Source organism: Emys orbicularis, chromosome 1, assembly GCF_028017835.1.
Source record: "Emys orbicularis isolate rEmyOrb1 chromosome 1, rEmyOrb1.hap1, whole genome shotgun sequence".
In the NCBI taxonomy this organism is placed as follows: domain Eukaryota; kingdom Metazoa; phylum Chordata; order Testudines; family Emydidae; genus Emys; species Emys orbicularis.
In genome coordinates, this window is record NC_088683.1 from 189248974 (window position 1) to 189309921 (window position 60948).

Below are 60948 nucleotides of genomic sequence, written 5' to 3' on the forward strand. Positions count from 1 at the left end.
TTATAAAGCAGAGTAGTCAGTCATTTCTATAAATCTGATAAATTGCAGGCAAATAAAGTCAGAAACACAGCAACAGACTTTTAAGTACAACATTTATTAGTTAAATTAGTGCAATATTTTTGGTATATTGGAATTTGCTATAATAGTGATATTTGTCATAGTACAAGTATTTTAATATTAGAGCTAGGTGCACACTGATTAAGGCTAAGATTTAATCATGGGTATTTTTGGTAAAAGTCATGGACGGGTCACGGGCAATAAATAAAAATTCACAGTCCGTGACCCGTCCATGACTTTTACCAAAAACACCCATGACTAAATCTCTGCTTCTGGGCCCCCACTGCTCTAGGGAGGTCCTGCTCCAGTGCTGAGGGTTGACTGTCCCCGCTGGCCAATGCTCCCCAGGGACTGCTCTCCGAATGGTCTCCAGGTGCCCCTGGGGCTGCTGCTCCAGCCTCCCCAGGAACACTTCTGCTTCAGCAGTCCCCAGGGCACCCCCGGGACCAATACTTGAGTGCTCCCTGGAGCTAGCCACACCGGTCGCTGCTTGGGTGCTCCCCAGAGCCAGCTGCCTGCGGCTGCTCCAGGAGCAGCCAGTGTGGCTGGCGCCGGGGTCGCTCCAGCAGCAGCTGGTGTGGCTGGCCCCGGGGACTGCCTGAGTGCTGGGCCCCGGGGCTGCTCTAGCAGCGACCTGTGTGGCTGGCCCTGGGGCAGCCCCTGGGATCGCTGCTCGTGCACTCCCCAGGGCCACCCCCCAAGGACCACTGCTCAGGTGCTCCCCAGAGCCAGCCACGTCGGACACTGCGGAAGTCACGGAGGTCACAGAAAGTCACGGAATCCATGATTTCCACTACCTCGATGAAAGAATCACAGCCTTAACATTGATTAGTTGTTTTATCCATTAATATTTTTTTGACAACTCCACATCAGAGTCAGCACTAAGTGCTTTTGAGAGAGCCTGCAAAATAACTTTTTCTTGTCCTCTTCCCCCCCTCTTCTTGTCTACCATGATTATAAAATTGATTTTAGGATCTGGAGAAGGCTAGTGAGAGGATTCTTTGGCATACACATGAAACGTTAACTCATTGTACATAAAGTTGGACAGTTGTGGGGGGGCCTTTAAGTTTCTTCTGCTTCCCCCCTCAATGCACACAAACTCAATGCAGGAGACGTGGACCCCTCTGCTTGTGGTTATTTGCAACATTTAGAAGAGTTTTGCAGGAAACAATTATTCAAATAACCCTCCTAGCAGCCCTCAGAACCCCAGTTTATGTGTGCATTTGGTGAGTTTTAGGACGTCACACAGTTAATTGTCACAACAATCCTGTGAAGTAAATAAATATTACTATCTCATTAACCGACTTAGAAACTGGAGCACAGAGATTTGGGGAAAACCTTTCAGTTAAGTCATCTCTTAATAACAGCAGCATAAATCTGCAGTTGCCCATTGACATCAGTGAAGTGCTCTACATTTACACTGCTGTAACAGCTTGTGGAATTTGTCCCAGTGACTTATTCCATAGACTGGAAAAAATGGCAATCTCTGTGCCTCAGTTTCCCATTTGTAAAATGGCTCAGGCTCATCAGACGTATGTCTGAGCCTTGAAGTTTGGATCTAGATTCAAACTCTCCAAGTGTCTGGAGGGATGCCAGTTTGGGAACAGCACAGTGATAAGACTGAGACAGGAAGCCACATACTGATTTACTCAAGGTTGGTCTGGTTCAGATATGAGATACCAATTTCGACCTTTCCCAAGTAATTATGGAAGTATGGGTCATTGCTCCATAGTTCAAGTCGAGTTCCATTTTTCACCCAAACCAGGAAGCCAGACTCTTTGTTATGTATAAAAGAGATACAAAATATCTCCCTACCCCTCCCCGCCCAAAAAGTTACACTAGATAATCCTTGAGCACAGAATGAATTTTCTGAAAATTTACAAGTAAATCCATTAATTACTTTTTGAGTACAGTTAAAAATGGTTCCATTAAGAAATTCGACATCTCTTTCCTCTCTCTCCCAAATGATCATAGAGACTCATCAAACTTCCCATATAGTTAAAATTCATTAAAATCTTGTGTATAGGCTACAGTTGAGGAAGTTATGTTGTAACTAAGCTAAGTTATTAATGACTGATGTATCTAATTGTTACTAATATAGGCTACAGACAGGGTCAAGTCAGCAGCACAGTGGATCCTAAATATGTCTATTGTGACATCAGAATTAACTCCATCAATCACCATCCATCCTCTACAGCTAATTTGCATATGACAATTCTATCTGTTGTAATGAGTCAGTTGTATGAGGGAGACTGGACATGTGTCAAGAGTTCTTACTTTTAGATTATTTGGTGCAACTGTCTCTGCTCCTTAAAGGTATCATGGCTACATACTAGTTTGGGAATCAGTGATTGCAAGGCTCCCAATGGTACTGTTACCTCAGATCTACTGCACATTGAGGCAGGAGCTGAGTGCAGAGATATTGGGACTCAGGCACTCAGCTCCCTTCACCTCTCTTTTCACATAGCTGCAGTGTCTGTAACAGAACCTCTTAAAACAATTAGTCAATTGCAAATTAAGGGCCAGAGGAACAAATATGAGGAAAGAGTATTTGTCTTTAAAATTAGCTTAATCTAATCTGGAATTACAACCACTAAAATGCCTTGAAAGATTTTCTCTCTCATCAACAGAAGTTGGTCCAATATGATATTACCTCACCCACCTTGTCTCTTTAATTATAATAGTTCAGAACAAGGCAGGACTAAGATTCTTTGGGTTTCTTAATTACACATGTGCACACCTTAACATGTTTGTATACTTTTTAAATATAACCTTAACTCTGAATTTCCTAGTTCATAATGCTGATGTTGTGAAGGCCAAGACTATAACAGGGTTCAAAAAAGAACTCGATAAATTCATGGAGATAGGTCCATCAATGGCTATTAGCCAGGATGGGCAGGGATGGTGTCCCTAGACTCTGTTTTCCAGAAGCTGGGAGTGAACAACAGAGAACGGGTCACTTGATGATTACCTGTTCATTCCCTCTGGGGCACCTGGCATTGGCGGGTACGGAAGACAGGATACTGGGCAAGATGGACCTTTAGTCTGACCCAGTATGGCCATTCGTATGTTCTTATGTTTGATTCTGGGGTAATTACAATATCCCTGTAATGTTGTTTACCTGTAAGTTACCAATATGTACTCTGAACCTTAACTCCATCTTAACACAGTTTTTGTTTTGGAATAATATTTATTTACCTGACATACCCCAAAGAGAAAATCTGATATGAGAATTAATGTTTATAAAATATCCTGACATGGGAAGGTACTATGCAAATGAAAACTATTGTCATTTTTCTATTTGTAGATACTTAACATTCACATGGTACTGGAAAGGACAGAAGAGCAATGTTGCAGTACTATGAAAAGATTAATATTTTAGATCTTCTATTATGTTAATAGTAGAAACTGGGTTGCCCTTGATTGTAAAGCAACATCCCTGATGTTACATCAATATTTTGAATTCTTAATATACAAGATTTTTTGATGGGCTGTGATATCTTTGATTCATAATTGTTTACTAAAATGCTTTAATGTTTAGGATGTCAAACTCATGCTACACATAGCCCTGATTCTGCTCCCATGCAAGACAATATCTAAACTCCCATTGACTCCAGTGGTACAGGATCAGGCCTGATAACAGCAAAAGAAAAACACACTCATATGGAAAAATTCAAAGAGTGTTGTGTAATTTATTAAACGTTGCTTAATGTTTCTTAAGGGAAACACTATTGGCTGGGTCCTGAGAAGTACAGAGCACCCACAACTCCGTATTAATGGGAATTCGGCCCTCAATACCTTAGAAGATCTGGGCCTCAGTACCTTGCAGCACTGAGCCATATGGACCTGATACAAAGTCCAGGGAATATTCCATAGACTCCAACGAGCTTTAGATAAGGTCTTCTGCAGCAGAATCTGGAAAAGAACTTTAAGAAATCACAGCAAGGAGACTAACCTCGCTATTTTTTTTAGTAGTTGTGCTGTAACCAAGTTGAAAAGAAATTCACATATCCATCTGGATAAAATATATAATTCATTAACACCTTATCTGGTGGATGAAACTTGCAAATTTAAAACCTTTCTTCTTGGGACAAACTGGAATCATATTTTATCCGTAGTGTGAATTGATGTTTTCCATCCTTTGCACTAATTGGTGGGAAATGTATAATTTACACTTCAAAGACTCACTACAAATTAGTAGTGTACTGTGTGAAAGTCTACGATTATATCATTGAAGTCTAAAAGACCCTTGCTCGTTAAAATGAGAGATTTCTAAGAACTTAAATTTAAAACAAAAAAGCCAGGTTTATATTTGTGTACATCCGTGGAAAGTGTCAGGTTTCATTAGGATATTATTTTGTGTAGCAGTTCAACATGTTTTTGTTTTTCAGACTTATTTGTTCTGTGCTGAGCACCCATTAACAGAAGCTGAACATGAAATAATTCAATAAATAATAATCTTAAGCAAAAACTAAGTCAATTATGAACCAGGCACAATGGCTCAGCTACAACCCTCCACAGACAACCCCTTTCTGGCCTATATTTATATCTTATTATATGCAGTGATTTAAATATCTGTGTACTGTCATACTTATCAAACAAAATCCTGAAGTCCTTGATCATACAACATTTCTGCTGACTTAATAGAGAACTTCCTTGCATCAGAACTGCACTACTGGAGCCATCATAATATGAACCAAACATGTAATACATAATGGTTTAATTTATGCCGGAACTCCAAATATTGTATGAAGCAATGGGACAGACTTTTTTTTTCTTTTCAGATACACATTTTACAGAGAAAAGAAAAAATCTTCCCTTGATGAAAGTATTTGGAAAGCTAACATGCTATAAAAGTACTACCACTGTAGGCAAACTTGATTGTTTGACTCTCAGCAATTAAATCTTTGACAGAACTCAAAGCCAGATTGTTGCTATATACTACACTTACGTCTTCTGATATACTAGCCTTGACATTAGTGCATTGATTCATTATGCTAGTAGTTAAACATTTCTCACAGACTACAGATGCATTGAATTTAGAGAACTGTATATCACCTGGATAGCTACTATCTTTCTCTGCTTGACACTACTAAGAAAAAACAGCTTTTAGAAGTTACATGATCTACCAGCTACCTAGAAAGAAGAGGGAGGCTGAATATATCCTTGTGAAATTACCAGACAAAACTCACTGTAAGGCTATTTGCTGGAAAATAACCAATGATATACATAGTGGGGAAACAAGTAGTGAGGCAATTTTGATCCTTGTTACATCAGTGTAACTGTATTGACTTAGGTTTAGTCTTGAGAAAAGAAGACCGAGGGGGGACCTGATAACAGTCTTCCAATATATTAAGGGCTCCTACAAAGAGGATGGTGGCCAATTGTTCTCCATATCCACTGAAGGTAGGACAAGAACTAATGAGTTTTATTTTGCAGCAAGGGAGATTTAGGCTGGATATTAGGGAAAACTTTCTAACTATAAGGGTAATTAAGTTCTAGAATAGGCTCCCAAGGGAGGCCATGGAGTCCCCATCATTGGAAGCTTTTAAAAACAAGTTGGACAAACACCTGTCAGAGATGCTCTAGGTTCACTTGGTCCTGCTACAGTGCAGGGGCTGGATTTGATGACTTCTTGAGGTCCCTTCTAGCCCTAGATTTCGAGGATTTTATGACTCTAAGATATAGCATTGACTACAAGCCATCTCCCCCATCTTGGCTTATCTCTCCACATTAATCATATAGGAACCTAGGCAACTAACTCAGGCTTTATGGATCACAGTGTTGTTCTTATAATTTTCTAGTTACCTAACAAGTTAGGTACTGTTGATGCTGACCATTGCAACATTTACATCCCTTTGTGGGTCCAGGCCAGAGAGACTAAATGGCTTGCCCAAAGTCCCACAGGAAGCCTGTGACAAAACAGAGACTAGAGCCCAGGTCTCCTCAATAGTAGGCCAGTGACCTACCCACTGGACCATCCATCCTCCTATGGCAGACTCCTTTCCTATTTATGTACTGTCATAAGTGAAACTACAAACACCACAAAATAAACCCAAAGATTAGGTTTAGCCACTTAGATACACATTGTGACCACCCCCTTTGCGTGTGGTGGGTATGTGGGACAGAGTCAGACTTAGGGGTAGCCCACATAGGTAGCTTAATTTTCAGAGGTGGCTGTGGCCAACCACTCGCACCCCTACCCAGTGCCTGATCTGGAAGCTGCAGCATTCCTCCCAGCCAGGGAACAGCAGCAGTGGTGAAGAATATGGGCTGGCTCACCAGCATGATTTTGACTTGGACTCACCCTCCCCACCAGCCAGGACAACCTTCAGGAAGGAGGCTTGGATCTATCTAAGACAGTAAATATCTAACCACAGCCCTGCTAAGGGGAGTCCCTCCTCAGCAGCACCATTTCCCCTGTCCTCTTGGAAGAACTCTTTGGTGGCCCAGGTATCATGCAGTCCAGAGAAACAGAGCCTGGGAAGATGCACAAGGTCCATAGGAGAACACTCTGAAAATGAATACAATTTTAAACTATATTAGCTTTTCCATGGCCTCCCTCTGTGCTGTGAAGCCAACTACCCCATTTGAGGAGGTTCAGGGGCAGGCATCAGCAAAGGAAATTCTGGCTGCCTGGTACCATCAGAGTTACCCAGGAGCCAGAGGGAGGGTAAGTGACCTACGTGTGGTGCAGAGATACAGGGCCTCTTCATGGATGGCCCTGGCCTCCTAGAGATGCTCTTGATTCTTCCCCTGTGTCATAACTATAAAGGGAAGGGTAACAGCCCTCCTGTGTACAATACTATAAAATTCCTGCTGGCCAGAGACACCAAAATCCTTTTACCTGTAAAGGGTTAAGAAGCTCAGGTAACCTGGCTGACACCTGACCCAAAGGACCAATAAGGGGACAAGATACTTTCAAATCTTGGTGGGGGGAAGGCTTTTGTTTGTGCTCTTTGTTTTGGGGGTTGTTCGCTCTTGGAACTAAGGGTATGTCTACACTACGAAATTAGGTCGAATTTATAGAAGCCGGTTTTATAGAAATCGGTTGTATACAGCCGATTGTGTGTGTCCCCACATAAAATGCTCTAAGTGCTCTAGTCGGCGGACCGCGTCCACAGTACCGAGGCTAGCGTCGACTTCCGGAGCATTGCACTATGGGTAGCTATCCCACAGTTCCCGCAGTCTCCGCCGCCCATTGGAATTCTGGGTTGAGATCCCAATGATGCAAAACAGTGTAGCGGGGGGTTCTGGGTACATGTCGTCAGGCCCCTCCCCCTCCGTCAGAGCAACGGCAGACAATAGATTCGCGCCTTTTTACCTGGGTTACCTGTGCAGACAACATACCACGGCAAGCATGAAGCCCGCTCAGCTCAGCTCACCGTCACCATATGTCATCTGGGTGCCGGCAGACGTGGTACTGCATTGCTACACAGCTGCAGCAGCTAACTGCCTTTTGGCGGTAGATGGTGCAGCATGACTGGTAGCCTTCATCGGCGATCTGGGTGCTGGCAGCCATAGGGCTGCATTGCACCAGCCCCTTGCCTTTTGGTAGAAGATGGTATATTATGACTGGTATCCGTCGTCATCGTACTGCAGTGGCTGTCAATCATGGGCACCTGGGCAGACATGCTCAGTCCTATTGAACTGTCTTGACGATGATGGCTATCAGTCGTAGTATGCTATTTTCTGCCAAGCGCCCAGTATTTTCTGCCAAGCACCCAGAAGATGCCGAGGGCTATCAGTCATGCTGCACCGTCGTCTGCCAGCTTAAGATGTAAAAAATAGATTTGTTCTGTATTCATTTGCTTCCCCCTCCCTCCGTGAAATCAACGGCCTGCTAAACCCAGGCTTTTGAGTTCAATCTTTGGGGGGGGGGCATTCTGTGTGACAGTTGTTTGTGTTTCTCCCTGATGCACAGCCACCTTTGTTGATTTTAATTCCCTGTACCTGTACGCGATGTCGTCACTCGCCCCTCCCTCCCTCCCTCCTTCCCCTGGTCCGTCAGATACTAGTTTCACGACTTTTTTCAGACCAGACGCCATAGCTAGCACTGGGATCATGGAGCCCGCTCAGATCACCGCGGCAATTATGAGCACTATGAACACCACGCGCATTGTCCTGGAGTATATGCAGAGCCGGGACATGCCAAAGCAAAACCAGGACCAGCCGAGGAGGCGATTGCAGCGCGGCGACGAGAGTGATGAGGCAATTGACATGGACATAGACCTCTCACAAGGCACAGGCCCCAGCAATGTGGAAATCATGGTGTTACTGGGGCAGGTTCATGCCGTGGAACGCCGATTCTGGGCCCGGGAAACAAGCACAGACTGGTGGGACCGCATCGTGCTGCAGGTGTGGGACGATTCCCAGTGGCTGCGAAACTTTCGCATGCGTAAGGGCACTTTCATGGAACTTTGTGACTTGCTTTCCCCTGCCCTGAAGCGCCAGAATACCAGGATGAGAGCAGCCCTCACAGTTGAGAAGCGAGTGGCGATAGCCCTGTGGAAGCTTGCAACGCCAGACAGCTACCGGTCAGTCGGGAATCAATTTGGAGTGGGCAAATCTACTGTGGGGGCTGCTGTGATCCAAGTTGCCAGGGCAATGAAAGACATGGTGATATCAAGGGTAGTGACTCTGGGAAACGTGCAGGCCATAGTGGATGGCTTTGCTGCAATGGGATTCCCAAACTGTGGTGGGGCCATAGACGGAACCCATATCCCTATCTTGGCACTGGAGCACCAAGCCACCGAGTACATAAACCGCAAGGGGTACTTTTCAATGCTGCTGCAAGCCCTGGTGGATCACAAGGGACGTTTCACCAACATCAACGTGGGATGGCCGGGAAAGGTACATGATGCTCGCGTCTTCAGGCACTCTGCTCTGTTTCGAAAGCTGGAGGAAGGGACTTTCTTCCCGGACCAGAAAGTAACCGTTGGGGATGTTGAAGTGCCTATCGTGATCCTTGGGGACCCAGCCTACCCCTTAATGCCATGGCTCATGAAGCCGTACACAGGCAGCCTGGACAGGAGTCAGGACCTGTTCAACTACAGGCTGAGCAAGTGCCGAATGGTGGTGGAATGTGCATTTGGATGTTTAAAAGCGCGCTGGCGCAGCGTACTGACTCGCTCAGACCTCAGCGAAAAGAATATCCCCATTGTTATTGCTGCTTGCTGTGCGCTCCACAATATCTGTGAGAGTAAGGGGGAGACATTTATGGCGGGGTGGGAGGTTGAGGCAAATCGCCTGGCCGCTGATTATGCGCAGCCAGACACCAGGGCGGTTAGAGGAGCACAGCAGGGCGCGGCGCGCATCAGAGAAGCTTTGAAAATGAGTTTTGTGACTGGCCAGGCTACGGTGTGAAACTTCTGTTTGTTTCTCCTTGATGAACCCTCCGCCCCCCCCACCCAGTTCAGTCTAATTCCCTGTAAACCAACCACCCCACCCTCCCCTCCCCCCTTCGAGCACCGCTTGCAGAGGCAATAAAGTCATTGTTACTTCACATTCATGCATTCTTTATTAATTCATCACACAACTAGGGGGATAATTGCCAAGGTAGCCCGGGATGGGTGGGGAAGGAAAAGGACACACTGTACTTTAAAACTTTAACTCTTATTGAAGGCCAGCCTTCTGATGCTCGGGCAATCATCTGGGGTGGAGTGACTGGGTGGCCGGAGGCCCCCCCACCGTGTTCTTGGGCGTCTGGGTGAGGAGGCTATGGAACTTGGGGAGGAGGGCTGTTGGTTACACAGGGGCTGTAGCGGCGGTCTCTGCTCCTGCTGCCTTTCCTGCAGCTCAACCATACGCTGGAGCATATCAGTTTGATGCTCCAGCAGCCGGAGCATCGACTCTTGCCTTCTGTCTGCAAGCTGACGCCACCTATCATCTTCAGCCTGCCACTTGCTCTGTTCATCCCGCGATTCAGCCCGCCACCTCTCCTCTCGTTCATATTGTGCTTTTCTGTAGTCTGACATTGACTGCCTCCACGCATTCTGCTGTGCTCTGTCAGCGTGGGAGGACATCTGGAGCTCCGTGAACATATCGTCCCGCGTCCTCCGTTTTCTCCTTCTAATCTTCACTAGCCTCTGTGAAGGAGAAACATTTGCAGCTGGTGGAGGAGAAGGGAGAGGTGGTTAAAAAGACACATTTTAGAGAACAATGGGTACACTCTTTCACGTTAAATTTTGCTGTTCACATTACACAGCACATGTGCTTTCGTTACAAGGTCGCATTTTTCCTCTTATATTGAGGGCCTGCCGGTTTGGTGTGAGAGATCACTCACGCAGTGCCAAGCAACAGATTTCGGCTTGCAGGCAGCCATGGTAAGACACAGTCTTTTGGCTTTTTTAACCTTCTTAACATGTAGCGCTCTCATTTCCCATACCAAGCACCCATTGGGTTGGCCATTTAAAATGGGTTTGCAATGTAAAAGGAGGGGCTGCGGTTTCCGGGTTAACATGCAGCACAAACCCAACTAACTCCCCTCCCCCCCCCCACACCCAATTCTCTGGGATGATCACTTCACCCCTCCCCCCCACTGCGTGGCTAACAGCGGGGAATATTTCTGTTCAGCAGAGCAGGAAGGGGCACCTCTGAATGTCCCCTTAATAAAATCGCCCTCTTTCAACCAGGTGACCGTGAATGATATCACTCTCCTGAGGATAACAAAGAGCGATAAGGAATGGATGTTGTCTGCATGCCAGCAAACACCGGGACCATACGCTGCCATGCTTTGTTATGCAATGATTCCAGACTACGTGCTACTGGCCTGGCGTGGTAAAGTGTCCTACCATGGCGGACGGGATAAGGCAGCCCTCCCCAGAAACCTTTTGCAAAGACTTTGGGAGTATATGAAGGAGAGTTTTCTGGAGATGTCCCTGGAGGATTTCCGCTCCATCCCCATACACGTTAACAGACTTTTCCAGTAGCTGTACTGGCCGCAATTGCCAGGGCAAATTAATCATTAATCATTAAACACGCTTGCTTTTAAACCATGTGTAATATTTACAAAGGTACACTCACCAGCGGTCCCCTGTGTGCCCTCAGGGTCTGGGAGCACGCCTTGGGTGAGTTCGGGGGTTACTGGTTCCAGGTCCAGGGTGATAAACATATCCTGGCTGTTGGGGAAACCGGTTTCTCCGCTTCCTTGCTGCTGTGAGCTATCTACATTATCTCCATCCTCATCTTCCTCGTACCCCGAACCCGCTTCCCTGTGTGTTTCTCCAGTGAGGGAGTCATAGCACATGGTTGGGGTAGTGGTGGCTGCACCCCCTAGAATGGCATGCAGCTCCGCGTAGAAGCGGCATGTTTGCGGCTCTGCCCCGGACCTTCCGTTTGCTTCTCTGGCTTTGTGGTAGGCTTGCCGTAGCTCCTTAATTTTCACGTGGCACTGCTGTGCGTCCCTGTTATGGCCTCTGTCCTTCATGGCCTTGGAGACCTTTTCTAATATTTTGCCATTTTGTTTACTGCTTCGGAGTTCAGCTAGCACTGATTCATCTCCCCATATGGCGAGCAGATCCCGTACCTCCCGTTCTGTCCATGCTGGAGCTCTTTTGCGATCCTGGGACTCCATCACGGTTACCTGTGCTGATGAGCTCTGCGTGGTCACCTGTGCTCTCCACGCTGAGCAAAGAGGAAATGAAATTCAAACGTTCACGGGCCTTTTCCTGTCTACCTGGTCAGTGCATCTGAGTTGAGAGTGCTGTCCAGAGCGGTCACAATGAAGCACTGTGGAATAGCTCCCGGAGGCCAATAACGTCGAATTCCGTCCACACTACCCCAATTCCGACCCGCTAAGGCCGATTTTATCGCTAATCCCCTCGTCGGAGGTGGAGTAAAGAAACCGGTTTAAAGGGCCCTTTAAGTCGAAAGAAAGGGCTTCGTCGTGTGAACATGTCCAGGCCTAATTCGATTTAACGCTGCTAAAGTCGACCTAAACTCGTAGTGTAGACCAGGCCTAAGAGGGATCGGACATCAATCCATGCTCTCCAAATCTTTCCAAAAAAGTCTCTCATATTTCAAACTTGTAAGTAACAGCCAGGCAAGGCGTGTTAGGTTTATCTTTGTTTTCTCAACTTGTAAATGTTCCTGTTTGCTGTAACTTTGAACCTAAGGCTAGAGGGGGTTCCTCTGGGCTCTTTGAATCTGATTACCCTGTAAAGTTATTTTCCATCCTGATTTTACAGAGATGATTTTTACCTTTCTTTCTTTAATTAAAAGCCTTCTTTTTAAGAACCTGATTGATTTTTCCTTGTTTTAAGATCCAAGGGGATTGGATCTGGACTCACCAGGAATTGGTGGGGGGAAAAGGGAGGGGAGGAATGATTATTTCCTCCGTGTTTTAAGATCCAAGGGGTTTGGATCGGTGTTCACCAGGGAATTGGTGGAGGAGTCTCTCAAGGCTACCCAGGGAGGGAAAGGTTTTTGGGAGGAAGACAGAGTTTCCCAAATGACTCAAACTATTTGGGTGGTGGCAGCAAAAGCAGATCTAAGCTGGTAATTAAGCTTAGAGGTTTTCATGCAGGTCCCCACATCTGTACCCTAAAGTTCAGAGTGGGGAAGGAACAATTTTGGGGAAACTACTCACGGGGAACCTTGCTGAGCTTTCCTCTCTCCGGAGGAAGAAGTGATCACTCCCATGGTTAGGTATTTTTCCGTTGCTCCCAAATTCTGAACTCTTCTTCAGCTCTGCAGGATTCTTGATCATCCATTTCTCTGGTCTCTAGCCTAAGCAATCTTTGATTAAAACATGTTGATTCTACTAGCTGTAATAAGATCACATAAACTCAAAGAATCAAATGCATTATCGCTGCTGTGAACTTGCCTGGTTAAATTATTCTTGTTCATAAAATGTGCTGCTTATGAATTCTTAATGCAAGTGGCTGTAATCAGAGCTAACCACCACTTGCACTGATAATTTTACCACTTCAGCTTCAGGAAACCTGATTATGATGATCAGTCTCTTGGAACTTGTTTTATATTTCCTAATCCTTTTGTTTTTTACATGGCACACACCTTTAGAAAGATAAAAAGGGTTCTCATTTCAAAGAATTTTTATTTCACTTCCTTCCCCCCCTCCAAAAAAAAAAATTAAAATCCCCCTAATGCATCTCTGATAACTGAAGAATGAAAATTATGAGCTTTATTTTAAAGTTAAAAAAAATCTGCTGTGGAGAAATTCAGCTCAGGAAGGTTAAAAGATAAGAATGACTGTTAATACCTTTGTGTGTTGATATTTTCAAAAGAAATTGTATTCTACAGCAGTTAGATAAGACCCTTTTCCATGCTCCTTTATGGAGACAAAACTTCAGTTCATTTTAATGGAACTTTTCTCAGGGGCAGAGTGTGCTTCAGATGCTGAGATCTTTGGCCTACCCAGGCAAAAATACAGGATATTTGCTAGTTGGGCAGAATACAAAGGGGGATATGCTGGTTTGAGTGGATGCTGGCTGTGGAGGAGGAAATGTATACTAGGGAGGAAGCAGGTCTGCTGTGGCCTGTGCTAGTAGCATAGCATCCTGGCCTGCAAGAAGAAGCCTGTACCCTTGCGCAGTGGGGAGGTAGAATAGCTAGAAAACGCTACAAATCACAAATATCTGCAAATCAAATGAAATAATTCTCAGATCTTAGCTGGGGATGACTTGCTCTTCCCATGGCAGCATGGCTCCCTTAAGAATCTAGTCATTCCTCTTCACTGGACTCATGCAGCTGTGCACTACCTCTCCTGTTGCAGGGCAAGGGAGGTGGAAACCAGGGAGGAAAATCAATACTTTTTCCAGAAGCATGAATGCAAAAGAGATTTCACAGTAGAAATACCCCCACATAGAACCACTGTTCTCTGGATTCCCCCTGGCACATCCTTTCTGACCCACGAAGCTCCAACCCTGTAGTGGGTTTAGCAAGTCTCTATTTGTTATGGTTGCAAATGAAACAATAAACAAGGGGATAAATGTAACTGATGAGTCCACAGAGAATCTGAGAAGCATGAAGTGCCCCATTTACCTTAGTTAGGTACTAATCCAGATGCCCACTGTGATCATTTCAATGTCAGGACTGTAAACCTGTTCATTTCTCATGTAGGGAAGGAAAGGCAGGGTCACAGATCTTCACAGTCTATGCAACTGACATCTCGTTTTGGTGCCACACGTGAGTGGCAGTTGGGAGATACCAACACTTATTATTTTCCCCAATCAAGACACAGCCTAGCCCCAGCAGCCCAGCACAGACCATGGGTATGTTCAGCCTGCACTGCCACAACTCAAGGGGGAGAGCCACAACTCAAGAAACCAAGTGTTATACTTCATCCTGAGTTGAACATTTTGAACTGTGAGTGGCATTCATTCTGGCCTTACTGGAGCTTATATTGTGGGCAGAGCTTGCCCCCTTTTTTCCAAACAATCTGACCCCTGCCTAAAATAGACAGACAGATAACAGAATACAGTTTACTCATCTACATCCAAATTATCTCTGAAGGACTGAAATCAGTAAACCCTTTTTTCACCAGTGAACTAAACAGATGAGACTTTGAAGACTTGCACGGAGCAGATCCAAACTGTCACAAGATGACTTGTTCAGTCCAATTTTTTTTACCTTAATACACTTTACAGATGAGGCACTCATGTTACAAATTTGCAAAGACACTATTATGCTCATGATAGAACATTTCACAACATAAGTATGTAAAGTAGATAATTACTGGCTCACTTACTCTTTTTTGCTTCTTTACCATTTTAATTCATTTTTTTCAAAATTGGTACAGAAAAAAGCTATGGAATAAAAGCTGTAGAGAGAACAAAATTTAAGTGTCATCCTTAACAAGTTAAAAGACATTAACAGTATTTTTGACAAAATTCTCTGGAGTGATTACAATGTAAAAGCATACTGGAAAAATTAATAAAGAACTGTACAATAAACACATAATAGGCATTAAAAACATAAACTTTGCAATTATGCAAGCATATAATTAGTAGAGAACTAAATAATAAACACTAATTAAGCCAGAACACTCTGAGAGGGAATAATAAAATAAATATTAAAACAGGGAAACCAAATAAATACTCAGCTATTTGCATGCTGAAAAATATTATGAATTCAAAGTGTGATGTGCACAACTAGATACCTGAAAGATTATTTATCTCAGATTAGAAAAACGCTGAGTCCCTCTGACTGTGAAGAAATTCATCGTACAAACATTTCATGGTGAACAGGGCACTCCACAAAAGAAACAGCATCTAGGACAAATGTGGACAAGAGCATTCCATGCACACAGATAACCAGTTGTTTAAAATTAAAAGTCTAGTTTAGCTCACTGCCTTGTATAATCTGAACATTTTAAATAGTGTGTCTGTCGAAGGCTACGTCTACACTACGGACTTTACAGAGGCACAGCTGTCCTGCCGCAGCTGCGCTGCTGTAAGGTCTCCTGTATAGCCGCTCTATGCCGGTGGGAGAGATCTCTCCCGCTGGCATAATTAAACCACCCCAAATGAGTGGTGATAGATATGTCAGCGGGAGAAGCTCTCCCGCCACTATAGTGCTGTCCACACCGGCACCTTTGTCAATTAAACTTATGTCGGTCAAGGGGGTGTTATTTTCACACCCCTGACCAACAAAAGTTTTGCCAACAAAAGTGCTAGTGTAGACAAAGCCAAAGAAAGGGATCTGCAACTTACATTTGCTTTAGACACACTTTGTTGAGAGTCTTGTTCACCATGACATGCCTATTTGCTAACACACATATACATATGATAAATATCTATCATGAACCTTTGATGAACCAATCTTCCACCCACTAATCCATCATCCCCAGATTTTATTCTAACATTTCAAATCTCTGATCCAAACAACTATCGTTTTAAAAATAAAAGTCACCTGTCACAGAAATGTTTCCTTCCTTTCCCTCAGATGTGGAATTCTCCTCTGCAGTATTCCCACCAAGTTAAGGCCTCTGTCCTGCACCCAGTAAGGGAGACATATAAGGCAACTTCTTGCAATATATTTGGGAAACCATACTGTATTAAGGGTGTGAATGGTTTATGTACCAATGGGGGCCACTCCATAGGGTGGAGGATTATCACAGTTCCTCCAGGAAATTAAAACAGTAAGAAATGATTAAGACAAATCATTCAGGTTATAACACCACCAGAGAGGTACCGCTTCCCAGGAAGGCATGTATATTCTGACTCAAACTGGATTCTCCAGAGACCAACAGACAACGAAAAGACTTTTGGATAAATAGCCCAAGCTTAAACTGACTCAAGACCTTTGTTCTGATTCCTGATGTAAAGACTGATATGTACTTGTAGCCACAGAGAAAACCTAGTTGCAGAGTTTGAAGGACTGACGTATAGCAGAGCCCTATGTTGGAGCTGGGAATGAGCTCTGGTAAGCTTTTCTGTATGTGTGGTGGCTCTTTTACTGATTTTATAGGATTTCTTTGTAATGTTTTTACCTTACGATTAAATGTGCTTGCTTAGCCAGACCTGTGTAGTAATTTGTAACTGCTGGCAACACACTGTTCATAGCCTTTGAAGAGAAAGCAAAGTACAAGTGATGGCCTTTTAGGCAGATTGGTTTCCTGGTGATATGACAGTGTAGATCAGGGAGCTCTGCAGCCTTAAAAACCCAGTCAGGAGGGAGTGAGACACAGATCCCTGCCCACGAGAGGTGACAACTGGGAACCAGAAACCTTTAAGTGAGTGTCCTCAATGGACCACGGAGAGGGGAATACAGGTGCAGTTACCCTGCAACTGTGACAGGTAATGTCTACACTACCATCGGGAAGAGTGATTGCAGCACAACAGCAGTGAAGCCGTGGCAGCCTGGGCTAGCCTCACCAGCCCAGGACTCCTGGTATGGACTCGCTCATGCCTCCACCCATGCTGCCTCAGCTTCACTGCTTTTGTTGTTTGAGTTAGCTTTGATCTAACTAGTTGAGTGTAGACATGGCCCAAGTCAATGGCAAAACTCCCACTGTTTTTCACTGTGCAGGATCAGACCCTAGAATGGGTAACACTCAGTCCTGGATATGTCCAGTTTTAGATCCTGCACAGAAGATAGAAGTCTGACTTTTAAAAAGCCACATGAAAAAAAAAAAACAGTGAACTTTTGTATGTCTGATTATTTAGTGAAAAATCCTTCACCAATTTCATCCAGTCCCAGCACGAGGGCCCTCAAGAGACTATTTTTGCTCTTGCAGAATTAGCTAGCCAAGCAGCAGAGGGAATGCAAATTAACAAAACCGCAAAGTGACGGCATTAGCAATATTGACAACATGGAAGAAAACAAGGCAGAGGCAAACACAAACTTCCTTGGTTTTGAACACCAAATAAAAGGGGGCACTGAGAGCCCAGTCCTGAGAACTCCTGATCACCTTCTGGGTAGTGCTGTTAAGTTCACCTTCCATTGATATTAACAGTGGGAGCCAACAGAGTTCAGCTCTGCCTAGCACCTTGCAGGATCATGCCCTAAGAGCTTGTGCTACCATAAATGGAAAAGAAATATTCTTTTCAGTTTCAAGCATCTACATGGAACACTATTAAAAGGTATTGGACAATGTCACCTTAAACATTGGAAACATTATGGAACATTAGGGGTACTTGGCATAAAAAGGTAGTCATTGTAAAGAGGAGTATATTGCTCATTTGTTTACATCAGCATGAAATACAGTAGTTTTAAAGGATTATTTGACTCTTCTCTCCCTTCTGAAAATAAAAAGGGCAGACAAATTATGATTAAAAATGTAATCAACTGAGAGATTTAAACAAATCAATAATGTATTTTTAAACACTTTGCATGCAGGTATTCAACCTCCTATGGGTGAGTGATCAATATCCTAGTGTATTGTTTAAGGCAGCATAACTGAAATGTTTCTTTGTTTCTATACCTACTTCTTGAAAAGATGTACATTTAATATCATAAATCATTATTTCTTTACTATTAAAAAAACCTTCAGTATAGTTACAGAAAAAGGCAAATGCTACACTATACAATATTAATCAGTATAATTATGCATAGCTCACTTTGAATTACCTATATAAGTCATTATTGTCCTCTTCCTTTTGGGAATAAATGAATTATAACATTAGGAGCCATCATGCAAAGGTTAAAAACAGACACCCATACAGTCAATCTACAGGAAACCAGAAAAGTTTAGGTTAATGAAATGTCTGAGGAAAAGAGTCATATTAATTAGCAGGTTCACAGGATTCTTCACAGCTATATTTTAGAAATGCCAAGTGTAATGCATTAATGCTGTAGGCAAAAACTGTCTTCATGTAAAGAATCACTCCAAGCTTATCTTTTTCAATCTTGTATCCTTTTTCTAATAATATATATGCTGTGAAGCACAGCTGCTTTCTGAAAATCTTTCATGAACCAGAAATTACATGTAATGTTTATGGTCTTGTAGATAATACTAAAGAAGCTTTATTTTCATTTATTTTTGTAATGGATTGAGTTTTCAAAATTTCATTAACTTTGCTCTCTGGCTTTGTAAATGTTTATAGATTTTTTCCCCCTCATTGGTTTTGGATTTGAATTTGATATTGACATAATCTCTCTTTCTTTCTGTGAATGTAGTAATGATCCAAAGCCACACATAGTCGGTGGGAATCTTTCAATTGACTTCAATGGGCTTTGGATCAAGCCCTTAGTGCAGGGATTGGCAACCTTTGGCACTAGGCTGACCAGACAGCAAATGTGAAAAATCGGGACAGGGGGTGGGGGGTAATAGGAGCCTATATAAGAAAAAGACCCAAAAATCGGGACTGTCCCTATAAAATCAGGACATCTGGTCACCCTATTTGACACGCGGTCACCAGGGTAAGCCTCCTGGCGGGCCAGGCCGGGCTGGGCCGGTTTGTTTACCTGCCGCGTCTGCAGGTTCAGCCGATCATGGCTCCCACTGGCCGCGGTTTGCCGCTCCAGGCCAATGGGAGCTGCGGGAAGCGGCGCGGGCCGAGGGATGTGCTGGCCGCTGCCCCCCACCCCCAAAGATTGCCGATCCCTGCCTTAGTGTATGTGAATGGTACTGCATATAAGAACTTTAAAGAATGAGATCCTCTGTTTCTCCACAGAACTAGTATAGCATAGGGATTGTCAGCATTAGCTTCCTCAGACCCCACACTACCAAAGTCCTTCAGTTCTGACCTGGAAGGAGTATTTCACTACATGGCATAGCAGTCTAGTTTCCATTCCCATCCGATCCTTGGCCTCTTGAAGGCTGCCAACAAGATTAGTACCCGTTGGAATTTTCTTAAATGGATACCTTTTTACTGGGAATTTAAGTAATGAAGACCACCAAAGTCTTTTCACATAGGCTACTGAACGGCTGTGTGACGCCCAGCAACTCTTAATCACTAGTAACATAGTACAAATTTGATCCAGTGATATACTTGTTATCTCTCAATTTATTACATTTATTAAAATTAAAATTCAGGTTTTTAAATGACCAAAAAAGCACAACAGTGCCAGCAAGGAGCAATGGAGTCGGATTCAGAAGAGCACAGGAAGGACATTTTTAGTTACAGTATTCAGGCCAGATCCTCAGCTGACGTAAATTGGCATAGCTCTATTGTCTTTAATAAGATTATACAAAATTACACTGGTTGAAAATCTGGCCCTATGTGTTCATTATTATTTCTGTTCAAAATATGGTTCTAGTTTCACAAATGACTGTAAAAATGTTATCTTCTTTCTCACTCCTTGAGTGATTTCAAAGAAAGACCTAGGAATTTAGTGACTGAACAGTTTTCTGGCACTTTTTAGTCATTCAAAAAGAAAGTTAAAAATGGAGTGAATAGCACAGTTTTTATTTACTTGTACGCATAAAGAATCAAGGCTCGCCTCAGTACCCCTTACAATAGGTAATTGTACCCAGCAGGAGATTGAAGCTTTTATTGGGTCAATATGTCAATCTGAGTTTACTGCCTCCGGTACAACCTAGTTCAGATGTCTGGTAATGGAAGGAAAAGGAGACAGATCTCAGTCAGGAGGAGTCAAATTGTTTATGGAAAATATCCAGATTAGTTTGTATTTGTCTCTTCAGTGATGCAGACCTGCCAGTTTCTCACATGTTTCTGCCAGTGAGAGCATTGGGAATGGATTCCCATAGAAACATCCAAAACACAACACCCCTTAAATACAATATCTATGTAAAATGCCACAGCCCCCCTAGAACCACAAGTGCAAATCTTGGCACAGTTCACTCAGCTCTCTACACTTCTGAGGAAAATCATCTGGAGAGTAAAGAATTTACTATCAAGAGATTCTTTTAGATAAGAACTTAAAAACTGAAGTCTCATCTGCTCTGCTTATATAATAAAGACCCCATGCCACATTTCATAAGGGTAAGTGTTTGCCCTTGTATCCTAGCTAAAGACACAGAATGCTACCCACTGCTGAGCAATATGCCATGGTAAGGTTAGCTGCCAGCCTTTACCCAAAAGTTGCCTAAAGGAAGGACTCTACAGACTAGATACAGACCTCTGACATAACTGAACTTGGTGCAGGAACCAGTGTGAGGGAGGATTGGCAAAGCCTATATGCCAGCTTTGCTTCTTCTGTATGCTGGGTTATTTGTTTCTCATCTGGAAACAACAACATGGGTTTGTGTAGCATGCTGAAGTCTGAGACTCTAACTTTTATGATGGTTTTGAGCATTAAGGTTCAAATTCAGCAAAAAAAAACATACATGCTGTACTGATTTGGGATGGATTATGCACATACTTAAATACATGCTTAACCTTAAAAATGTGCCTAAATTCTATGGACTATAAGTACACAAGTGTTTTCCTGCACCTGGACCTATAAACCCAGTTAAATGGAGATGGGCTTCATCAAACCACAGTTCTGAATCCAACTTTTAAATCTTTTTAGTGATCAAAACCAAAATCTCAAATCTGAGAGCTATACTTCAGATCAACAGCCAAACTTTAGAAGAGTTTGGGGTGCTCAGATTGGGCATTCCAATGTAAGCCATTCTGAGATAAGTTTTCAGCCTCAAACCTAGATTTGAATGAACCTATGGCCTACTCTACCCTAGGAATTTCCTTCGATATAGCTACATCTCTCAGGGGTGTGAAAAATCCAAGCGACATAGCTGTACCAATCTAAGCCCTGGTGTAGACCAGCACTAAGTTAACAGAAGAATTCTTCCGTCGACCTATCTTCCATCTCCTGGGGAGGTGGATTACATACACCAGGGGTCGGCAACGTTTGGCACGCGGCTCGCCAGGGTAAGCACCCTGGCGGGCTGGGCCAGTTTTATTTACCTGCTGACGCGGCAGGTTCGGCCGATCGCGGCCCCCACTGGCCGCGGTTCGCCGTCCCGGGCCAATGGGGGCGGTGGGAAGCAGCGCGGGCGAGCGATGTGCTGGCCGCGGCTTCTCGCCGCCCCCATTGGCCCGGGACGGCGAACCGCAGCCAGTGGGGGCCGCGATCGGCCGAACCTGCCACGTCAGCAGGTAAATAAAACTGGCCCGGCCTGCCAGGGTGCTTATCCTGGCGAGCCGCGTGCCAAACGTTGCCGACCCCTGACATACACCAACAGGAGGAGCCCTCCTGTCGGCATAGGTAACGTCTACACTGAAAACTCACAGTGTTTTAAGTGCAGACAAGCCGTAATCTGATGTCTCCTACTTTTCTTGCTTACACTGGTTTTACATTAGTACAACTCCATTGTCTTGGGTGGAGTTATTCCTGATTTACACAGATTTAACTGAAAGAAGAATAAGGCTCCTGTGTTTTGGTTCACATACATCTCAGTTAACTTTTTTTTGACTGCCTCAATATCTGACTTTTTCCTTGGGATGCACAGGCAGCCAAACCCAGACATTCCCTCGTGACTCGGACACACCTTCCCTAACTACACAGCCCCATTTAAAAAAATAATAATAATTCAACTGTCCCTATTAGAAGGTCCTCCTAAGGCCACATGAAGCAGAAATTATAAACAGATGTATGAAATGTTTTTTGCCTTCTAAAAAAATCAGTAATTCTGCAAGGTGAATTAGGTTACAGTATTAACAGACACTCCGTCCAGTTATATTACTGCTCTGTGCAAAGTGAAAATATGTAAAATGGATTAATCCAAACTAAATTCAATAAATTCACATTAATGGCACCAAAACCTAAATGTGACAATGAGCTGGTAACCAGTGCTATTCAACTCTAAAATCAGTTCATTCTCACAGTCCCAATTTCATAATACTCCCTGAAGCACTTTGACCAGGAATTACATAATATTTGGACTACATTGTGTCAAAATCCTATAGAATCTAATTTACTAAAGATTTTTGGCTCTAAACAGAGTATATAGACTTAGTATTTAGTCTTTATTTACACCCTTCCTGGGATTTGGCTTATTGGTAACCTAACTAATGACACCACAACATAAATTTCCGCTTAAGTTTTCTTCAACAAGCTTTTTCCATCTATTTCCAGATCTTTTCCTGCAGGATCTTTTTGTCGAAGACTCTAGTTCTCTCAGCTTCTGAGAGAGGTTCCAACCCCTCCCTTTACATACTGGTTGGAGCTAAATGAATCTTCATCCATAACTCAGCAATTACATCACACTACATATGTCCAAGCAGCTATACAAATTTATATCAGCTGAGGATCTGTCCCTTTGAGTTCAGTTAAACTCAAGTTTTTGGAAAAGATTTGGGTGAGGAGCAGTTCTTACATCATAAGAATGAGCTTGCACTTCCCCAATGCTGATAGCTGTTGATACATCGGTGGATAAATATTGTGCCAGCATTTACTTTTGATGGAAGATGCTTAGACATCACAGTGATGGGTGACCTTATAAAAACATAGATAGATAGGCAGAGAGGTGGGATCCACAAAAAAGATTTAGGTGTTACAAGGCTAAGCATCACAATGCCTAGCTTTTAGGTGCCTGGAAAAATCATATGAACAATATTGCGATCCTCAAAGCCTGAGTTAGGCACCTATGCTCTCTACATAATGCATGGGGAGAATGGGGAGAGATAGGCCTTATAACACAATCCACCAAAACCAGCAGACTAGGCGGACAGCCTAGCCAATGGGAGATGGTCTCTCTATGGCTCAGTGTCTGTTCCATTGTGGATAAATACTTTAATAGTCCTGGGAGGGAAGGGGTAGGGGAGAGAGAGAGAGAGAGAGAGAGAGAGAGAGAGAGAGAATGACTGTAGTCCAGTGTTAGGTCACCCAGCTGGGAGGTGGGAGATCATGGATCCAATTCCCCTGCTCCCATCATCCTTTTATTATTTATCCACAGTGGAACAACTTCTACAGGAGAGACTGAGGAAGCTCTACATCAGAATACCCCCATAGCCTCCTGTGCAAATCCTCTCACCCTCTCACAAAGAAGGGAGAATTGAACCTGCATCTCCCACATCTCAGGACTGTGCTCTAACACTCGGCTAAAAGTTATAATGTGGGCATCACCAACACCTTTTCTTCCAGCCAGATTTTGAATGGGATCCAATCCAGTAGGTGTGCTCAAAGGCCACCTACCAGATCAGGCCCCACACACAAGTGAGGTGGATGAGCACCTATCCTCCCCTAGTTTGTGAATGCCCAGAGGCATAGGCAGAAAATGGGTGCCTGGGCATCTAGAGGGAGGCAGCAGCATGCATGCCCCAGGGTCTAAAACTTGGGCATCTAGGGAACTTTTACAACAGAAACTTAGGCACTGAGTGAGTTTAGGTGCATACAGCATGAGGCAGCAGCCAAGCGGGAGTATCTTGTATCACAGTGGTGCAACACACAGGGACTTAAGTGGCTAGATTGCTTCATGGATTGCACCCAGAGTATTTAATGTATCACCATGACTTGTTGAGGATCTCATTACTCACAAGTCATAGAGCCACAAATACATTATATGTGGGGCTTTCCAAAAAAAGGCAACAGCAACAAAAAACTTTACAGCTGTCTGCACCAGATCTCATATGGTTTGTTTTTCATCCTAATTTTAGTTTTCTTGTGCTTTCTCTCCTTTGCAGTACATTGGTTACTATAGGAAATATTATGGGATGGCTATGGGTGAAACTTACTTGTAGCCATACAGTCAATTTATACTATTGATAGTTCACAAATCATGGTACACACTTGAGTTTAATATGACAGTTTTCATGGCTACATATTTTAGATGGAATACATATGGAAACAGATTAATTAATCTGATGAAAGTATAAGAGGAATACAGCACTGTGCGCTTACTCCTCTGGTAATGCTTTTTTAGCTCTTACCTCAGCTGAAACTAACCTATAGCCTCTCTGTAACATTAAGCTTTTATTGTGAGAACATTTCCCATAAAGGTGATCACCATTTAAACAGAGCAAGTACACTTTACACTTAAGACTAAGACATACTGTCAGATTCTGAGAAACATCTTTGTCTTTCATTTTAGGGGGGGGAAAGCTAACAGGTGAACTACAGTATTTCCCTGACTCACCTTGTAGACAATTTTAATCTTTTCTGTGTACAACAGAAAAAAGTAAAAATGTTACAAAGCAAACAATCCCATCCACTGAATATCAAGTAATGCAAGAGATAATTACTCTTGTTTAGTCTGAGTTTTGTGTTTGATGTAGTCTCCTTTCCATGGTGATTTGTTAGTGGCATATGAAACCCCAATGAGAGAAATAATTTGAAGGCATGTTTTTCCATGTTGTTTTGTTTACAATTTATGTGAAAAGGCTGCCCTCTTCTGACAACAATTTTAATTCTTCTAAAATTTATTAATTTTGTTAGTTCCACCACAACCACTAACCTTTTCTCTTTCAACCTTTCTATACAGCTTATTGGCAATATATGTACAACCAGCAACCAAAATCCCATTTTGCCTATGCACATATTCAAGATTATAAAAGAAACAGAGAAAAGATAAAGGTAATTAAGCAAGAGTGTGGCTAAGGTACTCTGAGCTGGAAATTGAGAACAGTGAGTAATTTATATGTGACTATGCCGATCACAGAAACATAATTGGTCCAATCAAATCATTAAACATATAATATAATCACCAAGCCACTTCTCTGAGACATCACCTAAGTAGGCTCTGGATAGTTGCCATTTTGAGGTCTGGCAGGATATTAGTCTATCTCAGGGATCGGCAACCTTCGGCACGTACTGTGCCTAGCTCGTACTGTGTATCTGAAAACTAGAAAATAATGTACATTTGAGGAGTATATACCAGTACCATGATGGAAATATGTAGATAGACCAGGAATCGCCAACCTTTGTCCACAGGTTCGACCGATCGCGGTTCCCCCTGGCCGCAGTTCGCCGCTCCAGGCCAATGGGGGCTGCGGGAAGCGGCGCGGGCCGAGGGATGTGCTTGCCGCCGCCCACCACCACCCCCATTGGCCTGGAGCGGTGAACCGCGGCCAGTGGGAGCCGCGATCGTCCGAACCTGCGGACGCGGCAGGTAAACAAACCGGCCCGGCCCGCCGGGGGCTTACCCTGGTGAGCCGCATGCGAAAGGTTGCTGATCCCTGGTCTATCTACATATTTCCATCATGGTACTGGTATATACTCCTCAAATGTACATTATTTTCTAGTTTTCAGATACACAGTACGAGCTAGTTCCTGCAATGAACTCCTCATATTGAGTCCACCTGCATTGAAGTCATGTCACAATAGGGTTCTAGAAGCTGAATTTGACCCTAAGATAGTCAATGTTACTGGTTCTCTCTTACATCATATGTAAGTGTGTACATTGGATCAAATCACACATCCCTTACTCACATGAGCAATCCCACTGCAGTCACTGGGACTACTTAAGTTAGTGAAGAGAGCAGCAATTGGCACTATAATTTCTTTTCTTTTAAAGAAGTGTATATCCCTATTTCAACACCTCCATAATTGTGAGGGCAATTAATGTTGCTCTAAAAGAGCTGCCATTTTACATATACTTATCAGAAGGCAGTCCAATCTGATAATATAGTTTAAAACACAGGAAGTGTGTCTCATGTTTTAAATGCATGAGATAGGTAGGAGACTTTCAAAGTTGTAAGTTATACTGTAATTTAAAAAAATGGGTTAATTTATCAGTGGTTTAACTCATGCATTTAAATGCTCAAGTGCTTTTCTAATGTCTGAACCTACGACTATCAAAACAATGTCTTATGTGATTGTTAATTATTATTATAATTAACACCCCTCCTAAAAGTAACCTATGACCCTATACTTAGAATAACTGGGCTGGAAGAGAAGAGATGTTTCTAAATGGGCTTACTTTTCCTTGAAAATCAAATCCCTTTCAGCCCTTTTTTACCCACCTAATTGCATCTGAATTTAGGCCCAATCCTACAAACATTTGCACATATGCTTAAATTTTACTCAGGTGAGTAGTTCCATTGATAAGAACATAAGAATGGCCATACTGGGTCAGACCAATGGTCCATCCAGCCCAGTATCCTGTCTTCCAACAGTGGCCAATGTCAGCTGCTTCAGAGGGAATGAACAGAACAGGCAATTCTCAAGTGATCCATCCCCTGTCATCCACTCCCAGATTCTGTCAGTCAGAGGCTAGGGACACCCAGAGCATGGGGTTGCACCCCTGACCATCTGGGCTACTAGCCATTGATGGACCTGTCCTCCAATCTAATCTAATCTAATTATCTAATTCTTTTTTTAACTCCATTATAATTTTGGCCTTCACCACATCCCCTGGCAATGAGTGAGATAGTTCATGTGTGCAAAGTTACTCACATGTCTCTGTGTTAATTGTTCTTAACCTAGCACACTTCAAGACACTCTTAAATAATAGTGATATAACTATTATAATATCTTCAGTATATTTAATCTTTACTTTACTGCAAATTGATTACTGACTCCATTCCCTAGTCAATTTTGAATGAGTTTCTTCCTATATTGTCATCATGATATTTTTTTGAAATGTTATAGTTAGGAGAAAACATGGATTCAGCAAAATCAGATTATATTTCGATTAATTTCATTAAAATTAACTGACATCAGAAATTGAGTTGCAATAAACTGTCATATTTATCAATTTTCTCCTCCTGTGAATTAGTAAGTGCTAAACATAAACACTGCATTAAACCTCCCAAACCACTTAGCGTATGGCTAAAACACAATGTTAAGTACATTACTACAAGTAAGTGCTAATTAGGTCCCTTTGGCATTACTGCAATATATTGGCTAATTACAAATTCTAAGTTTACTCTTGGGACATATCTGTTTTCTGATGGTTAGAGACTCTTCCATTACTGTTAAAACACAACTATAAGCAAAATAATAGAAGTTATGTTTTATTTTTCATTACATTATATTTCATTACAATATTTCTAAATTTAATCTAATGTCTTTCAAGCACTCTGCAAAACAGGAGCTACACAAATAATAATAGAAAAGGCAGCAGTTATACAAAGGCATTCAGTGAGCATTACTGGGATGGGTACAACAGACTTGTAGGCAGATAGCTGTGTATGTCCAGAGTTCTATACCTATTTCATACCACCTAGCAGTAAAATCTGGTCATTGTAGACATCATTCCTAATGCCACACAATTTCTCTGTAAGTATATTCAAAGCTTCATAGATTCTAAGACTGTGTGATCATCCAGTCTGACTTTCTGTATAACACAGGCCATAAGCAGACTTTCCAATTTCTTCATACCTGCATGCCAATCTCTTGTCCATTCTCATTAATAGACAAACACTTAAAGGTTTGTAATAATATTCATCTACAGAAGACAATGGAGATCAGAGAGAATTGCTTTAAACAGCAAATTTACATATATTTGCACAAATATCAACTATTTTTCTGGTTTCCAAAACCAGAAGCATCAGATAATGAAAGAAATTCAAATGATTTATTCAGTGAATATTATACTCCAAAATTGCTGTATCTTTGGTCTGTATATCATCTGTATGGCATATTAAATTCACAGAGAAATAATTATGTCTTGATATGAAAAATAGCATAAAAAATAATTACATTTATATTACATGACGACTAATTTGCCATGATCAGCGCAGATAGTTACATTTAATTCAGAGGACTCCTGGAATATTCTTGCTACTTACAAACAATGGCTAATAGATCATTGTACGTGTTCTGCCATCATACATTTGTTTTCAAAATTTGACTGAACTGGTTGTTGAATTTCACTCTACGATACCCACAGAAAGCAATGAAGTTTATCGTTCCAACTTCAGAAACTGAGCTTGTTTTGTCTCATTTCCCTCCTCAGAGCAGGCCTTAGTCCCGAGAAAGAATTAAAAGTGATATTTTCTACAAAAGAAAGCAAGTTAGCGGAGGCTCTCTCTTTACTTGTCCCTCTCTTGGCATGGAATAGGCTTGAAGGTTGTTTCGATGTTTTCCAGAAGTACAAAATCATATCTGCACGTCTGCAGCCTGCATAAATAGACAAGGGGAGAGAACACACTCTATATAAGTGTGTATAAAAGAATTATATCACATTCGTATAAAAGAATTTTCTATTTTTAATTCAAGTTCAAAATACTATAGTATATGAATGATTAAATTGGTGGCATTTACCACCTTTAAGAAAATATGCTCAAGACAAGGGGATACGTCTTTTTGTCTCAGTTTACTCCTTGTTCCTTGGGTAATAAGCTGGGTGGTGCTGTGGGGAAGGAGTAAGAATGGCCTGCCAGGATGACCAATAAAGATAGGTGTTGTCATTCAGTCTGGAGTGGATTTAGTCTTCATTCAAACTGTCCTCTTGGACTGACTGGCTCTGGCACAGAATAGCCAATTCCTAGGAAACCATTAGGGTTGACTATTTTGTTGATCCCCTGCCCACTGAGGTACAAAGATCTCTTTCTAGCTGGGGCTGGTTAGCAGACATGTGTGATGTAATCCTTCCTTACCATTCTCCTAAGGAAGGGATGTGGCTGTTATAAGTGAATGGAGCAATGCAAAACCAAGTCATCCCATTTCCTCCTTTTTCTTGATGCAATGGCTGCCTATAGGAGAAGGTTTTATGTAGATGGCGGAGGGTCAATTCGGCATGTCAACATTAAGAAAAGTCAAAATTCTCACAATACTGTAGTACCAGATTCTGCCTCACCCTAGCATGGGTGCGCACTAGGGTAAGGAGGGCATAAAGAACCCTCTCTCTTTGTGAGACCCACATAAGCACCATGCAGGAGCACACAGTGTCCCACAGAGGCAGGGAGAGGCCATGGCCCTGCCCCTCACGCATGAGTAAGTAGAGCTGGATAGAAGGGGCTGGATGGGTGTGGGGGTAAGAAACTATCCCACAAAGGAGTATTACAGCAGCCTCTATATACTGGTGCTCCCTTTGGGGCAGTGTGGCTATGCACTGCCCTCCAATTCACAGCTGTGCCTAAATGGCATAATCGATCCAGTCCCATAGTAGGATGGGTTTTAGCGGATGACATGGACAAGAGAAAAAAATTGGGAAAAGATGTACGGCCTCTTTGGTTATTTCATTTATCAGTGGGGTTTCCAAGTCAGCTATAGCTCCACCCATCTGTGAGTAAAGGAACAGTGGTTTACCATATGTTGTACAGAACAGCAAGCTTGGGCCCCACTCAATAATCCCTAGGGAAGACAAATTAATAGATTGTATAGATATAGTGGTTCCCTCTGATTTTTATTAATGAGTCTAACCTCCTATGAGCTGTGTTCTGCAGAATTTCACCCAGTAGTTTCTGTATCAAAGCTATAACTTCTAGTTGAGCTAAAGCATATATTTTTAATAATGCTTTAATTTTCTGTGGAACAGCAGAGAAGCAATTCCTGCATATTACTGCTGGAGCCTTGAGCATTTATTCATCTAGAGCTCCTCACAAGAGAGGTTCAAAGAACTCATGAAACAGCTTCCAGGCCAAGCTGCAACAACAAATCATTATGTATATACTTTGTATATACCTTGTAATTATATAGTGGTGTAATTTTAATGTACCTGAAGATTGTAGGTACCAGTACACAGTAGTACAATACTGGAACAAATGCTGGATTAAGAGAGAGAAATGTGTGAATATAGGCATTTCTTCCAATGTGACCTGCCATTCCATCAGTGGAATTTTTACCTGGTAAAGATACATTTCTTATCCATCGGAGAGAAAACAGTACAAAGACTACTCTGCAAGCTTCATATTGGAGTTTGATCTCTTCACCAGAGAGATCAGGTGAAGAGTCCTGAAAATTGGGTGTGGCCCCAGGGGACACCTGGGTCCATACACCATCTGTGTGGATCATGTGGCAGTCCAGGTGAGAACTGTACCATCTATGATATACCCTGGACTACAACTGTACCCTATTAGCATAGCGCCATGGGTCTCTCCCCCCTGCACCTGTGCCCTTTTCTTAATCTAATCTTTTGCTGTATGAATATTTCAGGCCTTTCTGATTATGGAGTATTTATGTAATTATTGTAATTATGTCTAACTACATGAAGTGAATATGTGTAGTCACTCTAATTCGAGGTATTTATGGAATTACCATGAGCAATTATGTAATTACAGCATAAAAAAGCATCATAAAATCTGTATTAAAATTATTTTGAAATTTCAGACTCGGACTTTAAGGCCAGAAGGGACCGTCGTGATCATCTAGTCTGACATGCACATTGCAGGCCACAGAACCTCACCCACCCACTCCTGTAATAGACTCATAAACTCTGGCTGAGTTACTGAAATCCTCAAAGCATGATTTAAAGACTTCAAGTTACAGAGAATCCACCATTTACTCTGGTTTAATCCTGCAAGTGAACCTTACCCCATCCTGCAGTGGAAGGCAAAAAACAAACAAACAAACAAAAACCCAGGGCCTCTGCCAATCTGACCCAGGGGAAAATTCCTTCCCAAGCCCAAATAGGACAATCAGTTAGGCCTGGTCTACACTAGGAGCTTATATCGAATTTAGCGCCGTTACATCGAATTAACCATGCACCCGTCCACACCAGGAAGCTACTTAGTTCGAAATAGAGCTCTTTTAAATTCGACTTCTGTAATCCTCGAAAACGAGAGGAGTAGCGCTAAATTCGAAATGGCAATATCGAATTAGGCTAGGTGTGGATGGAAATCGACGGTAATAGCTCCGGGAGCTATCCCACAGTGCACCACTCTGTTGACGCTCTGGACAGCACTTCGAGCTCGGATGCTCTGACCAGCCACACAGGAAAAGCCCCGGGAAAATTTGAATTCCTTTTCCTGTCTGGCCAGTTTGAATCTCATTTTCTGTTTGGACAGCGTGGAGAGCTCAGCAGCACTGGCAACGATGCAGAGCTCTCCAGCAGAGTTGGCCGTGCAATCTAATAGAAAGAGGGCCCCAGCATGGACTGATTGGGAAGTCTTGGATCTCATCGCTGTGTGGGGTGATGAGTCCGTGCTTTCAGAGCTGCGCTCCAAAAGAAGGAATGCAAAGATCTACGAGAAGATCTCTAAAGCCATGGCAGAGAGAGGATACAGCCGGGATGCAACGCAGTGCCGCGTGAAAATCAAGGAGCTGAGACAAGGCTACCAAAAAACCAAAGAGGCAAACCGACGCTCCGGATCCCAGCCCCACACATCACGTTTCTACGAGGCACTGCATTCCATCCTAGGTGCAGCCGCCACCACTACCCCACCAGTGACCGTGGACTCCGAGGATGGGATATTGTCCACGGCCGGTTCCTCCTCGGAAATGTTAGGTGACGGGGAAGATGAGGAAGGAGATGAGGAGGACGAGGCAGTCGACAGCGCTTGCACCGCTGATTTCAACGACAGCCAGGAGCTCTTCATCACCCTTACCGAGATCCCCTACCAACCGTCCACAGCCCTTACCCCGGACACCGAATCAGGGGAAGGATCAAGCAGTGAGTGCTTTAAACATCTAAACATTTCATTTTAACATAAGTGGAATATTTATATTGTTAAGAATGGGCTTTTCAGTCACTCATTTAAACATAGAAACTTTTATTTATAACAAAACAGGAATATTAACTATATTAGTAATTTGTTGTTCATGATTTAGTTGGCTTAGTGAACTATTTACTCCTAACTATGTATAGAAAATCAAGTACTGTCCGGATATTCATGATTAGTCCACCACAGGACGCTCCACTCTGTAGTCCGTTATGCTGAACTTAAATGAAAAGGCGGTCAATGTGCCCGGGAATGGACAGACAGTCCTCCTGGGATAGCTCGGCATAGCTCTCCTGGAGGTACCGCTCCAGCATGCGCACGAGGTTCAACGGCAGGGCGATCTTGTTTGGTCCCCCGTGGTAACACACGTTCCCACGCCATGAGTCCATCAGGTAGTCGGGGATCAGTGCGCGGCACAGCATGGCGGCATACGGCCCAGGCCTCTGCATGCTTTCACGCAGCATCCTTCCCCTCTCGGTCTCCGAGATCCTCATGAGGGTTATGTCACACATGACGCCCTGCTTTAAATTAGGGAGGGGAATGTTAGTATTGGGACTGCTTTACAGCCACGCGGTGGAGGCGGCAGAGGGGCAGCATACAGGGATCTTTCCCGGGGACAGCCGCGAGGTGGTGGGACAGGGGCAGAGCTCATGCTTCCCTGATTGCTGCCAGCAGAGAGTGGCCTTGCATTCAGTGCGAAAGGAGCCCAGTGCTACTATTACATGTTTAAGCTGCCACAAGTCTACGGCTTACCATGTTTTCCTGCAGCAGAAGTAGAGGTGTCCTGCAACGCTTCTCTGATCGCAACTGCAGGACCCCAGACACATAAGGCGAGGGCCGAAAATTCGACCTTGTCCTGAGTGCGCATGTGAAAGGTGCAGTGCATGGTGTTGTTCACAGAGAAAGACTATGCTCTTTGTTAGCAACTTCATTTATCTGTCTCAGGAATTTACTCCCTTTTTCCCATTCCCACAGACACATCTGCGACTGTCTCCCAACCCAGCCTGGCATCACACTCCCAGAGGCTAGCGCAGATTAGAAGAAGGAAGAGAAAAACGCGGGAAGACATGTTTTATGAACTTATGGAGTGCTCACGAGAGCAGGCAGCCCAGACGACACAGTGGAGGGAGAACTTGTCACAAATGCACAGAGCAGTCATGGAACGGGAGGAGAGGTGGCGCCAGGAGGACCAGCAGGCTACTCAAACCCTGCTTGGACTAATGAGGGAGCAAACGGAGACGCTCCGGCGCCTAGTGGATGTTCTGCAAGACCGGAGGCAGGAGGACAGAGCACTGCTGCTGTCTATCTCTAACCGCCCTCCCCCGCCATCAAGTCCCACACCCCCCTCACCAAAAGTACAAAGAAGGAGGGGCGGCAAGGGCCGTTAAAACTGTCAGTCGGCCACTGCACACTGCTGCAGCAATGGAAGGCTCTCGTTCCAAAGTTTGAAAAGTCCTTTCCTACCCATCTCACACTAGCCCATGTCCAAGTTTCCTTCCCCCCCCCCCCTTTTCATGTGCGGTTCATAATAAAACATCTGTTTCTGTTAAGTACTGTTTCCGAGAGTGTCTTTTGGAGGGGATTCTGTCTGAAGGGGGGGAAGGGGTTTGTTACTTGGACAGGACAGTCACCTGTAGCAGGCTACAGAGGCGGGGGCAGGTCCAGCATCAGGACACATACACAGCACAGTCACCAGTTACCCTGGTCAGTCTGGGAGGCGGTTTTCTTGTTCTGGGGTGCGAGGGGGTTGATCTGTGACTTTGTGTCGGGGGAGGGCAGTTAGAGATCCTATGCCGCGGTCCTTATCCTGGATCACAGAGCCACGCAGCAGGGGATCTGTTACCCTCCGCCCCCTGCCAGAAAGTCACTTGGCCGACACATACATCCAGTCCCGCCCAGGACTGCTGGCAGGCTGCGTTGAAACAACCAATCCAGCACTGCGGAGCCTGTCATTCCCAGACTTTAGAGGCATCATTTGCATCAAAACACTAAGCCCGCCCCCCCGCCACAGTCTGCGTCCCCGGTTTAAAACATTCCCGCGAAAACAGTAAAAAAGAGAACCTTGTTCATTAACAGAACAGAACAGATTTTATTTGTTGGGAAGGTGGGGAAGGGGGTATGTAACTTGGAAGGATAGTCAACAGTAACTGGGTAAAGAAACGGGGGCAGGTTCAGCATCTGTGTCCAGAAAGTAAAAAGTCACTGGAGACCCTGTTCAGTCAGGAACCTGGCTTTCAAAGCCTCCCTGATGCACAGCGCGTCCCGCTGTGATCTTCTAATCGCCCTGCTGTCTGGCTGGACGTAATCAGAAGCCAGGCTATTTGCCTCAACCTCCCACCCCGACATATAGGTCTCCCCCTTGCTCTCACACAAATTGTGGAGCACACAGCAAGCAGCTATCACAATGGGGATATTGGTCTCGCTGAGATCACAGCGAGTGAGTAGGCTTCTCCATCTCCCCTTGAGACGGCCAAAAGCACACTCCACCACCATTCTGCACTTGCTGAGCCGGTAGTTGAAGAGTTCTTTCCCTGAGTCCAGTGCGCCAGTGTAGGGCTTCATGAGCCAGGGCATTAGCGGGTATGCAGGGTCCCCGAGGATGACTGTAGGCATCTCCACATCCCCAACAGTTACTTTGTGGTCCGGGAAGTAAAGACCTTCCTGCAGCCGTCTACACAGACCAGAGTTCCTGAACACCCTAGCGTCATGAACCTTGCCAGGCCATCCAACGTAGATATTGGTAAAACGTCCCCGATGGTCCACCAGTGATTGCAGCACCATGGAAAAGTAGCCCTTCCGGTTGATGTACTGGCTAGCCTGGTGGTCCGGTGCCAGGATAGGGATGTGAGTCCCATCTATAGCCCCACCGCAGTTTGGGAATCCCATCTCGGCAAAGCCATCTCTGATGAGCTCCACGTTTCCCAGGGTCACTACCTTAGATAGCAGTAGCTTGACGATTGCCCTGGCTACTTGCATAACAGCAACCCCCACGGTAGACTTGCCCACGCCAAACTGGTTAGCGACGGACCGGTAGCTGTCTGGCGTTGCGAGCTTCCAGAGGGCTATGGCCACTCGCTTCTGGACAGTCAGGGCTGCCCGCATCCGGGTGTCCTTTCGCTTCAGGGCAGGGGACAGCAACTCACACAGTTCGAGGAAAGTCCCATTCCGCATGCGAAAGTTGCGCAGCCACTGGGATTCATCCCAGACCTGCAGCACTATGCGGTCCCACCATTCCGTGCTGGTTTCACGGGCCCAGAATCGCCGTTCAACAGTATCAACAAGACCCAGTGACAGCGAGATGTCCTGGGCGCTGGGTCTCATGTTCTCAGAGAGGTCGGAGCTAGTGTCCGACTTCATGCCGTCACGGTAGTGCCGTAGCCTCCTCTCATGATTGATCTGCAGCTGCCTCTGGTACAGGTGGAGGAGAAGCTGCGAGGCGTTGAGAACTGCCACAACTGCAGCGATGGTCGCAGCGGGATCCATGCTCGCACTGCTGTGGCGTCCGCGCTGTCAGTAATCAGAAAAGCGCGCGAACTGATTTCCCGCCGGCGCTTTCAGGGAGGGAGGGAGGGAGGGCTTGAGTGACGGACGGATGACGACAGGCGCCCAAAAGCATCCTCGACACATTTTTTTACCCAGAAGGCATTTGGGGCTCGACCCAGAATTCCAATGGGCAGGGGGGACTGCGGGAACTGTGGGATAGCTGCCCACAGTGCACCGCTTCCAATGTCGACGCTTGCCCCGTTAGTGTGGACTCACAAAGTCTCACAAAGTCGAATTACTGTCCTTAGTGTGGACACACACGTTCGACTTAGTAATATCGATTCCACATAGTCGAATTAACTAAAATCGAAGTACTCTCGTAGTGTAGACAAGGCCTTAGACCCTGAGCATGTCAGCAAGACCCACCAGCCAGACACCTAGGAAAGAAGTCATTGCAGTAACTCAGAGCCCACCTCATCTAGTGTCCCATCTCTGGCCACTGGACATATTTGCTACAAACAGTTGCAGATGAGCAACATGCCAGTGTAGGCAGTCTTGTCATACCATCCCCTCCATAAATGTATAAAACTCAATATCGACACCAGTTAGATTTTTGCCCCCACTGCTCCCCTTGGAAGGCTGTTCCAGAACTTTACTGCTCTGATGGTTAAAAACCTTCATCCAATTTCAAGCCTAAACTTGTTGATGGCCAGTTTATATCCATTTGTTTTCTTCTGTTCACATTGGTGCATAGCTTAAATAACTCCTCTCCCTCCCTGCTATTTATCCATCTGATATATTTATAGAGAGCAATCATATCTCCTCTCAGTCTTCGTTTGGTTAGGCTAAACAAGCAAAGCTCCTTGAGTCTCCTCCCATAAAGTAGGTTTTCCATTCCTCTGATCATCCTCGTAGCCCTTCTCTGCACCTGTTCCAGTGTGAATTAATATTTCTTAAACATGGGAGACCAGAACTGCACACAGTATTCCAGATGAGGTCTCACCAGTTCCTTGTATAATGGTAACTTCCTTACCTCTACTGGAAATACTTCACCTGATGCAGCCTACAATTGAATTGGCTTTTTTTCATGGCCACATCGCACTGGCAGCTCATAGTCATCCTGTGATTGACCAAAACACCCAGGTCTTTCTCCTCATCTGTGGCTTCCAACTGATACACTCCAACTTATAGCAAAAATTCTTGTTGTTAGTTCCCAAGTGCATGATCTTACACTTTGCACTATTAAATTTCATCCCATTTCTATTATTCCAGTTTTCAATATCATTCAGATCTTCTGTGATATTCCAGTCTTCCTCTGTATTGGCAATACCTCCAACTTTGTGCTATCTGCAAATTTTATTAGCACACTCCCAATTTTTGTGCCAAGGTCATGAACGAATAATAAGATTGATTCCAAGATCAATCCTTAAGGAACGCCACTAGTAACCTTCCTCCTGCCTGACAGTTCACCTTTCAATACGACCCAGTGTAGTCTCCCCTTTACCCAGTTCCTTATCCACCTTTCAATTCTCATATTAATCCCCATCTTCTCCAATTTAACTAATAATTTCCCCAGTGTGGAATGTATTGAAATCCAAGTAGATAAGATCTACTGCATTTCCTTTGTCTTAAAAAAAATCAGTTGTCTTCTCAAAGAAAGAACTCAGGTTGGCCTGGCATGATCTACCTTCTGTAAAACCATGTTGTATTTTATCTCAATTACCTCTACGTCCTTAACTAGTTTTGCTTTCAAAAAATTTTCCAAGACCTTGCATACAGTTGAGGTCAAACTAACTAGCCTGTAGTTTTCTGGATCACATTTTTTCCCCCTTTCTTAAAAATAGGTAGTATATTAGCAATTCTCCAATCATAGGTATGACCCCCAAGTTTATGGATTCATTAAAAATCTTTGCAGTTGGCTTTGCAATATCATGTGCCAGTTGCTTTAATATTCTAGGATGGAAATTATCTGGGTCCCCCAGTTTGGTCCCATTGAGATGTTTGAGTTTGACCAGGCTCTAAAAGCCGCAGAGCCAGCCATGAGAGAATTCCCCCAGCACAGGAATTGGGTTAGGCTGCCACAGACTGCCCCCCAAGATCCACTCTGTGGGCATGCTAGGGGCCGGAGAAGGGCCATAGTGCTATGTCCTAGAGTGGTTCAGGACAGCAGCGCCACCCACAGGCAATATAGGTATGCTGTTACACCCAGGGTTCAGCCCTCAGAGCAACACAGAATTGGGAGGGTACAAAGGGGGCTTAAAGCAACCTTTGCCCCTACTATCCCTGGGCTGCAAGGTTTATTTTGTGCCTCTAAGGGTATGTCTATGCTGCAATTAGACAACCATGGCTGGCCCAGGCCAGCTGACTAGGGCTCACAGGGCTCAAGCCAAGGTGTTGTTTAATTGCGGTGTAGATGTATAGGCTTGGGCTGCAGCCCGAGCTTTGGAATCCTCCCACCTCGCAGGGTCCTAGAGCTTGGGCACACCACAATTAAACAGTCCCTTAGCCTGAGCTCCACGAGCCTGAATCAGCTGGCACAGGCCAGCAATAGGTGTCTAATTGCAGTGTAGACATATCCTACGAGGCACAGAACAAAAACAGCACAGAGTAATTTGCCATGGGATTCCAAGTAAATTAGCAAGATTCTGACTTCTTAGCTGTATGTTATTTAGGACTGTTATTAATTCATAATAGTCTACTTTTGTCAGTGACTCATAATTCCAGTGGTATATATTTTCCATTCAGTACTCTTAGAGTGGTAACTCATATTAGATTTTGTTTGAAATTCTGCCTTTGCTGCACTTGGCATTTGTGTGCAGAATACATTAAAATGCAAAAATGTTGCTACATTAAATGCAGGATAAATTGTGAAGTAAAATCCTCCTATCAACGTTCTAGTGAATGGTTTGTTCTCACAAGACGGAAAGGCAAAGTTTAAATGTTATGGTGTCTGTACAGTTATCTGTGGAGATTTTAAGAATGGCTACTGGGGTATTGTCAACTTTATGAACTGATTAATACATTAATAGTTAAAGGAGTTAGGAAATGACATTTAAGCATTAAAACTGAAATCATACATACTTTTCAGTGTCAGTAAGCACAGCATACATGTTTTGCTCTTGTACTGTAGAATCCAAACAGGGGCAAACCCTATTTGCTTACTCACACATGGAGCTACACTGAAGTCAACAGGTTTGTTCTGTATGTGCGTGTGAGAAAATCTATATACAGACACACTGCTGAGGACAGAAAAATGCTGAAATAATGTTTTAAAATTTCTGTTACAGGAAAGGGTTGAATCTTGCAAACTTTAGAGACGCATATACACAGAACTTGCATATACAATGGATGTATGCTCAACACATGGAGTGTGTACTTAATATTTATGCACAAATCAACTTTTTCATAGGATGAATTATGTCTTAGACAAGGATATAATTTGTTGTGACAACAATATGCTTGTATTTAGGACTATGCATTATACACAAATTTCCACAAGCAGCCCAATAAATAATTTTCCAGAAACACCTCAAACAATCTAATCTTCAAGTATCCTTTTTACCAACTGTCCACTTACCTTCCTGGATCTGTAGTAGATCTTAGCCTCATTCGGAGAATCCTGAGCTTATATTTTGGGCCTATTAGAGTTCTTGTAGAAAAAGTCAAGGAAATTCTTGATATTTTGTCAAAATCCTCATAAAATCCAACAAAGATACTGGCTTGTCTATACTGTTGAAATGTAGCAGCTTCACTGGAGAGAAAGTATAATACTTTGTTATCTGAGTCAGATCCACTGTTATTAAAAAATTACTCTTGGTAAGATGTCTTGACTTGTGGTTAAGTTCAGAACTGGGAGTCTGGAGATCTGGATCCAGATTCCCTGGTACGTGCGGGGGAGGGATAGCTCAGTCGTTTGAGCATTGGCTTGCTAAACCCAGGGTTGTGAGTTCAATCCTTGAGGGAGCCATTTAGGGATCTAGGGCAAAAATCTGTCTGGGGATTGGTCCTGCTTTGAGCAGGGGGTTAGACTAGATGATCTCCTGAGGTCCCTTCCAACCCTGATATTCTATGATTCTATGTATCCACTTTACACCACATTACATGTGTAAACTGGCCCTTACCCTGCTGTTACTGACCAGGGACCACCGCCCCAGTGTAAGGAGGATTCTCCTGTAGGACAGAGCTAGCATAGGGACCAGAAAAAGAGGTGTGGCCAGGATGCTACTGTCCCTGGCTGAGTTATCAACTCAGTGAGACAGTTTTAATTTGTTGTACATTAGAGCATCCCTTAGGCTGCTTTAACCTAGCCCATGGGCATCAGTCCTGCACAGAGGTGTAATAGGATCTGGGCAATTCAAAGGTGATCTTGCACACACCCTTAATACTCTATGCACTGTGCAGAACAGCCAGAACCAGAATCTGGCCCCTAGATTTTTTTCTGCCTCTGCCTCTGCTAAAGACTTCTGCGAGACCTTTGGCAACTCTTTTAGGGCCTAAATTTCAAAACCAGGTATGTGCAATTACACTTGCAATAAAACATACCCCACGGTGTACCTACTTTGTATAGACAACTTCTACAGCTGTGCATACAAACTGTAAAATTACATACACAAAATGATTAATTACATGTTTCACTGGCCATTAGGTGTACAATTACCCAATTTATGTATGTTATCATGGTAACTGTGCACACAAATTAGGTACATATTAATATGCACATTTTTGTGTATGCTCTGTTATTCTCAACAGCAGGATCATAATTTCTGTGCTTCTGTTTCCTCCCCCTCAAAATGGTGAAAATAATAATTATTTACCTATCTTGAGAGATTAAAGTAATTGATGTTTATAAAGTTCATTGCAAGTTTTGGATGAGAAACACTATATAAGTGTCAGGCATAAGAAATGTAAATATAAGTCACTTATATAGGACATAATTCTGAGCTCACACTAGTTTTATGAGTGTCACTCCACTGACTTCAACAAAGTTACTCCCAATTTACACCTATGTAGGTAGCAGGAGAAGAAAGCCTATATACACATATTACATTAAAATGTCTTTAGGTTCTAACAAATCTTTGAAAGCCAAGACAAATCTGAGTTGCTGATGCCTTAATTCAGCACTGTTGTTGCATGTAAAATGGTAAATACTCTTTAAGAACATTTTTTACTTTCAATAATAAACAGCTTGCTATTGAACTGACTGCTACAAACAGTCTGCTCAGTAACTTTTTAACATAACTGGTAAGCAGTCACTGCCTCAGTGTGGTAATTCACCATTCTGGGACTACTTTGACTCTATATGATAGTGGCATCCATTTTTATTTTAGATCTGTCAGTGAAAGGGACCATGATAAGTTTCTAGACATAGTATGGCTTTTCATTTTTACCTGAAAGCAGAAAAACCTCAACTGATCCTCTACTATGTAAGATTGTCCTATATTTACCCAACTCAGCACTTACATTAACAGAACTTTTAATGATTTTCTTCTTTTTTTTTAAAATCTATCCCAATAGATTCTTCTGCAAGGTAAGGCAACTTTAGATAAATAAAAGATACAAAACCTGTTGAGTAAAACATGACTTACCTATTTATTTTTGATTCTATTGTGTTTCCAGCATTGTCTGTTATTTTAATTCTGATGAAACCTCTCCTAATGCTTTTGTTCCAAGTAATAAAATCCACAAAGTAGTAATACACTGCAAAATAGAAACAGAAAATAATAAGATTCAAAGATTGAATTCAACATCATAAATATAATTCCTGTTCTCTCCCTATTAAAAATACTCATTGGATGAGGATGATGACTCATTATCTCTCTCTCTAGGTTACTGGTTCAAATCAGAGGTAAGAGGCTATTAATTAAAGTAGTTTCCATATGATGGCTATTTGGAGTTATGTGAATAGAGCTGGTGGCTTCCCCCAGTTCTTAGAAGGAAAGGGTCCTGTCACTGGGCTGGTCACCTCCTGAGCACCTCCTCATGCCCAGAGGTGGTTTTCCATCTCTGTTTCTCTTTCCCCTCTTCTGAACCCCTTATGAACTTTACCCAGTCTTTTCTGTGGCTAATCCCACTCTCCCTTTGGGGCCTGTTCACTAACAAAAACAGTCCAACAACAGCCTTCAAAACCCTAAAAATAATACCCTTCACCACTACCCAAAAGTTCATACTCTGCTCCGGCTTTTCTATCATACTTGGAGCTCTTCCTCTGTCTCAGTCTGTTTCCTCATCAGTCTGCCACTCGCAGCCTTTCCTACTAGGAGCTCAGCCTTCTAGCTTTGACTTCCTTCTCCAGCCAGCGTCTCTCCTGCAAGCGTCTGAGGGAGATGGCAGCAAACAGCATATATACTGCTGTCCTATTGAGAGCTCCTCTGGATCTGTGGGGAGACAGGGGTGCCCTGCCCCACCCTATACCACAGGGCTCCTGATTCCAGACCCTTAGTGTCCTGGGTTTTCCCCATCCAACTACTAACTCCCTGGGACTCCTTCCTCTCTCTTCTGGCTTTGACCACTACCTGCTCCTTTTCTAGTTCCAATGTCCCTGAAACAGGGTTTTCTGGCCTCCTCTAGGCCTAAAGGGCCAGGATACCCCATTACAGATCCACATCACAAAACAACCAGCACTATTGGTGTTAAAAGTTTGATCCTGTATTCCATTGCTCAGCCAAAACCTCTATTCACTTCAGTGGGAGCTCTGCCTGACAAAGGAATGAGGGCTCAGACTCTAACTGCCATATTTGTTGGCAGCCTCCAGAGAGAGTGAATGAGAATGTTGTAAAAGCAACCATGTCACCTTTGGAAGTAACATTTTCAGAAAATAGTTGAGGTATATTGCCAGAATGCTGGAGGAAATTAGATTGCATTATTGCTACCAATACAGTACCTACTGTGTGAATAATCAGAGGAAAAGAAACTATTTGGGGGTTGTTATATATATTTTTGAGCACTAAATTCAATTAAAACTGTTTTGTATATTTTGTTTTTTTAATATTATTTGCTCAAAAACACTTTATATAAATGTTTTAAGTTTGTTTTCCCTATGTGTGTCTTGGGTTTTTAGTTCAATTTATCTCTTTTGTTTATTTTGTAGTCTCTTTTGTTTATTTGTTTCCTCAGTAGCCTTTTTCCTTTTCAAATTCCTAGGGATTACCATAGGCTTCACTCAGTAATTACCCTGCTCTCCTGACTCATTTATTGGTCTAATTTCTCTGTTGGTTCTTGCTTATTAGTACTTTACTGTGCCCAGTTGTGTCAGGGCTTCTTATTCCGCTACATGTGTTTTGCTTATTACTGTATATGTACAGTCCTCTTCAGGACAGCACTGCTCACCCTAGTAAGGGAGGGGCCTAGAAAAGGTGGCCTAAAAATTGCCTGCCCTACAACAACTGGCCAGCAAGCCGCAGCTGGCAGTTTAACCCAATCTGCGGCCGAAACCAAAAGAAAAATTTGAGAAAACTTACCATTGGTGTATGGAATGTTCGTACCCTCATGGATCGAGAAGCTGTTGCAAGACCTGAGAGAAGGACAGCTCTCATTGCTCGAGAACTAGTCCGCTACAACATCGATATAGCGGCATTAAGTGAAACAAGATTGCCTGGGGAAGGTTTCTTGAGTGAACCAGGAGGTGGTTACACCTTCTTCTGGAAGGGTAAGACTGAGACAGAGGACAGAATACACGGAGTTGGTCTGGCAATAAAAACCGTATTGATGCATCAACTCCCAGATCTTCCAGTGGGTATCAATGAAAGATTGCTGAAGCTATGCTTCCCACTAAATGCCAAACATCATGTCACTATCATCAGTGCATATGCAGCCACTTTAACATGCTCTGACAACTCAAAGGAACAATTCTATGAACAATCCAGACTGATCAAGGCCACACCTGTAACAGATAAACTACTTCTACTTGGAGATTTCAATGCCCGAGTCGGGGCTGACAGCGAGAACTGGAAAGGAGTAATCGGGCCACATGGTGTAGGCAAAATGAACAGTAATGGATTACTTCTTTTGAGTCTTTGTTCTGAAAATGACCTGACCATTACCAACACTCTGTTCCGACAAGCGGACAAATACAAAACAACGTGGATGCACCCTTGGTCCAAACAGTGGCATCTGATAGATTATGCCATTGTTAGAAGGCGAGACATTCGAGACGTACTGATTACCAGAGTATTGCGAGGCGCAGAGTGCTGGACAGATCACAGATTAGTCAGGACGTCTCTTCAACTCTACATCGTTCCTTCTCGGCACAAACGCCCTAAGCATGTGCGACCTGCTTTCAATATAGCCAAACTGAAGGATGCTCAATGTTTCAACAAATTCCAGAAGAGTCTTGATGACAAATTGACATCCCACGGACAACTGATCGGTACTGTAACCGAAAAATGGGACCAGTTCAAGCAGATAGTGACTGACACAGCAATAACATCTCTTGGACCAAAGAAAAGAACACTTCAGGACTGGTTTGATGAGAACCAAGAAGAAATATACTCAGCACTGGAAGTAAAGAGAAAAGCCTTTATCAAATGGCAGAATGACCCCTCCTCAGTCTCTAAAGGGGACCATTTCAAGTACCTTCAGAGCAAAACACAGAAAGACCTCCGTCAGATACAAGACAACTGGTGGGAGAGCAAAGCCAAAGAAATTGAGCACTATGCTGAGACCCACAACTTAAAGATGTTCTTCAGTGCTATTAAGACTGACTATGGACCCTTTAAACCAAGGACCACCCCATTGCTCTCATTAGACAACACAACGCTGATTAAAGATAAAGACGGCATCAACGAAAGATGGCGAGAACACTTTAGCAACCTTCTCAATAGACCATCAACCGTGAATAATAATGTCCTTAATGAAATTCTACAACAACCTGCTCTGACAGATCTTGATTTTCCGCCCATTATAGATGAGATTAAGAAAGCTGTTAGCCAGATGAGTTCAGGGAAAGCTCCTGGAAAAGATGGGATACCAGCAGAGATATATAAAGCAGCAGGTCCAGCAGCACTAGCAGCATTCCACAGCGTGATCATCAACATCTGGGAGGATGAAAACATACCACAGGACCTTCGCGATGCTACTATTGTCTCTCTTTTCAAGAACAAAGGCAGCAAAGCAGACTGTGGAAACTATAGAGGCATATCCCTCCTCTCTGTTGGAGGGAAGATCATCGCCCGCATCATCTTGAACCGCCTAATAGCCAGTATTTCCGAGGCAAATCTACCTGAAAGTCAATGTGGTTTTCGACCTGGCCGGAGCACAGTCGACATGGTGTTTGCTGTCAGACAAATACAAGAGAAGTGCATTGAACAGAACATACACCTGTATGCTGTCTTCATAGATCTGACTAAGGCGTTTGATACCGTCAACAGGGAAGCCCTTTGGACCATTCTAACACGACGTGGCTGCCCAAGAAAATTTGTCCAGATTATACGCCTTTTTCATGATAGCATGACAGGCGAAGTATTGTCTGATGGAGCCACATCAGCCCCCTTTAACATCACCAACGGCGTGAAACAAGGATGTGTTCTCGCTCCTGTCCTATTTAACCTGTTCTTTGCATGTGTCCTTAACCATGCAGTGAAAGATCTGGACCGAGGTATATACTTGAAATACCGGCACAATGGTTCACTTTTTGACCTCCGTTACCTGAATGCAAAGACTAAGACAGTGCAGAAACTCCTTCTTGAGGCACTCTTTGCTGACGACTGTGCCCTCATGGCTCACACTGAAAATGATCTTCAGCACATTGTCAACAAGTTTGCTGAGGCCTCGCAACTTTTCGGACTAACTATCAGCCTCGGAAAGACAGAAGTTCTCCATCAACCTGCACCTGGATCAGATGCTTCTGTCCCGAGTATCTCCATTGACGGCACTCAGCTGAAAATAGTGGAGAACTTTAAATATCTGGGTAGTGTCATATCCAGTGATGGATCACTGGATAATGAGATCAATGCACGAATATCCAAAGCAAGCCAGGCACTTGGCTGTCTGCGTATCAAAGTTTTAAATCACCATAACATCCGGATGTCAACAAAACTGCTTGTGTACAGAGCTGTTGTTCTTTCATCTCTTTTGTACAGGTGCGAAACATGGACACTATATAGGCGTCACATCAAGCAGTTCGAAGCATTTCACATGCGCTGCCTCCGTAACATCATGAAGATCCGCTGGCAAGACAAAGTGCCCAATCTCGAGGTCCTTGAGAGAGCCCAGATGACAAGCATCGAAATGATGATCATGAAGTCACAGCTACGTTGGACCGGTCATGTCAGCTGCATGGATGCCAACAGAATCCCCTGCCAGCTTCTGTATGGTGAGCTCTCCCAGGGCATCCGGCATATAGGTCGTCCACGGAAACGTTACAAGGACACCATCAAAGCCAATCTGCAGTACAGCAGTATCAAACCTAGGGATCTTGAGGACGCTGTCAGCGACAGAACACAGTGGCGTGCAACAGTCAGAAATACCTGCATCGCCTTTGAGGAAGACCGCTGCCGGCGTCTACAAGAGGCACGCAAACGACGTCACAGAACATCAGCAGCGCACAATCCACCGACCGTGAACTTCCCATGCACCATCTGCAGCAAAATGTGCACCTCTAGAATTGGCTTGTACAGTCACCAGAGGGCACACCATAAGACCAACAACTGATGATTTGCACAGATTTGTCATCATCGGATCGATGGACTACCAAGAAGGTATATGTACAGTACAACCATGTTCCCTTCCTTTCCCACCTAAGCAAGTTCTCTCACCCAGCCTCTCCTCTGTAACTAACTAGCCTAGCTCTCTGGCTCCCCTTTCCCTCCTAACAGTCCATCTTTCTCCATATCCAATGCAGCCGCATTTCTCTCTCTTTCCTGTTCAGCTCACTCGTTGCTTACTATTCTGGCCAGATCATCCCTCTCCTTTCCCCATTCTATACACTGACATTTAACTGACTGTTTAGATTCTTTTTATTATAGTATTTTACAAGTCATATAGAAGCAATGTTCAAAATTTAATCAAGAACATGTCATCTTTTCTGGATCAGTTAATAATCAGTGACAAGTTTGGTAAGTGTAAAAAAGTAATGCATGGTCAGTCACTTACTACAGAATGGTTCTTGGCCTGAGGTATCAAAATAAGCCTTTGTCTCCGGAGGGTCTTTTTGGATTAAATAGTTTTTCCACTTATCAGCAAAATAACCTGAAATACAAATTTTATTAATTCAACCTTAGAGTATTAAGCAAAATAGCAACAAATACAAAAGAGCAAATTACTGAAGGTTATAAATGTTATCATAATTTTTCAGTGCATTAATTGGGAAAGAAAACTGATTTGGAAAACATAAAAATCATCCAGCCAGTCCAACAGATAATATATATATCCTTTCAGTCTTCAGTAGGCCACTTAACATACTTCTCCTGCTATACTAAGATCATAAGAATTGTCATTCTGGATTAGAGCAGGGGACCATCTTGTCTAGTATCTTATTCCAAAAATGGTCATTACCAACTGCTTCAGAGGAAGATGTAAGAAACCTCCTACTGAACAATTAAGGAAAAGGTCCATAGGTAAAGTTTCTTCCTGTTCTTCCCATAAATTATCGGTTAGCTTATCACTGAATTATGAGGGTTGATATGCTTCCTGTATAATGTATTTGTGGATATTTTATCTTATAAATGTTTAATCCACTCTGAATCCTACTAAACTCTTGGACTCAATGTAAAAAGTATTTCCATTTTACCCATTTTTAAATTTGTTGCCAGTCTCATTAATTGTCTCCTTATTCTTTTGCTATGAAAAAGGGTACATGGGTATGCCTGATTTAACTTCTTTACCATTCATTATTATGCATATTTCTATCATGCCCCTCTTATTCATCTCCTCTCTAAATGAAACTGTCTCAATCTCTTCAATCTCTCCCTAACCTTACATTTCTACATGAGTCTAATTATTTTTGTTGCCTGCCTCTGTTTTGGACTAGTAAGCCTAGTGAAGAAAGTTTATATGGATTTAACCCCTGCAATGAATCTAGGGGCCTTTAAAAAAGCAGTGATAGCATTAAAACTTTAGATTATTTTTAGATGCTAGGTAGTTCTGCAAGCAACCCCTTTCCACAGATCTGTCAATGTCTCCTGTAATATTTACAGCAGGCTGCAATATGAATACAAAGTCTAAGCTACCTGAGAAACAGCTATTTTCAATGAGGAGACTGCTATGAAAAAGTCACCAATACATTATTTGTCCTTCCAACTTACAAAACAGACACCACCATGTAACTCTTACCCAGTACTGGACATGGCATTGGTTGAAAAGCTTCACAGTTGGCACATTTTCCATTCTTGTAATCCAAGTATGAATCACAAGGGTATGTTGTTATGTTGCAACTCCGTCTCAAGGATGACAGGAACAAGAAAACAGATCTCTGATGGTCACATTTAAAAAACTGAGATCCTTTAATTAAAAAAGAAAAATTAAATATGCAAGGAATATGCACTGAATTATCTATTCTTAAAGAGAATCAATATTAGCCACACAACAAAATAATCTCATTTCAGTTCTTGCTAATGACTAAATTATTCCCTACTGCTCAGGGAGAAGGTTGACTTGTGGTTTATTTGGCTACCAGCTTTCAAAGGTGAGGAATGGATTTATACCTATCCAAAAATAAAAGATGAGGAGCTAGAGTATACAGTTGCTGAACAAAGGGGCAGTGTACATAGAAAAAGTATTGTACTGAGCCCTCTTGCAAAATGTACAGAGTTATTGAGATTAAACATGGGCCCAAGTCAAAATGGGCCAAATTGCCCCTCACATGAGAGGGAGCTCAGGGAGAACGATCTTCTGGGAGCATCTCCTCATCAAGATTTCCCCCATGCTGTTCTTCTGGGGGGCAAGTTCCTCTCTCCCCACAAACTAGGCCAGGGGTCGGCAACGTTTGGCACGCGGCTCGCCAGGGTAAGCACCCTGGCGGGCCGGGCCAGTTTTATTTACCTGCTGACGCGGCAGGTTCGGCCGATCGCGGTCCCCACTGGCCGCGGTTTGCCGTCCCGGGCCAATGGGGGCGGCGAGAAGCCGCAGCCAGCACATCGCTCGCCCGCGCCGCTTCTCGCTGCCCCGAACCTGCCGCGTCCAGGGCCGGCTCTAGGTTTTTTGCCGCCCCAAGCAAAAAAAAATTTGGCTGCCCCCCGTCCCAGCCCTGGTCTCCTCGCCGCACCCCCCTGCTGCCCCAGCCCTGGGCTCTCCCCACCCACCCACCCACCCACCCCCCCTGCCGCCCCAGCTCTGGGCTCCCTCATTCCCCCCCACCATTGCCCCCCCCCACACCTCCTGCTGCCCCAGCCCTGGGCTCTCCCCCCCCCCCCCACCTGCACCCTCCTTCCGCCGCAGCCCTGGGGGGACTGGTAACTCGCTCCCACGACAGGTCATTCAGCATGAATTTTAGATGTGCACAGAACACAGACAGGATTGGTTCCCATATGGTTACAGAACTGCAGTAAAGTGGAACAATTTTCAGTTTGTGTGATTGGAGGATATCTGGATGCATATTATAAGACTGTCCTACATAAATGAGGAAAAGTTGAGGTGCCTTTATTATTCTTTTCTTCCACTCTTTCTTTCTATGGGGAATTTGCCAATGCAATATCACTGTCTTCCTTTTAAACAAACAAACAAACAAACAAACAAACAAACAAACAAACAAACAAACAAACAAAAAGGCAATGGCTGTTGAAAATAGCAATTCCAGTCCTAATAACCACTGGGAAGCATTTCTTGCTCAATTTTATCCTACTTTTTCTACAGCAAGTTACAGTGGATCAGTATATTTGATTTGGGAGAAATAAAGTAACAGCTGCCCAAACTGAGCTTGAGCACTCCTGAATTTTGAGGTGTTCAAATCTGGAAGGCAGGTGCTGGGGGAGGGGGGGAAGGGGGCTGTGGCTCTGCGGGGGAGCACGGCAGCATTCATGCAGCCGTGTGTCTGGCACTGCGCGGAGCCAGACATGCTGGTCTGAGTGGCACAGTAAGGGGGCTGGGGGGTTGGATGGGGCGGAGGTTCACGGGGGGGCAGTCAGGGGCAGGGAGAAGGGGGGGTTAGATGGGTCAGGGGGTTGGGGGGGCAGTCAGGGGACAGGCAGCAGTTGGATAGGCATGGGAGTCCCGGGGATTTGTCAGGGGACAGGTAGGGGGTGGGGTCCTAGGGGGGAAGTTGGGGCGGTCTCAGGAGGGGGCAGTTGGGGACAAGGAGAAGGGAGGCTTAGATAGGGGGTGGGGTCCTGGGGGGCAGTTGGGGCAGGGGTCCCAGGAGGGGGTGATCAGGGGACAGGGTGCAGGGGGGGTTGGGTTGGGGTTTCTGTGGGGGGCAGTCAGAGGGGGTGGATGGTGGCAGGGTGGGGCTACCCTCCCTCCCTGTGGAGTGTCCTGTTTTTTGAATGTTAACATATGGTATCCCTACCCTTCAGAGTGCAGCTCTCCACTCATAGCAAGCTGCAGCATGAGGTCTCAGCTACCTCACTCCCTCCTCCTCTTTCCTGTTGGTAGTGGCCAAGGGAATGCTGGGAAATGTAGTTCTTTCCCTGCTCCAGGGCTGGCTCTATAGGCAGGGAGCTAACCAAGGAACTACAGCACCCAGGGCCCCCTGTTGGTTCTCTGCTCCCATGCTGGATCCCTGTCGCCCCTGCAAATGGGCTGCCCCAAGCACATGCTTCCTTTGCTGGTGCCTAGAGCCGCCCCTGGCCGCGTCAGCAGGTAAATAAAACTGGCCCGGCCCGCCAGGGTGCTTACCCTGGCGAGCCGCGTGCCAAACGTTGCCGACCCCTGAACTAGGCTGTAGGACCTTTCCATAACACTGCAGATGCCCGGGAACCCTAATGGATTCTCAAGCATCCAGAGCCATCCGCACAGGGCCCGCCACAGCAGTTCTGGTCCCTTGTGGTCCCACATTACTCTTGGCAGTGGGGCTCTGCTGTAGCCATTCTACCAGGAACTCTCCCTGGTCACAGCTGCCCAGTGGCCATCCCTCTTAACAGGGAGGTCCCCACTGCAGAAGGGGTCTGTGGAAAGGCAATACAGCTGCAGTCTGTAATACTATATCACCTTTTCAATGTAAACTCTCTGGGAGAAGGATGTTGTACAACTTCTGTACCCTAAGCCTGGCATGACTATATACACATATACAAAGGTAGTAAGCATCTTACACACACTGTATACATTGTAAATAATAAGATACAGCAGGTATTTTGGTCAAAATCTAGGTAGCAGTATGCATGGACTAATTCTCATTTATCCAGTAGCAGAGTGGGAAAGAAAAAGAATACACTGGGGTCAGCCATCCCAACAGTTCTATACATGCAAACCCCACTGATTTCAGTTTTGCCTTACCAAACCTTAGTCGATTAACTGGATACATCTTCTGTCATGCTCTTTTCTGAATTAAAATGAACATATCTTTATTTACCACTAAACAGTGTTTGTGGACAGCCAGGCTGATCTGCTCCTCCATTTGGATAGAAATCAATATTTCCTAAAGGTTTCCTGAAGCCTAGAACTAAAGTAAAAACATCTGAGGTAATAAAGTACATCAATGGAATTTTCAAATGATAATTTATAATTACACAATAATGTTTACTAAGGCTTTGTAGGGGTCACCCCGCTCCTGCCCTGAAGGGCTTAAAACAGCCCTGAGAGAGGGCTGCGGCGGGGGAAAAGCTAGGCTGATTGGGGGAAGCAGCATGCCCCAATCAGACCACAGCTGGCCCTATAAGAGGGCTGAGGGCCAGAGGCTGACACACACTCTCCCTCTAGCTTCCTGAGAGAGAAAGACCTTTTTTAAAATTAAAAAAGTCCTGATACTAATTAGTTTTGGATCTAGAGCTGAAACCTTTAGGTTGCTCGAAATAGTCCGATTGATGACAACCAAACCCTTCATATAAGAACAGAAGGATTGGGCCCTTCATCTCTAAAATGAATTCCATTTTCATTTTGAACAGGCACATAGGGACTTATTTAATGCCACTGAAGTCAATGGAAAGACTCCCATTAAGTACAATGGGATCAGACCCTTAGATAGCAACAACTCAGAACTGCTCCTGTTTATCAGTATGAACCAGAGCAACATTACTTAGATGCTCCTAATTGACTTTCTCCCCTCCTCTTTCCTACTCCTGCCTTCCAGTTTGTATATTTCCCCCTAAACTCAAATAGGAAAGTATAAGCTATGTCATTACCATCTATATCAGTATGAATGACGTCAACAAACTGTGCATCTGTATGATCCAATCTCTCATTTGGTGGTTTCCCACTGAATGAAGGGCCAGCTGGGTCAAGACCTGAAAGAAAAGAAGAATCATGTGGGCATTATTTTTCTAGGGTTCTATTTCAATAATAATTTTTTCATCTAATTTTTTCTCAAATGCGGCCACCGTGGCTGCATGTGGCCACCAGAGGCTTTTCATGTGGCCACAGCCTCCTGGGTGGTGATGCAACAAAAGACAAGAATGTGCAAAGTACATTATTTGTTTCTATTCTGTTTGGGTCCAGTAAAGAATAAGACAACTGTATATTATTATTACTGAGTATGCAATAAAAATCTACATAAATTACAATGATTTGGATGTGTATATGTGCATATTTATTTGTTTTTCCTAAAGTTAATTAAACATTTTAGGAAAAATTGTCAGAATGGCCACTAGCAAGAGTTGGTGGCCGCACTCTGAGGCCACCAAAAAATTTCTTCTGAGACCCCCCCTCAACACCCATGTTTGAATAAATGCCTTTACAATCTACTCTAACACATAGTTCATGCACAAAGACTCACCCCTTTCTATATTAATAAATTAACAATACAGTTCAAGCCTTCACTCCAGACTTAGTATCTCCTAGGGTTCCTACTAATGGACTGCTCAGTCCACATCCTAGATTCTCTCCACCCAAAGAGCCACTCCCACCTCCCTTTTATCTAGGGGAGTAACAAGCCACCTACACCATGGTTCTGAGTCAGCAGAACTGCTTTATTCTTTCCCAGCAGAAACAATGTCTGCTAAGTGAGTAGCGTATTTCAGGCAAAAGCTTCCAGACTGTGACGCCAAAAGAACATGGTATAACATTTGCAGCGGTCCTGATTCCAAGCGAGCCATGCCCCATTTATAGATTTGTGTTGAAATTATCTGAAATTTGTGGTTAAACACAGTTTAATGCAAAACCAGGTGAAACTGATCAGGTTTTGACTGAGTTTTCATGTGAAATTTAGTATTTGTGAATCTGAAATTCAGAGAATGACAGGTCTGAACACACAAGGATCAAAATAGAAGCTGGTTTCTTGAAACTTGGTGAAGTAAATGGCTTAGCTTTGTTCATCTCTGCCACAAATCCCTCAAATGTAGGGTCTCCATCCTGTATTTTTATGCACCCATATTCCACTGATATTAACATGCATCCAAACCTCCCACTGAAGTCAACAGGAATTCTGAAATACCGTATATACTTGATGATAAGCCGGTTCGTTTATAAGCCGACCCCCGCAAGATGGATAAGTAAAAATGGAAAGTTTTTATGTCCCGTTCATAAGCCGAACCTATACTTCAGGGGTCAGCAAACTTTGGCTCCTGGGCCATCAGGATAAGCCACTGGCGGGCCAAGATGGTTTGTTTACCTTGCGTCTGCAGGCACGGAGGTAAACCTAAGTAAACAAAGTGTCCCAGCACACCAGCTGCTTACCCTGACGGGCAGGGACAGCAACTGGTGGGGAAATTTTTTTGGGGGGGGGGGAGAAGCTGGGGGTTAGGAGAGTAACCCCTGTGACCACCTCCCACATGACCCCACCCCTAGACCACGACCCCCATACTCTCCCCATCCCATCCCTTCCCACATTATCTGGGGAGGGCCAGGGGAGGATGTTTCTGGCCTGGCTGGAGCTGCTCCGGCAGGCTGGGCAGCGCAGCTGCAGCCTGCTCCGGCGGGCCAGACCAGGTGGCGCGGCGGCAGCATGTTCTAGCGGGCTGGGCCGGGCGGCACAGCTGCAGCATGCTCCAGCGGGGCGGGGTGGGCGGTGCAGCCACAGCCTGCTCTGGGGGGCGGGGCCGAGCGTCATGGCTGCAGCCTGCCAGCCCCGGAGCTGCAGCTGCTTCGGAGGCTGGGGGAGAGCATTGTGGCCAGAAGCAGAGAGACTCCGGCCCCGCCTCTTCCCTTCTGGCTCTGCTGGCTGTGCTGCCTCTGTTGGGGGGAGGGGCTGTGTCCCACCTCTCCCTCTCTATACCTGTTCATAAGCCGACCCCCTTCTCTGGAGCTTCCCTTTTTTACTAAAAAAATTTGGCTTATGAACGAGCATATACGGTACATAAAATGCTTGATCAGGCCCTAGGCCTAAAATTAGGTTTTTAAATCCATATTTAAGCTCCTCTAATGAAGGTAGCCTGATCTGCAAGGGTGCTGGGCACTTGCAACTCTCATTTAGGTTTCTAACTTTAGTCAAGTAGGTTTGAACATTTTGGCCACAATTTTTTTTTCTCCAAAGTGACTTAAATCCTAGGACGAATTTTTGTAGTGGATTAAAAAAAATTTAAAATGTAATATTTCTAAATACTGTTTATGCTACTGTTATATTGGGTCAAATTAATCTCTTGATTTACATCAAGGATGCATTTGATCCATTGTCTTACTAAATTTAATCGTGTCCTATGTGTTGATTTTTCAACAGTGGCACCCATGTGGTATGCATAGGGTGACCAGATAGCAACTGTGAAAAAACAGGACAGGGGGTGAGGGGGTAATAGGCACCTATATAAGAAAAAGTCCCCAAAAACGGGACTGTACCTTTAAAAACAGGACATCTGGTCACCCTAGGTATGCAGGTAACTCAGACAATGATGGAATATAAACTAGAATGGGGGTGGCAGGTTTAAAAGTCTTACCTGTAATTCTGCCAAGTTTACCATTATACATTTCTCCAACAAATCCAGCTATATGAGCCCCAAGGCTAACTCCAATCATATGAATAGAGTCAAGAGAAGCTCCATATGCCTGTCAGTAAAAAAAAAGGCATGATTATGGGTTATAGAAATGTTAACCATAAGGTTTACAATATGGTTAGCTGAATAGACTTCAATAAACTAAGTTTTACTATTTACTTTTCCTTAAAACTTTAGGGGTTATTTTTCTGACTTTTAAAAATGATGGATTTTAAGTGTCTTTTGTATTAAACTTTCTGTACTAGTATACTGTACAGTAGTTATAAAAATGTATGAAGGAGGCTGGTAACCTTTCTTCCAGGCTATCTCATTGATTTTTTTGAAGAAGAGACAGAGTGTTATCAGATTCTCTAGAAAGGTGAACTAAAACTATCAGCTAAAAGCAACTCTGACCCCATCCCAATACAATTAAAAAATACTAATAACAAGCTCTGATATCACATAGCCAGTTCAGCAAGTCTACATCTGCAGGAATGCTTGAGAGGAGGCAATGCTTACCACATGCGGTAGGTGACTTAAAAAAAAAAAAAAAAAAAGCTATTGCAGGAGTCAGGGGCAATACCAGCAGATCTAGAGCCTGCAAGGTCATGGGATTGGGAACTTCTCTCAATCAGTCCTAGAGGTATGATATATTATTCCTGTTCTGGAGGTGAATTAACAACTAAATGGCTGCATGACAATCATTTTGTCAGTATGACGTTTGGAGTCCTGGGCCTTAACATCTTTACCCCTACTTTTTACCCCCCTCGTGAACATTTTACTGTAACACAAGTTGTAGCAGAGCAAGATCTGCTCAATGCGTGTGGTGCAGCCACTGTTCCACTAGGTAGCCTACTTGCTTACTGTAAGTGGCAAGCAGTAGCCTGCATCAGGGACCTGGGATTATGCAATATGTAGTCCTGTCTACCCCAGTATGGGACTGTGCCTACATTGTTATAATTATTTTAGTCTTATGTCAGTTTTCCACCATATTTTTGTAAATTAGCAAATACAACCCAATCAGCATTAGCTGATCCTAGAGGCCATGCTATAGTGTGTCATATCTTCTGTCATCTCTTCTTACCACTTTCCCACAAAACCCACTTTCTTTCTGTTAACCTTTGTGCAGATATTTTCTTGTTACAGAATCTTCAAACTTTCTGAGAATGCTCAGGATGGGAAGTGATGGGGATGGAAGAAATTCAAACAATAAAATTGATAATTAAATAAATGAGACTTTAAATTATTTTTGTCCATTTCATTAAGGACTGATCCTAAACCTAGTAAAGTCCATGGGTGGGTCTTTCCACCGACTTTGTGGGCTTTGGCTCAGACTTTTATTCATCAACAATTGTTTTAGCTGCTCCTGTTAGCACTAGTATATAAAATATTTTGTATAATGGAGAACTGTTTTTTAACTGCCTTATATCAATGATTTCTGATAAACATTCCATATAAGAAATGTTCATAAGTGGGCTTTCTTTGCATCTCATTTAGTACTTAAAGGAGTACCTGATGCAACAATTTTTAATAATGTAATGGTCTAGAGTTTTGCATATCCTTCACGTGACCTTTCTCCTCTGAGATAGCAGCTCTTTGCTTAATGCATCTGAAACTCCTTGCTGACAAAGTGATTCAAATACAATCTCGGTTCCATTGAAATAAAGTGCTCAAACTGCTTTTGACGTCAATGGGAGCAGATGTGGGAACAAAGATATGTGAGTGATCAGGGCCGGCTCTAACTTTTTTTCCGCCCCAAGCAGCAAATAAAAGCGCCGCCCCGCCATAACACCCCCCCCCCCCCCACCGAGTGCCGCGCGGCCGAAACCCCCCCCGCCGAGCGCCGCGCCGCCGAACAACCGCCGCCCCCCGCCGCGCTGCCGAACACCCCCCACCCCCCGCCGCACTGCTGAACCCCCCTGCGTGGAGCGCCGCCGAACACCCCATGCCGAGCGCCGCGCCGCCGAACAGCCCCCGCCCCCCTGCCACGCTGCCGAACACCCCCCGCGCCGCGCTGCTGAACACCCCTCGCCCCCCGCCGAGTGCCGCGCTGCCGAACACCCCCGCCCCCCACGGAGCGCCACGCCGCCGAAACCCCCGCCGAGCGCCACGCCGCCGAACAGCCCCCGCCCTCCCGCTGCACTGCTGAACACCCCCCGCTGCACTGCTGAACACCCCCCGCCCCACTGCCAAACACCTCCGCCCCCCGCGGCGCTGCACTGCTGAAGCCCCCCCGCACGCGCAGCACCGCCAACACCCCCCGCCCCCCGCGGAGCACCGCGCCGCCAAACACCCCCCGCCGAGCGCCGCGCTGCCAGAACCCCCGCCACCCCAAGATTGGCCGCCCCTTACCAGGTGCCGCCCCAAGCACGTGCTTGGTTGCCTGGTGCCTGGAGCCGGCCCTGTGAGTGATGCAGTAGTAACTTCATGCAGTCACTAATGTAAGCATTAGTACAAACATTTCAAAGTATGGTATTTATTGTGTTCTTTCTGAGACCACTATATTTTGAACACTTTTTTTTTTACCACCCAAAGCTATACTATTTTAAATCATTTACCTCCAGGGTAAATGTCTACCTTACCAACATCTGGTCAATATATTTCTTCAAGATTTCTGCAACTCTTCTGGTGTTGTGGACAGCATTATGATAAATTACAGTTGTAGCACCCCTGTTCCAATCTACTATAATGAGGTTAACGTCCTCTAAAGACAGCAGAAGTTCTTTCATGTCGTTCAGCCATATTGGTGCAGAGCCTGTTAGTCTTAAGCCATGGACTATAAAGACAGTTTTCTTGGTCACATCCAGATATGTAGATGCTGTTGTATTATATTCACTGAGACTCTCAGAACAGTTTTGGTTTGTCCTTGTGTACAACAGCAGTTTCACTTTTAGATCTGTCCCAGCTAAAGCATTGTGTATGCTAAGATCTGTGAACTCTTGACATTTTTGTTCTGTATCTGAAAAATATAAAAATGTTAGACAATTGTTTGATCAGTTAGACTATGTAAAAGGCCATTCTTTTACACTCTTTCTTTCTCTAATTGTCCACAAAGGTTGAAGTACTTCCATTTATTCTATCATTCTGAACTCGTCTAAAGCCTATGCTCATTCCAACTCTGTGACACAAATCTGGGGCCAGATCCACAGCTAGTGTAAATCAACACAGCTCAATGGACTTCAAAGCTGATTTACCCAACTGAAGGTTGGGCCCCCAATATTTTAACAAACCGTTCTCAGTTTCTCCTGTCATATGCCTCTTTATATAAAACTAAGTATAAAAATACAAACTGTCAATTTCTCTTGGAAAGTTAGAAGTAGGAAGAGGAATAGTAACTACTCTGCTCCTAAATGGTAGTTTTTCATGTAAGCTTGTTATTTAAACTAAGTTTTCAGTTTACTGAGGACTCTATAAATAGGCAAAAAAATAAATGGGAATCTGGCAGAGATTGGAGGAAGTGGTTGCAGCACTTTCACAGTTCGCTGGAACCAAGTGGCATTACAGAGAAAGTGGACATGGTTAAATCACCCACACAGCTACACATGGCAGGTCCAGAGGCCCTCGATATCCACAGTGCATTGCGGTGGAAGCATGAAGAGGATTACAAACTAGCTGACAAATGTGTGTTTTGTTTGTTTTTAAATCAAGAATACTGTGATCCACATAAGAACGTCACTTGGAAAGGTCCTTTATATTGTTTTAATCAAGAAACCAACTGACAGGTGAGATCTCTGAACTCTATGTTCCAAATCTACATAACCAAGATAAATCATGTGAATTTCAACAATTAACAGACGGAATAATTAGAGGCCAAATTATCTGTGGAATAATTGATAACCAGACCAAAGCAAGGTTACTGCAAGAAATGGACTTGACGTTGCAAAGAACAGTGGATATATGCAGGGTTAATGAAAACCAAAATAAGGTGACAGAGCAGGGTTACAAAAAGTCCTGAGTCTTCCTGCTCTATCATCTGGAAAGGCACAAAATTTCTCTCTGCTCATTCATTCAGTCACCTCATTAGAAATTATTGTAACCATAATTAATACATATTTGGAATTCCTGACTTTTAAAATTAAATACCATTTTTTTCTGAATAAAAGTGTTTTAAATGTTTTATTTTATTTTTAAGTAATTTGCAGTTATTATTTAATGGGTTACATCTTTGTGGATTAATATGACTCACTAAATCAGATAACTAATAAAAGAAGACACATCTGGCTGTAATCTTTAATAGACTGGTATATAGTGAATCTTAGTAAAGTGAGGAATTCTGAAATTTAAGAACAGTTCAGATTCAGATGCAATTATTTTGATCTTCATACTAACAACATCAAAAGGTCCTATTTAAATGTCTTACATTGGCAAGATCCTGAAATGTTATCATCTGTCAAATTTAATTTCTGGTTTTCAAATCATGACAATGTTAGGTGAGGTGAGAAAACTAAAATAGAAATTCTCTCTCACACATGCCATTCACACACCCACAACTACATGCTGGAGACAGTTTCAGTTAAAAAAAAATTACTTAGACATCTAATTGCATTTTAAATATTCAGATTCACAGCTAAACTGTACAACATTTTCCTTCGGTGTACTATGAAACAGCTGTTCTTCCTCTAGAAAATCCAAAATGGATATCACTATCTTACAATTAGATAAAATTATTATTACCATGTATTTCTCAAACCTGTGTAGTGAATTACACTGAGATACCTTAAATATTGAAATGTTCCTTCACATTAATGGGACTATTTTGATATTATCTACTCATGAAGCTCAATTCTCCTCTCACTTACATCATTGTAAATCAGGAATAACTCCATTCAAGTCAATGGAATTACATTGGCATAAAACCAATGTAAGGGAGATCAGACTTAGATCAATGGAAACACAAAGGCCTATCCTGTTGGAGATATCAAAGATGAGTGAAACCTATTAGCTGAAAGGTATGCTACATAAGAGTTAAACATATCTCACAAGTTTACTTTCAAGTATGAATAGAGTATAAAAGGTGTTCACTGAAAAGTAAATACAGGAAAAAGGACAAAGCATCTGCTTTGTACACTTATGCATACTTTATATTGTGGAATTAGATAAAAACTCACATGGATTTGAAATGTTTATAAATAATTTGAGACTGTTCAGCAGTAAATCATTAAGCAAACAGGAAGCTTTGCAAATTCGATTTCACACATTTTTGAGGCAACATTTATTGGTTTCAGGTTTCAGAGTGGTAGCCGTGTTAGTCTGTATCAGCAAAAACAACGAGGAGTCCTTGTGGCACCTTAGAGACTAACAAATTTATTTGGGCATAAGCTTTCGTGGGCTAAAACTCAGTTCATCAGATGCATGTAATGAAAAATGCAGTAAGCAGCATATATATACAGCACGTGAAAACATTGGAGTTGCCTTACTAAGTGGGGGGTCAGTGCTAACAAGGCCAATTCAATTAAGGTGGAAGTGGCCTATTCTCAACAGTTGACAAGAAGGGGTGAATATCAAGAGAGGGAAAATGACTTTTGTAGTGTTAAAGAGGGCAATGCAACGTATAACTAACATTTGTATAACTAACATTGCTTTTTATACACCCTCATGAGAGAATACTCAAATATGTACTTTTATCACATGAGAAAATTATAAATATCAGTTGGGCAGTTGTATTTATTCCCGTAAATATATATCATTTCACCGTTTTCTGTTTAAATTTGTACAATTTCTTTTATATTTGTCTTCACTTAGTGGCTTTTGAGGCTAGGACAGAGAGAACCTTACATAAACACATATTTTGATTGGAAGGGCTTTAACAAACAAATTATAGTGTACATAACAAAAAATAACAAACTCATACATTTGTAAAATATACTTTGAAAGTCTTCATACCTAGTAAATTAATGCTGAATAATCTCATTTTATGTTTAAAACTATTTTGCAAAAACTATTTTACAGTTCTCATACACTTCCACAATACAAAGTGCACATACTTCTATGTTTGTGTACAAAAATGCGGAAGGAGATAAGGTATCATGTTTTCTCTTTATTTACCTTACACTGAAAAACTTTGTCCTAATTTCAAATCAGTCAAGTTCACTTGACTAATTGTTTGTTATATGAATCATGATTCATAAGGTTTAATCTACATGTCATTTTGCAGTTAGAAAAGTTAGTTTGCTTTGCTTGGAAAAAGCCAAGAGGAACTTTTAGTGGCTCTCTTACCTGATCTCACCCAGCATGTCAAAAAGATGAAGAGAAACAACTTCAACATATGGAAATTGTGAAAAGCAACACGTAACATCCACAACTGAATGGAGAAGATTTTAGTATTTCCTTATGGTGTGCTAGCTTACACTATGATCTGACAATGAAACGTCACTGATACAACAGGTGTGGTGAAGAGAAGGAAGTGACTTTGCAAAGGGCAAAAACCAATGTTCAAGCTTTTGCAATTCATGACTCCTCCTATTTCCTTACTTAAATTGGTGATGCATATTCGGTTCTTTCAGAGTTATTTTTGTGTTTTTTTTCTAATCGTCAGTTGCCCTTCTTTCTCTCTCCTTGGGAACTACTGGACTAACATGGGTCTATGCCTTGTGAGTAGTTGATGTGGTATGTTACTGGTGGCTCTGCCA

General features: G+C 43.5%; 1 protein-coding gene across 1 annotated transcript; it reads right to left on the reverse strand.

Annotated features, from left to right (window-relative positions):
- Window positions 1-28340: 28340 nt before the first annotated feature.
- LIPI (lipase I) lies at window positions 28341-60614 on the reverse strand. Its single transcript, XM_065419088.1, has 10 exons — window positions 60536-60614; window positions 56902-57278; window positions 54284-54392; window positions 51602-51703; window positions 50833-50922; window positions 47661-47828; window positions 46482-46577; window positions 40979-41090; window positions 38971-39144; window positions 28341-28428 (listed from the first exon to the last, which is right to left on the reverse strand). The coding sequence occupies exons 1-10, from the start codon at window positions 60612-60614 to the stop codon at window positions 28341-28343; spliced, it is 1395 nt and encodes a 464-aa protein (XP_065275160.1).
- Between the last annotated feature and the right edge of the window lie 334 nt (window positions 60615-60948).

What these genes read in the sequence shown, in the direction of transcription:
- LIPI (XM_065419088.1), bottom strand. Translation starts at nt 60,614, where the DNA reads ATGTTACGTGTTGCTTTTCACAATTTCCATATGTTGAAGTTGTTTCTC. An exon ending in GACATGCTGGGTGAGATCAG is followed by an intron (nt 57,279 to 60,535) that starts GTAAGAGAGCCA and finishes TATATTTTTCAG; the next exon opens with ATACAGAACAAAAATGTCAA. An exon ending in CATTCATACTGATATAGATG is followed by an intron (nt 50,923 to 51,601) that starts GTAATGACATAG and finishes TTTTTACTTTAG; the next exon opens with TTCTAGGCTTCAGGAAACCT.